Source organism: Lissotriton vulgaris, chromosome 5 (genome assembly GCF_964263255.1).
Source record: "Lissotriton vulgaris chromosome 5, aLisVul1.2, whole genome shotgun sequence".
NCBI lineage: Eukaryota > Metazoa > Chordata > Amphibia > Caudata > Salamandridae > Lissotriton > Lissotriton vulgaris.
In genome coordinates, this window is record NC_141693.1 from 321,808,096 (window position 1) to 321,880,184 (window position 72,089).

Consider the following 72,089-nt stretch of genomic DNA (forward strand, 5'->3'; position numbering starts at 1 on the left):
ATTGTGCTGGTTATTTGACAGAAGTTCAGGAAGGGATTCACTTTCCTCCTATTGGCCTACATCAGTGACCATGAGTGTGGTCATGTCAGCTGTGCCCTGCTGTGGCTTTAAGTGAAGTACATGAAGAACTCTACGATGACTCCTTGTGGTGCCTAAGTCTATCAAGTAGGTGACTTCCCCTTTCTTCTCCAAAATTGGATAGGGCCCAGGTTACTTGTCCTGGAGAGCCTGGGAGCCACATGCTCAAACACCCATACTAACTGGCCTGGTTGGTACTTAATCAGTGCTGGCATTTGGTTATACCAGTGCTTGATAAGCTCCTGGCTGGCCTCCAAATGTTTGTTTGCTGTCTTTATGTAGTCAGCCATGCATGAACACAGGGCCAATACACGTTTGGGCCTTTTGAGAGTTTTCTCCCATCCTTTTCTCACTAAACTTAGAGGACCCATTACAGGGTGGCCAAGCAGAAGTTCAAAAGGGTTGAAGACAACCGTCTTCTGTGGCACTTCTCTGTAGGCAAACAAGAGGCAAGGTAACAGGACATCCGATCTCCTTTTGAGTTTTTCAGAGAGGTCCATTATCATGTCTTTCATGGTTTTGTTGAATTGTTCAACTAAACCATTTGTCTGGGAGTGATAGGGGGTGGTGGCCTTGTATCTCACAACACATTCACCCCACATTGCTTTTAGGCATACAGACATGAAATGTGTCCTTCTATCAGAGACCACCACCCCTTTAGGAAACCTGACTCTTATAAAGATACAAAGAAGGGCCTTTGTCACTGCAGGGGCAGTGGCAGTTTTGAGGGAAATTGCCTCTGAGTACCTCGTGGCATGGTCCACTACCACTAGAATCAACCTGTTCCTAGAGACCAACAATTCCAATCCCTACCCTCTCAAAGGGAGTCCCAATCACTGGAAGTGGATTAAGAGAGATATTGGTTGTCTTCCTGTATTGCCACTGGTTTGACAGGGTACACATAAGTGAAAAACTCCTCCACTTGCTCATATATGTGAAGTAAATAAAAATGGGCAACCTGAACCAACCTGTTCCAGGTTTTGGCTTGTCCCAGACGCCCAGCAAGTGGAATGTCGCACGCTAAGGTCCTAATAAACTCTCTGTACACCTGAGGGGCCAATACTCTCCTGACTACCTCTGGATTGGGGTCCCTGGGCTCAGCGTACAAAAGGCCATATTCCCAGTGGACCATGTGGGTTCCACTGACATATCCTTCTTCTGGCCTTGCAGCTTACTGCCAAAGGCCTTCAGGAGTTGGGCATGCCTTTTGCCCTTGGCATAGGTCCTCTCTGGAGGGGCCCCAGTGCTTAGGAGCTCTGCTAGGTCAGGCCAGCATCATTCAACTGCAGTTCCCTCCTCAGGCACCAAGGCATCTCCCTCAGGAGAGATCTCTCCCTGGTCCTGTGACCTCTTTGAAGCTGCCATGGCAGACGTCATGCCCTTTCTCTTGCTTTGGGTGCCTTGGTCCATTATTCCAGGATCCAAATGCCCATGTCTAGCCTTATGTGCTGCTTGTGCTCTTGTGGTAACACACATCCACTCAGAGAGACAAATATTTTTCATGAGCCTTCCTTTCAACTTCTGTCCATGCAGTAGTCTCCAGATCATTTTCCAACAGACACCCCACTAGGATCACATGATGACATAACCACCTTCTTTGGGCCTGGAACCCATCCCCAATCTAAGCCTACTGAGGCCATTGGATGGAGTTTAGTCTTATTGTCAGCATTGGTAACCTGGTGACTAAAGCAAAAACAACAATTGATGGACAGAATGCAGGACAATATCATACATTCACCCCAGTACAGAGATCTGGGCCTAAAGCCATCGTTTTTTTGCACTCCACACCACCCCAGTTCAGACAAGGCCATATGCAAATCAGCCTTGACCCTGTGCCTCATGGGAACAGTCCAGCCCAAACTGCCAAGCTATGTTTTTCCTGGACCGGAATCAAGCATCCTAGACCGGTTTCTGGCTATCAGCCGTCTTCAGCCAGGATAGCTTGACTCCAGTGGTGTGGAGAGCATGGGACTCAAGTCTGAGCATACCCATCCCACTCGGGGGGACAAATGCAAAAACAACAATTAAAGGACAGAATGCAGAACATTGTCATACATTCACCCCATACAGAGATCTGGGCCTAAATCCATCGTTTTTTTTGCACTCCACACCCCCCCAGTTCAGACATAGCCATATGCAAATCAGCCTTGACCCTGTGCCTCATGGGAACAGTCCAGCCTGAACTACCAAGCCATGTCTTCAGCCAGGATAGCTTGACTCCAGTGGTGTGGAGAGCATGGGACTCACGTCTGAGCATACCCATCTCAACTGTGGTTTTGCATTCGTCACCCCAAGTGGGATGGGTATGCTCAGACCTGAGTCCCATGCTCTCCACACCACTGGAGTCAAGCTATCCTTGTTGAAGACATCTGATAGCCAGAAACTGGTCCTAGGATGCTTAATTCCGGTACAGGAAAGACATGGCAGTGATAAACTCAGCAGAAAATCATTTCGACGACTGGAGGTCTGGATAAAATGGTAGCTGCCTCATACTTACTGGAGTTCAGGACTACGTCAATTCACTAGAACATATATTTTCAGGCGATCCTTCAGCGGACTTGATGTCTAGCAATTCTTTGGTTCCAGTGTGCTGCTTTTACGTGCGTGCTGCAGGGTATTAGTAACATTAGTCCATGAGGTCTGGAGTTGCCTTTGGCTCACAAAGGGGTCCCTATACCTGGGGCAATCGGTCCATGGCCCAGGACAAGAGGCAGTCATGTAGTTCCAGGAAGGTTGCCACAGGTGTAGAGTATCATGCCTTTGGTTTGTGCAGCTCCTGTTGTCATAGACTCTTCTGTGTGCTTTGTTGCAAATCAGTTCAGAACTGAGGTTTGGGTACCGAAGTGCCTCTTAAATCCTAGATTTATGGGTTGTTGCAAGTGGTGAATCAGCTACTAGCCCTCACGTCTAATTTGCCCCTGAGGTGACCACACCCAGAACCCTCTATTCTGCCATTTTAAGTAATGGCAGGAGCCTTTTCTTAGCTGTACAGACCGGGTAGCCTACCCTAGAGGATTGTCTACTCTTCTGGGGGTGTACAAATCCTAAATACAGAATTTTCTCAGCAGCCAGGCAGCTAATGTGCCTAGGTGGGCAGGAGGAAGGCTGTTTCTTCATTTGGGAGGCAGCCTGGTTTCATATCACAGACGGTGAAAGCTTTGAAGGTCACCACCTTCATGAGACATTTCACTAGCCATCCTGTCAGGTGTGACCTCCTTCCCATGCATGCCATTGTTTCTGACTCCTGGGAGAATTCATACCTCCTGGCAGAGGGTCAGATTGCTGTCTTAGCAGCAGAGGCTGTGGGATGGTATCCAGAGCAAAGGAAAGGCAGGGACAACCTCTAAAGTAGCCACCTGCATGCATGCCACATAGTTCTCAACACGTGATTTGTGTCAGGGGTGATGAGACACGTTGTTTGATATCAAATATGATATATACTGGGAGTCCCATTTTGGAGGTGGTGACCTCGAGTTTGCCCTGCCGCCAGCCATGTTATCCTAGGGACTGCTGATCACATATAGTAGTCTTTGATAGAAAAGGCCATTATAGGGACATCTAATGTTGCACTTATATGTTCTCATCTTTAATATATTGCCGCCTACCTCCTGGGCTCAGGAGGCCTTCCATAGGGGTGAATAGCACATATTAAAAATAGTGCATTGACTTTGCTACACATGGTGAGGGCAAAGTCGAGTTCGAGCAGTTTGCACTGCTCCTACAGTCTACAGTGGCAGGAGAGCTCATCAGTTTACTTGCTTCAGGTCCTGGTCAGGCCTGGGGGTAGTTCGTGGAGTTTTGCTAAGCGGAACTCAACAAAGTGACAAAAACTCCACGGAGTTCTGCAGGTGGTGGAGTGCAGTGTGAACTGCCGCTCATGCTGATCTTCCTGCGGCTGGGTAGAAATTCTACCCGAGCCATAGCTTGCGCTCGCCAACTTACCGTTCGCGAGTACCAGTGGGGAAAAACTCTGCTGCACTACACAGAGCAGAGTTTTCTGCACTCTGCAAGCACCATGGAGCACGGAGGGCAGAAAACTCAGCATACTCTGTGAACGGAGTGGAGTTCACCACCCAGACCTAGTCCTGGTGGCCCCTTTAAGAACCGTGCCTTGGGTACCACAGGTGCCATGTACTAATAACTTATATCGGGGTTAATGTCCTTGCCAATTGGGGTTACCAATTCACATCTATCAGTTTTAGGGAAAGAGCACTGGCACTGGGGCCTGGGCAGCACGATTCAGTGCACTTTCAGAATTATAGCCATCAGCATTGGACCAAAACATTGGGGGGGGGGGTAATCATACAAAAATTGCACTTTCCAACAATAGTCACAAATCGTTTAATTTGCACATCTGAGAGCGCTAAATAGACGTAGTTGTAGACCAGTGCTTAAACCTGCTCTCCTTTACTGAGTTTGCACTCCTCTGGTAGTTCACTTTTTAAACTAAAATGGGTGGAAGCAGCCCCTAGGTTCACATAATCATTATAGGTGACTTGGCACTGTGATATTTTAGTAATGTGTCTAAACTAGAAATGATTACATCAAAGTTACAAAATATATTAAAAAAGATTTCTCTTAACAATCTTAATGTACCTATTTTTGATAAGCATTTTTAGGGCACTGTATTTTTTTTCTTTCTTTCTAGGGAGCATTCAGTAACTTCATAATCCACATCCCCACAGATATCCTTTACTCTACAACTTGTAACTTCTTCTACTTTTGCACATTAATCACAACCCATTTGTATTTATTCCAGCAGGGCCATGTTTGTATTTCACCCTTTCAGCCTCCTTCCTACCCTCCACAGTTCTGTAGGACACATTTTATTTTACGTTTCTACAACCAATGTTGCACCTCTTTTTTGCACTAATCAGAGATAGAAGCATGCGTTTTGCCTTTAGTATTTTTAAATGAGTGTTTGTCAAATGACCTTGACCAAAATACCTGGGTCTAGCTGGTTGGTGAAACTGTGCACCTACAGTCTGGGATTTAAGAATGAGTATGAGAAGTCACATTAATTAGAATTCCTTCAATAACCACCTTAAATGCTGATCCCAGAAGGAATGACATTCAAAAAGTGCACAGTTACAGCAACCTGAGTCATCCTGCTGTTGAGAGAGGCAGAATGAAAAAAGAAAATGGGGGAAGCCCTAATCACCCTACTTCTCAAAGGCTAGTCATATACTGGAAAAGAGAAAACTGAGAAGCAGGAAAAGATACAACTATTATTAATTCTTATAATTATATCAATTAATCATAAATACAACTCGAACATTGTGAGATCTTTCTTTTATTGGATCTCTCCAAGTATTCACATTTCATCCAAATTGGAATAGAGTTACTGTAAATTGTAGTCCCAGTTAAGGTTCAAGCTCCGGTAGAGACCAAAGTAGAAATCTTACAATTCCTATGGAATGTTAGACTATAGGCATTTTTTAACGAAGACTAATATTAGTGGCTTAAAATGCCAAACCACATTCTGTCCTGAGAGAGAGAGTTTTGCCTGCAGAAGTACGGATCTTTGAGGATAATGTACTCAGAGAAATAGAGGCCCTCAATACCAACAAAATATATTACAATCAGAACTGTTAGAGAGATGAGACTAGAGCCATCAAAAATCTGTCCAAAAACACCAACATTATAATTAAGCCCACAGATAAGGGTGGCGGCATAGTGATCATGAATAGTGAGGCTTGCGATCAGGAAGTTCTGAGACAACAACCCTACTCATTACCGCCACCTGCAAGAAGATCCTACTTGTATATTGTCCAAAAAGAGCAAGGAATTGACTGCAAAGGAAGTGAGGGAAGGATGGATCTGTAAAAAAGAATTCGAATTTTTGAACAAAGTCAAAAGTAAGATAGTCTCTAGGGCGTCTCTTTGTCTTAAAAACAACTTTTTTCAGTTTAAGGACGACTTGTACCTTCAGAAAATTGGCAACGTAGTGATGTCCTATTTGAAGACAAATGGCTATATAGTATTAATATTCCATATCGGTCTCACATAGTGCATTTGTATATTTACAATGGACAGGATGGAGACCTACATGACTTAGAGAAATTTCATGAGTGGCTTACTAATAGAACATCAGATATGAGGTTCACCATGACTATGGACAAAAATAGGATCAATTTCCTTCATCTTTGGATATATAACTAACACTTATGGGAGCATACAAGTGAGTTTATTTGTTAAGCCTATCAACCGTAAGACTCTTTTAAACTTCACTAGTGGACACCCCAGGGCCCTGAAGGAGAATCTGCCATATGGACAGTTCCTCCATATCCGGAGGAACTGTTCAAATAAAGATGACTATTTTACCAATGAAGATATCTTGGTTAATACACTTAAAACCGCAGCTACCCTAAAAAACTGGTAAACGCAGCAGCCAAAAGAGCATGGTTTACTCCTAGAGAAGCCCTTTTGACACCTCAAAAAAGCCTGATCACACCCCTTGACGTTTGTTGCGACATATAATCTTAAATCCAACAGAATAAGAAATATAATGCTTTAGAATTGGAAGATGTGAGCCCCACTTGCTATCCCCAAAACCCTGTTTTTGCTTAGGAAGAACAAACATCTTTCAAATCATTTAGTAAGATCCAAGCGTCCAGGAGAAGGCAAGAAAGATCTTAGGGAGAAGTTGAATCTGCCACCCACAATTGGACACTATAGGTGCCACAACTGTATTGCCTCCAATTATACATCAGACACCAAGATGGTTGTGCTAAATCAACTGAAGTTCTCTAATTGTAACACCAAGAATACAGTATACTGTATAACATGTCCATGTAATTTAGTTTATATTGGACAAACAATGCGATCTGTAAAAAAATAGAGTTATAAAGCATATTTCTCGCATTAGATGTAATGTAAGCGAAGGCCCCTTGGTCAACCACTACAGAGATCAGAACCATATGGCAGAAGAATTCCAGTGGTCTGTGTTATATGTAGTACCCATTATGCAAGGCCTTGAAATCATGACCTGGAAAAGAATAGAGACACTACTAATTGAACGCTTTGGAGCTGCTAGAACCAGTCTAAATGACCTAGATGAAATGTGGGCCTTAATCGATGTGATGCCCCGGAGGGCGGCTTCTGTGCATGTGTATGTCTTTTCCATATGCTTTGACCTGTGACCACATAATGCTGTGTTTGTATAATACCATGTGCTGTGATACATTATTATTTTTTACTGTAAACTCTTATCCAATTGACTGTACGAGTTGTATTAAGATAAGGACACATTGATCACGGGCATGGTGTGAACCCTAATGGTATGTATTGCTATTCAGATTTCTTTTTTTTATGCACCATCTGACTACTTTGTTCTTTATACAATCAATCCTTTCTAATACTCGCAGGATGGTGAGTCTACTTTTCTTTTCTTTACTTTTCACTTGTTTCTATTTTCTAGTTGCTTGATCTGACACCCTGTGCTATGCTACAATTTCTTGGATGTGGGTTTTATTCTCTTAATCTTTCTGGTTACACCGGCTCAATTCCTCTCTGAGCCAAGGCAGGATGACAACACGTTTGACGAGGTTAATCCCCCACACCCGGAATCCCTTTATGGGCTCCTCTGTTTCACCGCCATAGGCATTGCTTTGCCGTGGCGTGAGCTCTGAAAATGCGAAGGCAACTAGCTGCACTTCGCCCGCTTGGTCTAGGCCTGTTTGCTGGAAGCATTGCCATACAGTGTAGTAGCGGATTGTTATGGAGGCAGCGGAGCTTCCCGCTGGAGCCCACGTGTCCACGCTCTGCCCTTGATGATCCTCCCGGGAATCAGGTGCTCCGGTAAGCAACTGACCTCTCGCTCCAAGGCTTTTCCTAGTTTAGGGTATTTTTATTGCCCAATGAGCAACACAGTTATCCTTCAACCTCATGCAGTGGGATGAGAGCCGTGTGAGTGTTTGGACTCTGGCTGTGGTGGAATTAATGAGGCTATAATTCTGTTGTAGGTATCCAATGTGGTTTTGTGATACCTCCCGTCTCCCCCAGAGGTTGAGGATTTCTTTCCTTTTTTTTTCTTGGCATGACCCGAGTCTGAGACACTTTTGTAAGTTGACAGTCACAGCTACGTAAGAGCCCTGAGTTTGGATGATAAACATGATATTCTTCTGGGTGCACTTGATACCTGATGCATGACTATTAGCACTGCTCTTCGGCCAGCATGTATTTTTCCATATCTCCTTTGCTCTTTTATTTACTAGATTTTCATCTTACTGTCTGACTACCCTCTCCTGCGTTGTAATGATTGTGTAACACCTTCCTTCTATCAGTACTGGTTGGACTTCGTTCAGTAACCTTGATATTTATATATGGTTACTTGGAAGTTGGTCCCACACACAACAGACTATTTTAATCTTTAGTTTATATGTGCCCTAGTGTGGTTCATTTGGTAAATTCTGTAAATTCTGTACATATCTTTGAATATATTTTTTGTATAGGTGCTCCTTCTTTCATTATGTCCTGAAGAGCCCTATAAGCCAAAGGCCGCAATGCATTGTCACCTCATTCATAAAGTCTCTGGAAGGCCTGGAATACTGAATGTGTTAAATACACTGTGTGTTGTGTTAAGATATATGATTATTTGTTCTGTATATACACCTGGATGCCAGAGACTATTGTTTAGAGTGGTTATGCAGGAATTTGTTGCACAGCCTCCCACAAGTAGATGTGTGGAAGATAGGAGTCTTCTTATGGGGATACAATTTGGCATTGTATGACATTTTTTATGTTTTGCACTATTTTGTTTAATTCCTGTATGCACTAGAATTTGTTTGTTTTAAGTACTACAATTTACAGTAACTATATTCCAATTTGGATGAAATGTCAATACTTGGAGAGATCCAATAAAAGAAAGATCTCACAATGTTTGAGTTGTATCTATGATTAATTGATGTAATCATTAGAATTAATAAAAGTTTGATCTTTTCCTGCTTCTCAGTTTTTCTCTTTTCCAGTAGATGAGGGAGGCAGAAAACATATGCTTAAAGGGAAAGCAAAATTAATGAATGACATTTATAAAGCACACTGTTACCCCAAGTTCTGCAAGATACAGTTGTCAGGGAGATGGGAATGTTGAATGAGTGTGGTTGTGATATTATAAAGAATATAAATAAGTTTGCAAAATGAATAAAGGCATTTAAGAACCATTATGATTAGTCACACCACTAACTTTATTAGAAATTTTGAAATCTAAAATATACATTATATCATTTTTTAGCTTGCCATGGATGGCACTTGCTAATCTTATGCTTAAAGACTTTGCTGTAAAAATGGAAAAAGGCTATGCCACTCATTAGCTCAGCATGGATGGTACTGTGCTAATTCTATGCTTAAAAACTGTACTGGAGAAACAGACATTTGAGGTGAGCAGATTCAGAGTGTAGCTGGTGATGCTCCACATAAAGGAGCTGCTCTTCAACTAAACTTGGGAACTTCCCAGAGTTCCTTGCTTCCTTTTTTTGCATATGTTGTGCAGCAATCGAAGCCTGTAAGGGTAGTGTCTTGACTAATACTGGATGCTCCCCAGTGTCTGGACAATGCTACACCTCACTGATGAGCTCTAACTAGAGCAAAACATGTGTTAAGAGTTGCTTTTATTCATTTCAAGTTGGCTTGGAGGATGTTTTGTTTCACCAATCCAAAGCTGTAATACTGTGGCTGGAGTGGTAAAAAACTTTTGTCATTTTTCAGAATGGATGGCATTTGCTAATACTATGCTTAAAAACTCTGCTAGAGAAACATACATTTGAGGTTAGTAGATTCGGAGTGTCTGTGGTGTTGGAGGGTGCTCCATATAAAGGAGCTGTTCTCCACCAAAATGTAGGAACTACACTGTGGTCCTTGCTTCAAGTTTTGCATATATACATACACACAGACAAACATACACAAATATAGTACAAAGATACAGGATATTTAGTATCATAATATTATCAAGGTAAAAAAGGCAAAGAACAGTAAGGGCTCCATTATGATGTCGGGCGGATCGCAACCGCCATGGTGGCGGTGGCGATCCACCCCTCAGAAATGCCCGCCCGCCACCCATTTCCCCCCCGCCACATTACAATGGCGGGGGGGACCGCAGCGGGGTGAAACACCGCCTGCCACTTTTCCGCCCCGGTCGCCTTGCGGCCGGGGCGGAAAATGAGTAACATTCAGGCGGTGTCTGTCAGACACCGCCCGCAATATTACTATGGGCATAATTCAATGCCTTTCCGTGGCGGCAATGCCGCCACGGAAAGGCATGCGGTGTTCACTCTGGGGGGCCCATGTGGGCCCCCAGAGTGACAGCCATAGGGGGGTGGCACATGAGGGGTACCTGTGGTACCCCCCATCATTTGCATATACAAAGCGGCAGGCACCGCGCGGTGCCTGCCGCTTTGTATATGCAAATGCTAAAATGCATTTTTAGCATTGTGGCGGGCGGTGCAGAGTGCACCGCCCGCCACAATGCTAAAAACTGAAGGATGTGCCCGCCACTGTGGCGGACGCATCCTAATGCCAATTTCGGGACCCCGCCCTTTAGGCGGGTGGTCCCGATCTCCGTTAGGGTGGCGGGCGGACTTATTCCGCCCGCCATCCTAATGGACCCCTAAGTATTAAACAAGTGAAGTGGGTTGCAGAAGAGGGAGCAGGTTGTACAGACAGTTTGGTGAAGAAATTGGGTTACAGGCTGATTGGGGTTTGAGCCTTGGTCAAGCAGCAACTACAATCCTAGTTAGGGAAAGGCACAAGCAAACTCCAAATTAAGGTATGCTTAACTTCCTGGTAGCTTGGCACAGAGCAGTCAGGCTTAACTTGGAGGCAATGTGTAAAGTATTTGTGCAACACTTAAAACAGTAAAATAGTGAAAACACCAAACAAAAAGATCCCACACCAGGTTATAAAAATAGAGCAGCATTTTAAAAATAAAACAAGACCAAATTGACAAGAATTCAAATGGTAGAGCCAGAGTTATGGATTTTTAAAGAATAAAATAAAAAATAGAGCCTAAAAGCATAATGCACCAACCGGGTACATCAAGTCACGCTGGACAGGGTCAAAGGCAAAACTTCAGGCAGGCTGTGATGGAGCACAGGTTGGTTACAGTCCCAGATTAGTACTGCTGAAGTTTTACTTTCTCAAGTTATGTTTCAAGAGTCCTGCTAGTGTTCAAGAGGGTTGTGGGGAGCTAGAAGAGTGTCACTTGTGGTGGTCAGCGGGTGCGAAGAGGAGGCAAGGTATCGCGGACTGGCGGCCTGGAGCTTTGCATTGGTGGCCCCCCTGGCCAATTGATGCTTGTTGGGTGACGAAACTGGCTGGAGGTGGAATGTGCTGAATTTCAGAGCAAACAGTGCAGTTCTGGTGTGAATGGGCCTGTTTGCGAACACCCCAAAAGTATGATCTCAAGAACCCAAGAGCCACACCAAGGATCCAGGACCTGAGAGGCACCTCTTGGGGGTCAGGATCTCCCTGCAGCTGGTTCCAGGAGCTGGTTAGGGAGCCATTTATGTACCTGAGGCTCAAATCAGAGGCCAGCAGACTAGCCCTTTGAGACACTCTGGAGTCAAGGGTTCAAGATGAGGATGCAGGTCCAGTTCTTCATTCCCAGGCAAGTGGGCAGCAGGCAGCAGCTCACCACAGTATGGCAAAAGTTCCTTTAGAGAAGCAGTCCAGCAGAGTGGCACTCCTTGTAGTAGCATACCAGACCTTCTTCGTGGCAGTGGATCCATGGTTCCAGAAGCGTACTGAAGAGTTGGTGTCTGAGGTCCTTCTTTTATACATAGTTATGCCTTTGAAGTGAGGAGAAGCTTCTAGAGGCATGCCTTTGAAGTGCGCAGATTACCTGCATTTCCTGCTATTGTTCCAAACTAATTCCAGGGAATATGCAGCCCTTTGTGTGGAAGCAGGACACAGCCTAATCAAGTGTAAGTAGGGCTATGCTACGCTCCTCCTTCTCTTCCTGTCTACCCACTTATCCTTCCTATTATATGGGGCTGTCTAGGATGAATACACAAAGCCCAACTGTCAGCTCCACCCAGTCGTGTGACCCACAGTCAGGCTGAAGGCACTAAATGGCCAAGGCATGAAAATGCCAACTTTCAAAAAGTTCAATAACACAAATTGCCCAAACCACAATTACTCCACACATTTTTAAGAGGAAAGAAATCAATTTATTATGACCATCCTCGACATCTTACTCAATGTCAATTTTTTTATCCTATTCAAATTATCACAAACTTTGTGACAGAAAACAAACAATACATTAAATATTTACACACCTATATATACTTTGCACACACATAAAAAACACCAAATGTTTACACAATAAATAAAGTTTCTGCATCAAACATTACAAAAAAATTATGAATTCATCACAAACAACATTATAACAAACATTACAATCAAAAAATGAGAGAAACTAATTTTTGGGGGAATTATAAGAAAATAAATGGCTCATAAACAGTTCAATACTGGACCAGCTGGTCCTAGTATCATAAAGATGAATACTGTCTTTGCATCTTCCAGATACAAAGAATAAAACAGCCCTGATGAGAGACCAGTGACACTGTGCCTGGTCTTGAAACGCGTCAGCCCTTTCTAGGGTGGAATAAATTATCATCTTTAGCAGTGGTAAAGGGAACAGAGTCCTAATGCCAATTGAACAAATTCAGCAAACATAGGAGGAGTGAAGGCAAAAAGTTTATGGATGACCCGGCTGATAGACCCAAGTCAAAAAACTGACTTACTCTCTAATCATTACTAGATTTCTGGAACACGGTCTACCTTTGTGACTGTGTGGGTGACTTCATCTTCAGTAGCCATGTGGTGTGAAGTGGATTTGGAGATATGCCTCTCCATGCTGTTAGTGCAAACTACTGTCCAATAACTGCTGAAAGACATTATTTTCCATCAGGTGATTACAAATTCAATCTGGATCATTTAATCTTTTATTGTTCAAATTGACAATCAAACCCGAAGGTGTGAAAATGTAATTGAAAGATTTGATTAGTGTGAGTCTAGTCCTGGCCTTCTTCCTACTACCTGCTTCATAAATGGTCATGTTTAAAAGTCATTTCGTGTCAAAGGCCAGAGAAAAGGAGATGTTATAAGTATGTAAGTATGTACATGATAAGCACCAGAATAAGACGCAATGAAAACGTTTGAAAAGCTAATCAGAAAGGAGAATACAAATTCATAAAGCAAACTAATTGGTCAACCCGAGGGAGAAGAAAGACGATAAATAAATTATCTATAAGAGCAAACAATCATGCACTGGTAAAATTCCTCTCAGGAGGAAGAGAAGGAGAAACCAATATCAAAATAAAAGACCTCCTTATCACAAATCACACACAGACAGCTGTGTAGCTGCATCTCATTATTTGCAAAGTGAAGCTTGTATTAGAGATGAGATCTGAGGATAGTCATGCAAAGACAGTAACTACAAACAATGAAAAGGGTTTTGGGTGCTCGTGGAGAAATCAGATGGTTGTGGGCACCAATAAATGGGCTTTGTAAAAACGTGATTCCATGATGTACCTGAAGTATGATATGTGCATTTTGATAACATTTACCAGTTCGATCATATGGCAAATAAAGATATAAAATGAAATTGTTTCTGGGTTTGAAATGCTTTACAGAGATCACTTGCTCAGATCTGTGCCCTAACCACAGTCATGCATAATAAGAAAATACTGGGGGAAAGTAGGATAATTGATTTATAAGCATCAGACAATAAAGGAAAATGGGTCTTCTCTTTTAAGAGAGAAGGCATTAAATCTGATACTGAAAGTCATAGACAAATCTAGAAGAAAAGATAATAAATCTCCATAAGGAAACATGGTATCCAGAAACAATTCAGAGTTGATTGGACACTATCCAACTCATTTACAATTTTGCCGATTTATAGGTTTGTTGTTACATTACATTGCGTTACGTTACGTTATGTTATGAGAATTTGTATGGTGCACTTGTGAGCATATCCTGAGGCTTTGCAGGTGTGTGGTGCTACCCTCAAGCGGGCTAACACAAAGAGCCAGGTCTTCAGCTTTTTGCAGAATTCAAGAAGGCATAAGAAAGCTCTAATGTGGTGTGGTAGGTCATTCCAAGCTTTAAGGGCTAAGTATGAGAAGGCATGATCTCCTGATTTGCTTTTGCAAATGACCAGGATGTGTGCTACTAAGTCTCCGGCTGAGCTTACGTGTGTGGATGATTGGTGGAACTCTACACAGCTGTTCAAGTAGGATGGGCCTATGTTGTCTATTGCTTTGTATGTGTGAGTGAGAAGGTTCAATGGTACATGCGTATGTATTGGGAGCCAGTGTAAATCCCTCAGGAGTGATGTATGGCCACCATGGGATGTTGAGAGCAAGTCTGACTGCTGCGTTCTGGACCGGCTGATGTCCTTTTGTAAGTTGTTTGGTGATTCCTGTGCAGCAGGTGTTCCCACAGTTCAGTCTTCTCCTCACAAGGGCCAGGAGTGACAGTTTTCCTGGTGTTGTTAGGTAGCCATTTGAGCATCATTTTCAGCATAGTCAAGGTGTGGTAGCAAGCCATGGCAATAGGTTGGGCCAGAGTGGACATGACCTGCTTGCTGTCGGTAATGATCCTGAGGTTTCTTGATTGTATGTGGTGATGGGAGTGGGTTTGTGGCCTGTAGGCCACCAGACACAGACCCACGGTGATGCATCTTTAGCCCAAGATCACAATATTTAGTTTAAGCCACTGGACATCATCATGGAGGCCACCTTGGTTATGCATATGTTAAAGTTGTTCTTGGTGTTTTTTTGGAGGGGGACAATATCATTTGTGTGCCATCAGCGTAGGTGAGTATGTTGATGATGAATGTGTGGATGATGTCGGCCAGCAGCCTCATATAGAAGTTGAAGAGGATCGGGCTGAGGGAAAAGCACTGCTGGACCCCTCAAATGAGTTTTAGAGCTTGTGATAAGTATGGTGTCATTTTGTCTGTTTGTGTTCTTCTCATGAGAAAGGTGCAGATCCATTGGAATGCTAGCCTTGTGAAGTTGCCTGATCAGGATGGGGTATGAGACCGTGTAAGATTGCAGAGAGGTTGAGTGGGGAAGGCTCTTGTTTCTCCTCTGTTGAGATCATCGGCATGTTATCTGTTGCTGCAAAGAGGGCTGTCTCTGTACTGTGGTTAGGTCTGAAGCCTGATTGTCAAACAGTTGGTGGTTGGCAATGCATGTGTTGATGGCACTCTCTGATACCATGGCATGGTATAGTAGGAGGGAGATCGATAAGCAGTTTGTGAGTTTGGACAGGTCTGCTGAGGAATTCTTCAGGAAGGCTTGCATTGATGGCTGCCTGCTTCCAGGCTTCTGTGAAGCTAAATGTGTCAGTGGAGGGGTTAAGGATGGGGGAGGAGAGCTTTGCTGATTGGGTTTCACATTTGTCAAAGGCATGATGCGGACTAGAGTCTGACAGGCCCCAGGGTGGGTGCCTTAATTTCCTCTGTGGTGAGGGGGTTGTCAGTGAGTCACCTTTGTTTGATACCAAGAAAATAATTGCAAGGTTGATGGAGTCTAGTTGTGGGTAGGGTGTTGATTTAACTGGTTGTGATTTTGTAGCAGAAGAAGTCTGAGAGGTGTTGCACAGTTCTGAGCTTGTAGTGAAATTGCTGCTGGTTGCTGATGGTGCGGGTAAGTCATTGATGATGGTCAAAATGTCTTTGCGGCTATTCGAGCTGTTTCAGATGCACTCAGCTAGAACGTTCCTTTTGGTTTCCATGATTTATTGGTGGCAGCATCACTGGGTGCATTTCAATACTTCCTTTTCCGATTCTTTCTGGGTCACTCTACACCTCATTCTATCTGCTTGCAGTGCCATTTGGTCATTCTGAGATCCTCTGTGTACCAGCCGGCCCTCATTTGCATTCTTTTTTTAAATTATTTTATTTACAAGAAAACAAAAATGCACAGCACAGTGGGTACAGACCTTAATGAAATACTCATCTTTCACAGGTAAGATGCAAACATCAAAAGACTTGGCGGTATGGCATACAAAGTGAAGAAAACAAATCTGAGAGACATCTGATTCCAACAGCACACCATTCCAGCTAACTGGCTACTTTTCTGAGGGGCCAGGGTATCGGGCAGGCAGTGATCAAGTAATTAAAGTTGCTGATGTCACTGGGCAGGTGGCCCATATGCTCTGGTTGGTTTATGTGGAGGGTGGAAACTCAATCCACCTCTGAAATGTTGCTCCAGTGTTGGTTGTTAGGGTCCTTCACAGTGGTTCTTTTGTGGTGGGCAATGTCAAGGGCAAAGGTGACGATGGCATGGTGAATCTAGTTGATGGAGTTGGGTCTGTTGATCATGATGCTGGTGAATGAGTTGAAAATGGAATCCAGGATGTGTTTTGTGGCATGGGTTGGGGTCGAAACTTGATGGGTGAGTCCTAGGCTTACAAGACTTTCAAGGAGTGCAATTGAATTGGGGTCAATCAGGTTTTCTGGGTGAAAGTTGAAGTCTCCCAGGATGATGTAGGGGCTGAGGTTGTTGTCTAGTGGGTTAACAAAGTCAAGGAAATTGCTGGTGAAGTTGTCTTGGGGACATGATGGTTGGTAGGCCAGGGTTCCGAATAGAGTGAAGTAGGCTTTGATTTGCAGTTTGAAGGTCAGGTGTTACATGTAGTTGGTTCTAGGTTTTGTGCTTGTGGTGCAGCTGATAATGTCCTGATTTGATGAGATTCCTCCTCCGGGTGTGTGTTTGTGATGTTGCTTGATGATTTTATAACCGGCAGGAATGGCTGCGGCGAAGGCTGGTGTTAATGCTGCAGACAGAGATGATTCAATGAGGAAAAAGAGGTCCGGCGGTAACGTCCAGCAGGTCCCTGATTTCTGTGACCTTTTTGCTGAGCGAGAGGTGTTTAGTAGCATGCATCATATCGAAGACTGGAGTACAGATGAGAGTTGGCTTGTGTTTGGGGATGTGGGGTGCTGACTGCTGTCAGTGTGGTTGTGGTGGGTGTAGGAGCAGGGACTGTGGTAGTGCAGGTAAAGCGGCAAGGGTTACAAGGGAAGGATCCTTCTGTGTTGTTTGGTACAGTGTGGCAGGTGCACAGTGAGGGCAGACAGGTAACAGCAGGTCAGGGGAAGAACAGGCTTCTGCTGCTGGGCACCCTTAACGCACAGACAGGGGCAAATTAGCTTGCCTTTGTTTGCAGCATTAAGTGCAGTCCCCATCCCAGTATGTCGTGGGAAAGGGAAAGAGCACAGGGGGGTGGTGGGTGGGGCTGGGAAGGGTGTGGGAACGAGTGGAAAAAGACGTGCTAGAAGAAGCAGCTATGGAGCAGTGCTGAGAGAGGGGCGCACAAAGGGCGGAAGAGAACAGAAGTTAAAACAGGGTACAAAACAGGATAATGCAAAATTTGTAGAAGCAATGAAAAACAGGCAGAAAAAAAGAAAGAAAAAGGCAGGCACAAGGGCCCAATAGGAGGCAAAAAGTAAAGAAAAATGTGTGAAAGCAATGAAAAACACAGAAAAAAACAGGAGAAATGAATAAAAAACAAGGGCACAATACAATGCAAAAAGCAAAGCAAATGGGTGAAAGCAATGAAAAAAACAGGCAAAAAACAAGAGAAAGACAGAAAGAAGGCCACAATGCAAGGCAAAAATTTCAGAAAAACAGGTGAAAGCAATGAAAAACACAGGTACAAAATGAGAGAAAGACAAGGGATAAAAAAATAGGGACAACTAATGAACACAAATGAAAACAATAAACAAGCATTGGTAATGCAACGGTTTTGCTTATGTAATGAATAAAGAGCTGCATTCATCAATCATCGTCTGGGAGAGGGAAAGCGCTCCCTGACAGATAACACAGGAGTGGAGAGGATGTAGCACAGTGGCCAGAGCTGCTGACTTGAGAGCTGGGGATCCCAGCTGAGTCTCGCCAGTGCAGCGCAATATCCTGTGATAAATTGTTATATAAATATGCTGCAATAGTACAAGGCAAAACTTTATGAAAATATAGTTCCACCAAAGCAGATGTTAACAGTATTTTAGCAACAGGAAGCTGATAAGAGAACCAGACGAGAAACAAGCATTGGTAAATGCAGATGAATAAGCTACAGCCAATAGAAACGGAGGAAAGGTAAGTGGTACGCACAAGAACCAATGAGAAGCCGGGAAAGAGAGAAGGCGGGATGTAAGTCCCTTTTAAGGTTATAATAAAACCAACAGATTTCTCAAGCACAGCGCATGCGCAGGCGAAACCTAAAAACACAATGTAAAATGAGTAAAAACAAGGCTAAAGTTGTGAAAGGTGTGTCGGAATCAGAAGGATCCTTTAGGGACCGCCAGTAGGCGCGAAACATGTTTACCTTGTCTTACTAAAATACTTTTTTCACTATAGTACCCATCCCGTGAGCAGCGGGTAGTCACACATCCGCCCCCTATATTTGTTTTTGAAGGGGCGCTCCAGGATCCACACCCTTTCAATTGAGCATTCGGACCCTTGAATAAATACAGGTTCTGGGTACCATCTGGTTATTTTAATGTAATCACTCACCTATTTCCCTAGGCCCCCACACCCACATCCACATGCACAACTGCGGCGTCTCCTTAAAAGATCTCTGTTAAAGAGCCCTCTCGCGGGGCCCGTGAGGGACTGCAGCGCCACCCACACGAGGAGCAACGCCGTATGATGATTCATGACACTCGCAAGGGTGTCTGAGGGCACAATATACAGCAGGAAGAATTCCCTCACTACACTTCTCATTACCAACCTACCAAGAGTCTGATCACCGATCATTTTTCACCATCATTTCTCTTCTTCATGAACCACAATTTGGTTTATATCTCTTTGACTTTAGAGGAACTGTTACCCCCGAAGTGTAGACATGACTAGTGGCAACACATATTGAGCAAATCAGAATTTGAATCCACACTAAAAAAATATAACACTCAGCCATTTCAGAGTAAAGGAAAACTGCATCAGATTTCTTCAGCAACAATGCAGTACAGAGATGTACAACACATTTTCAAACTAAGAGTCATTCACAGTGGAAGTTTCCTTCAGAATGATACATTCAGTACACAACCTGAGGACCTGCTCAATTCCGGGAACTTGCTGAATGTTGCTATCCTGCCCTTCATGATCTCATCAACATATCTTTCAGCTCCGGCAGTGTTCCCAAGGCCTGGAAACAGGCCATGGTCATTCCGATCCTTAAGAAACCTACCCTCGATCCGACCAAACCAGAACACTACCGGCCCATTTCCCTTCTTCCTTGGCCAGCCAAGCTAGCGGAAGCTCATGCTAACCGCATTTTATCTGCTCACCTGCAAGAAGCGAATCTACTGGATATTTCCCAGAATGGATTCCGTGCAGGTCATAGCACCGAAACAGCTCTCTTGGCTGTGGTGGAACACATAAGGAAGATGCTGGATCAGGGTCTGACGGCGGCACTGATCCTTTTGGATCTTAGTGCCGCTTTCGACACGGTGTCCCATCAGATTTTAATACATCGTCTGATGGAGGCTGGAGTCGGAGAGACGGCACTTGAGTGGTTTCGCTCTTTTCTTAAGGATCGAGGTTTTAAAGTGTCCACCCCCCCTTTTGTTTCTGCGTCACGTTCTATTCTTCAGGGTGTTCCCCAAGGTTCGGCTCTTAGTCCCACTTTATTTAATTTGTATGTTCAGCCTTTGGCGGAGGTTGCCCATAGTTTTGGTCTTTCCTTAGTGTCATACGCCGATGACACGCAGCTGGCGGTGGCACTGAATGGAGACTCCAGCATGGACGCCTCCACCTTCCAGTCAGCGTTAAAAGCTGTGGCTGGCTGGATGGCGGACAACCGATTACAACTAAATGCCTCTAAGACCGAGGTCATTATTTTCGGTAAGGAAAGTGGTCTATGGGGAGATCAATGGTGGCCTACGGATCTTGGCCCTGTGCCTACCCCTGTGAGTGAAGTCAGAAACCTTGGGGTGTGGTTCGATGACAAGCTTTCATTTATTTCCCATACCAAACGCGTGGCTGGCGTATGTTTTGGTACTTTGCATGGTCTGAGACCCATTTTTAAATTTTTCGATGCCGAGACAAGACAGATCATGGTCCAGGCTCTGGTTCTTACCAGACTGGACTATGCCAACTCTCTGTTTTTGGGCTTAAACCAGGCCGAACTGTCCCGTCTCCAGAGGGTTCAGAACGCGGCGGCTAGGATGCTTGTCGGCCTCCCGAAATTTGTCTCAGCTCGCCAAACCATCCGCAATCTTCATTGGCTTCCGATTGAGCAAAGAGTTAAGTTTAAAGCCCTCTGCTTAACTTTTAAAATCCTCAACCTAGCCTCTCCCCCGATCCTTGCACAGACTATTCGGCACTATGCTCCTGCCAGAGCTCTTCGCTCTGCTAGTCTTAACCTTGCCATAGTGCCTCGTTTTAAAAGGGCTAGAGTGGGTGGTCGCTCGTTCTCAGTGCTGGCGGCTGCTCTTTGGAATTCTCTTCCAGCTCCACTCCGCTCAATTTCAGATCTGCTTCTTTTTAGGAAGACCTTGAAGACTTTTCTTTTTTCCACAGTTTAGTCTGTTTCTTGTCCAGCTTTCTTAATCGTGTTGTGTTATTCAGATCTCCAAGCGCCGGGACGCCTCTTGGCTGCGGCATCCGCGCGCTATATAAAAAATAGTTAACATAACATAACATAACAAAGTAAATTTCATTCACAAATCATGTTCTCTATGGACAATTACCAATTGTGTCACAGTGTCCTGTGCTCTGTGAAGTCTGTGGGGAGAGAAGGTACGCACAAGGGCATTAATTTGCAGAGGTGATGAGCAGGAGCAAGATGAACAAAACACCAAAACAGCAACGGCGTCTCTGCAAAAATATGGGACAACTAAACCACTTTAATAAAACACTTCAAAACCTCTAATGAACATCATTTTAAGTGCAAAATTAATAATTCATTGGTTAGGACAAGATCAGGGCTACTGGAATCATGCAGCAGGAGTGGGCCAAAATATGCAGCAGGGTTGAAGAAATTATGCAGCAAGAAAAGGCATATTATGCAGCGTGATACAGCACATTTTTGGGATCATTTTACTTCTTTGTTTTATCCTTTTTACACTTGTTAATGCTGTATGGGAATGAATGACACCTCATTAGTAGCAGTTTAACAAGCAAACATATCAATTAGCAACAGAAATGACCTTCCATTGTGCGGGAACATGTGTTGCTGCTATTTTTGTAACTTCTGAACTATTTGAGCTAGTAAAACATTTTTTGTTGAAACCTTAAGATTATGCAGCAGATGATGAATTAAATGGCAAATGCGGCAGATCCATAATAATGTGAAAAATGCCCCACAATCACATATTTCCAGTGGCCCTGGACAAGATCCATCAGAAAAGTCATTAGTATTCAAAAATAACTTGTCATCCAAATTTGAACATATAGAAAACGCTTCCTCACTGTCTTGAAGTGAGAGTGAGGAGAATGGGGCAAATTGTCAAAATAAAATTCAGAAGGGCTTTAATGATCCAGATAGCCAATTAGAGACATTGTGGTGCCAGCCCCTCCATTCTGTTTCCTGTGAAGTTGTATATTGAGCACAAGTTTATCATGCTACAAAAACAATGTCACCAGAATATCAACTTCAAAAATGTTGTAATGGTAGGTTTATTCAAGCATAGATGTACTATTCTAAAATTCCCATCGACAGACCTTGAACTCATATGTATTGTCAATATATTTATTTGTGGCTGTGATATTTTTGTACTGTCATATTTAAAACCCGATATTCAGGTAACATACCTCTTTGGCAACACATTTATTCCCTCAGTCATCTCAAGTGAAGGATAGCTAAATCTCTCGCCCTCCAATGTCGTTCAGGACACCAAGGAGCTGTGTTATAAGAAGCAAAGGCAGGTGCAATGCTTTGTGTTTCCCAGTAGTGGCTACTACGGAGCAGCAGTGGTGGGGCGGGGAGGGTTTGGTTAAAAAGAAAATTTGAAGGACACCAGAAGAACACAGACTCCCCTTAGCCAATCACGACAATGCTGAGTATTTGGGTGCTCAGAGAGGGGCTGTGCATTATAGCCTGTGGAGAATATGCTAAGCATGCATGACTGTTTGGCCGGCCCAAGGTAGATGGTCAAACCATCATGTGCACTTACAGAGTGCCACCACTCCTACCCCTGCAGGGCTCTGGCCAGGCCAACCCCACTCTGCACCACACCTACAGAGCCACTAGGGACAAATAAAATAATTATAACACACTGTTAATATAATTAGATTTTTCTTGTGAGGCGAAGTTCCTCCGCCTTAGCGGAGGAGCCGCCGCTGGCTGTTTCCTCCCTGTAAGGGTCTCTGTTATAGGTGTGGCCGACTGACACGTCCACGCTCACGCACTCCAAAAGAGCCGATGCTGCACCTGTATGCCGGCTCCTGTCATGTCATGTCAAGTGGGAGGAGAGCTGTAATCAAGGCTTTTCTTTTCCTCTTCTGTACACATCACTGTGATTAGCAGCAAAGAATGGGGAAATGAATAGTTCCTATGCCACCGAGTTCAAGATATTTGAGTAAAGCTATTCCTACCCGAGCATTATGTTCATTGTTAGAATTCAAAAGCCATTTATGTCATATACAAAAGGCAATGTGTAAGAGTAGATGACGTTCAGAGACAATATCAGTCTCCTGTAATGCAATTACGCGTAGATAGTAATGGATACCTGGTCGAGGGGCTGGGCTGAGGTTTTGCTTAATATTTAATGACCCATACACCTTTGTCTTTAGACATTTGATAAGTAGTTAGGCAACAATATCCAAGTGTTGAAGAGTTCTATAACACACTGTATTATAACCTTTGCGTACACCACCCACGACATGTCATACAGGATGCAGAAAACCAGAATTCTGAATATTAAAAATTGGTAAATATAATTCTGGCCTGATTTTAGGGCCCCTTTAGACCCTGTACCACTCAATGGAGAAGCCACATATGTCTTTTAATTATCATAAATAACGTCAATAAATGTGGACTCGTACTTTTATAAGTTTTGACCTGAGTGGCGTTAGAAAAAGAAGTTCTCACTGCTGGTGAACATGTGATCATGCCATGAGTTTTGCATCCGAACAAAAGGCGATGGAACAGAAAGAGGAAATACATTTAAAATACCACGGCGCCACCCCTTTAATTGTGGGAGTTCTCCTGTTTGCACCACCTGTAATTGTATATGTAGCACACAAATGGCGAAGTTGTGAATGAGAAACAAACCACAAATGCTCCTCATTTGAAGGAAGTTTTCTTCCTGTGCATCGAGGTTATCTTTGTCTTTTCCAGCCTAAAACAGGTTTTCATGGAAGGCAGAAAAAACGATGGTAGAAGAAAAGGGTTTCCATCACAAGGTTTCTGATGATGAAGAGAGCTGATCTCCACCACCAAAAATGAGGCAGTTCCATCACCTCCAAATGAGGTGTGGGCACTGTTGGTTTGGCGGGATAGGAGCTTTATCTGTTTGTCATTGGGGTCCTGCTCAACCAAAACCTAAAATATGCCCCTAGTTTAATTGGATTGATAAGACATTCAAGCTGAAGCTGCTCTAAGGTACTAAGGTTATCAGAATGTGTTGTCACGTCTGTCATACCTCACCCTATAAACACCACCCTCACAAGGTACTGGCACATAAATTATTAGTTTGACGACTTTACCATGAATGCAGTTTCTGAATTTTGCTAAATTCATCAATAAATACGAGCAAAGACATTTTGGGAAACTGTTCATTAAAAACCAATAGTTTCATTCCAATTTTTTTCTGAGCACTCAAGTTAAATGTTTGGGTTCAGAAAGTGACATCTGTGGGCACAAATTGTCCATCCTAACCAGAGTTTCCTTAATTGGGAGGGAACAAGGAGGTTCACAGAGGACAGGCTGATTGGTGGCCGTTAGGAAGGTCGTGAACACCAGCCCTCGTAGCTATTCCAAAACCTTCTCAAAACTTCACACCTAATTTGTGCAACTCCACATAGTTTCAAAGAGGCCAGAGTAACTGTGTAGGTTGTGAGAAAACACTGATATTTTCCTAGGTGCCAGGGAAGGATATTTCTTAAGGTGGACTTAAAAAGACAAAAAAGATAAGATGATTATGTGAAGCTGGTCAAATCACACCAGGGGTCAGCAAATCAGTGTTGTCTTCCAGGACACAGGGAGCCATTTCTGCCCACCCCCACTCCTACACAGGGCAAGAAGAGACATCAAGGTTTGTTGAGGATCGACCTGGAAGTTGGTATCTACTCCCCGAAGGTATCACTTCCGGGTTTGCTCTGGAAATGAGCTGGGCTCCCTGGGGTTATTAAGGATACTTGAGCATGAGGAAACCCTCATTGTACCCGTTCTTCCTGCAAGTGGAGTAGTTAGCCCACTTTTGCACTGGGTGGCTATGGTTTGCCTGCAAATAAACCAAACCAATGTTTAATGAACCTGAAACAAATTTATGGCAGTTGATAAAATGGTGTAGTCTTATCTAAAATCACATTCAGATAGCGTTAGTGTGGTGTGGCTGTGGTATAGAATTACCAATGTGTAAAAACACATATCTATTATTCAATAGATTTAGGTGTGCAAATCTAAGGGAAAGTATTCAAAGTGGACATTTTGTTTTTTCCATCTCAGAAAGAAGTTACTTTGCGAAAGTTGTACTTGTAGCCTTATGATGAATTCTCACACATCTTTTTTGCGTAGGCATTGAATTAGCATGCAACAACCCAGAGCATTAGTATGCAATAACCCGAGAGCATTAGTATGCTATGGCATAGATGCATCAAGGTAAAATCCGCTCACAAAGGTGCAGATTCTCAGAATCTGCCCCTTTGCGACCAGTATTTTTGCATTTAGGATGCATCATCCCATATGCAAAAATCGCAAATTAAGAAATCGCAAAATTGCGATTACTTGCATTTAAGGAATCTCAAATTGAGATTCCTTAAATACAATGCATTAAAGTTTAAAAAATAGCGATTTTGGCAATAGGGCTCGCAAAATACCATGAAGTTGAACTTCATGGTCATTTGCAAAAACTTTGAAAAATGCACTATAGTGCTTTTTTCAAAGTTTCATGTTGTGCACACACATGCCCTAAGGGCATGTGTGTGCGCAACATATGTGCACAGATCTGACATGCCCTAAGGGCATGTGTGTGCGCAACATATGTGCACAGATCAATTTCAGGGGTGCAACAGGGTGTCCTTTGGACACCCCTGCACCCTTGAAAATGCATTCTCAATTTGCGATTCACTAATTGCGATTCGCAAACTGAGAATGTCTTCCCATTTAGGCCCATAGGAATGAAGGGGGAGGTATTCCTTAATTGCGAGTCGCAATTAAGGAATTTTAAGAAATCGCGTTTTTGTTAGTGATTTCGTCATGCATTGCATTTTGCTATTCCTTAATAGCGAATCGTTATTTTTCGCTATTAACCTCTTTGCTGCGGCGGCAATTCCGCCGCAGCGCTAGGGGGGAGGAGGGGGCGCGCGGCACTCCCATGCTCGTGACGGAACCGCTCCGTCACGAGCCTCGGGCGCGCTGTTCTTGTGACGGAGCGGTTCCGTCACGGCCCCGCCCGCTCAATAGAACACGCAGCGCAGGCGCGCCGAGCGGGCCGTGACGGAACTGCTCCGTCACCAGCACAGCGCTACCGAGGCTGGTGACGGAGCGGTTCCGTCACCAGCGTGGAAGGGGTTAAGGAATAGCAAAATGGGTTCTTGATGCATCTGGGGGTATATCTCCAGAGCATAAGTATGCAATTAGCCCAGAGTAGTGATATGCAATATATCGGGAGGATTTTTCATGAGCCAGACAGGGTGATCAGTTCACCTAGCTAAAGGAATAGGAAGAAATTTGACTTCAGTACTTCGTGAGAAATCGCCAGAACTTCTTTGATGCTACAAAATGTTTCAACTAAATAAAAACTTTTACCGGGCATAGAGAGAGAATGGACCACATCCAGACATAAAAATAGTTCCCTTAAGTGCCAGCGCCTACTATGGGTATGCGTGCTGTTAGGGACCAATTTTATTTTGCTTTTAGCCAGTGTTTTCTATTTTGATTGATGAGGGCCTGACATCTCCCCCAACAATAAGGTTTTGCAAAACCACACAAAACAATACAAGCATTGACAAAGCTAAAAGCTTCCTCTCCGAGCACTAAACCTATTGGCTTTGAAAATGTTTATATCCCATAGATGGGGAAGTATGATATCTCTCAGACCTAACATTGCATGCACATTTTTAGACTTTTCTTGATTGTTTCAAAGAGTACTTAGGAATTGTCAGTCTAGTTTCAAATACAAAGATACAATAAAATAAGTATTCGAACTGCATTGTGGATCCCTTTTCGAACCCACCTTTGCTGACCATTGATAAGATAAGCAGCGGTTGTTGGTATTATTTATTTCAGCACGCTCCAGGATGTGAGCCTGTCTCCCAATCAAGTCCCCGCAGGTCTCTAGAAGCAGAAAGGACATTGAAATTCAGGCTGCTCCTCTAGGTAATTGTTTAAATGAAGTTGTGCGTCCTCCGGGGTTACACACCTTACTAGTTGTTCATCACCATCAGGGTTTATTACTTTTCACACATGATACTATTAAACCCCAGCTCCCCAGAGGGGCAGCCGGAGCTCAGCAGCTGAAATGTGGGAAGCTTGGACTTCATTCCCTGCTGAGGTTCGCAATTTAATCGCATGTTAATGCGGACTTCAAGGAGAGGCTGGAGCAGCAGTGCTAAGTCAACTGAGAAAGTGTCTATTAAAGACGAAGCGGAGTTCAATGGCTGATTTTATTTCATTAGTCCACTTTGTTTTTGCCATCCAAAAAATTGCAATTATTTCAACAGATTTTTATCTCAAGAATGACTTTACTGGTAAATACGTAAGGCCTGATTACAAGTAAAAGTGCTATGTATCACGTCTTGTAAATAACGATGCCCCGGGGTTCGTTATCTATTGGGTGCGATAAATAGAACGCATCACAATTTATAGGTAAATAACATGCTGATTTTGGTGTTTGACACAACAAAATCGCACTGTATGGTAAATAATGTACACATCCCCCCTGTTAAGTTTTGGCAGGTTTGACTTGCTGAAATTTAATCAGGTTGAGGTATTTCACACAGCCGATAATTATCAGACGGGTTAAATACCTTTTAACTCATAATTCCAACCCGTGTGTTAAACAGGGGTTTATGTACAGGTTGGAACATAATGAGCAACTTATAATCAGGCCCTCAGTAGGCCCGCCATCATAGTCTTGTATAATTTCACAAATTGCACTTTTTAATGGATAATTTCTGAAATGGCATCACATGGTGTAATTTACAGCAACATTTTAGTGGCGAACCACAGGTACGCCGCAACAACCAGAAAGGAAGTGACTGCTGTTCACTCCACTATATCAAAACATCGACAAGTCAATAAGTAATAATACTGCATTGGTTCATCATGCTATTTTTTTTGGCAAAGTCTTTGTAAATTTCAATAAAAACTTCTGCATCCTTCCAAACTACTTCCAGCACTGAGAACAAATAGCATACTATCCTATAGAACTAATGGAATTTGGTTCCCTACAATAGAATTAAGAAGGGGCTGAAATGAAAATCCGCCACATAGAGAATTCAGATGAAGCAACCTTTGACCCACAGGGTCTAGGTACAACCCAATGTAAATGTTTCTTCCAAGTCATATAGGTAGAAAATACTGCCCCAAAGAAAGGACCACCTCTAATCTATCCTTATTTAGCCACCAGCATAAATGACCCTTTTTTACCACAGATCATCACTTTTGTTTTTTACACATTTATTGTAAGTTTATTAAGTGCACAATAAGCCTGCAGGGTAGAATTGTTTTGTGTTGAAGCCCCACAGGTGTTAAGTCTTAAAAAACAGATCCTCTGCAAAAAGGAAGGATCTTTAATGCATGGAACTAAACAAATGAGTTGGTTGCTTTAATAGAGGAGGGCAGCAAGAAAATGAAAAAACAACAAAGGCAGTCCTTTTTTAGCCCATTATTAATTGGGCTTTCAATTGACAATTTTCTAAACAAGGACCATTCTACCCTTGCTGTTCATGCTGCAGCCTATTCCAAGACAAAAGGCCTAGCTTAATACATCTGTCTACCGAACTGAAATGAAGGTAAAAACAATATACCCTTAAAGAAAAGTGGCTTTTCATTAGCCTCCTTTCATGATGCAGGGATTTGCCCATTAACCCCTTCGCTGTGGGGGTTAATACCCCGCTGTGCTGGGGGGAGGGGGGGTACACAGCGCCCCCATGCTCATGACGAGCTGAGCTCGTCATGAGGCACGGCAGTCCTGTGCTCATGACGAGCTCAGCTCGTCACGGCCACACCCGTTCCCGTGGAACGCTCAGCACAGCAGGGGAGTTATCCCCGCATGCGAGCGTTCCACGGCTCATGACGAGCTGAGCTCGTCATGAGCACCGGAGCGCCGTGGCTCATGATGAGCTCAGCTCGTCATGAGCCTCGAAGAGGTTAACTGACAAAAAGAATTCCTTAACTACAGCATCACCCAACAAAGAAACCACTATCTCCTCATCAGCTAAATAAGGATCTACTGGTCGAAAGTAAACAGAAGGCCCATAAACCTTAGCAAAATGTGCAGTCCAATCTCTCGCCAAAATATTGCCGTCAAATATTGATTTAAAAACCTGCATCCCAAACCTTACATGATGCCAATATTGGCGCAAATCTCTACTTTTCTAACGTTTCTGCTGTCTACTCCCAGTTCTTCCAATAGTACGCCTTCTTATCCTTAATTAGGGCATCGTACTTTCTTAGGATCCCTCCTCAATGAGTTGGTCAAGCAACAATTTCTCCCCTTTGTTCTTACCACGCTTTTTATCAAACCAAGAACTATTCAGTATCACACCATCCTGTGGGATAGGTGAATCCACTAGTCTCATCATCAGGCAATCTGATAACTGGAACATAAGCTCCTATAACAGGTCAACTAATCTACAATAATAAATGAAGGAATCGAGGCCAAAGCACCATGCAACTCATTACGTTTTAATAAAGCAGGCTGTGGATATTGTGCACACATTTCTTGAGTAAGTTCCACAGGAAGAGCGAGACACATTGATTCAAGTGCTAAACCAGTAGAGACCTAAACCTAAGGATGAGTGAGCACTTAGATAAAAAAAATGAGCCTAAAGCCCTTAACTTCAGTGAACAGTCATGCAGAAAAAAGCAGGGATGGATGAAATTCACAAAATTTGCTTTTGCGTAATTGCACAAAATCTTGGAAAAACTGTGTGAAATTACGTTTAATTACGCAAAATGCGAATCCATATTATAGTGCTCATTTTTTTGTGCAAAATGCATCCTAGCATCATGTTTTGATTTGAGGGCACATTTTACACTATAAAAAGAGTAAAAAAAGAAAACCAGGTGAACGGCTGCTTGCTTCCTGCTATTCCCTTGCAATCCCTGGAAATTTCACTGAGCAGTAATTTTTTTACTGCGAATGGCATGGAATTGCCTGAAGAGGCATCATTTCAGGAGTTTGTGTTAGAAGTGTAATGCAAAATTCCAGAAATTATCAAACTTATTCTGGCGTCATTCAAATTTCATCTAGACCTAGAAAAAAATGTATAGTCTGAGAGCGTTTCTTCAATGGTTAAAGGTTTTAGAGGCCGGTTAGTCCTTGGAGAAATGTCCATTGGCATTTTGTTACATGCAGGTCAGTGAAAAGAGCATTAAATGTCAACGCCAAAGTGTGAAATTTAGAGGAACTGTGAGACATTTTCAACAAATTTAACTTATCAGCCAAGAGGTCATCAAATTCATGCAAACTTAAATGATAATGTAATAGCCCCCAATAACAAATGCACCAGTAGAATGCATACATTGAATGCCTAGTAGATCATCACTTTAAACACCCAGATATTGTATTGACATACAACTTCACCAATATTGGTTTATTCAAGGCATTTACAGAGTTCTTAAGCCAAAAATAAGACCAAGGACAATTGCTAATCAATTTTTCTATTTTTTTCACTAGCCTTCCACTCAATTGGAATTAGAACAATTAGGTTATCAGAAAATTGACTGCAAGCATTGAATTGCATTTGGCTACTAAACGAGCAAACACCCAAGATGTAGTTAGACATGTATCTTATAACATAATAACATCAAATCTTTAAAATAATTTGTAAATTCATCACTGCTCATCAAGTGTGCCAAGCTGTGCATCTTCCAGGCTAATAATGAATGAAAGGTATAATTTAGATTACTTGTAGGATTTTCTATATCCCTCTTAGGTATTCGAATTTTCAATTAACTCTTGAGCCACCAGATCTAACATCCTATGACTCAGCTGAGAGAGATAATTAAAATCTCACACTTTTTATCTAGGACTCCGGGCTCATTATTCACATATTACCACCGGCCTTTCTTTAAGCACTCCAGACCTTTTTCAAAGATGTCCCCTCTAGCCTTGAAGGATTTTTACTATCTCCAACGTTCACTGGACAGCAACCATAGTTGGACCTACCTTATAGAAGCTTTCTTTGGCCCTATTGTTTTTTAACAAACCCAACCAGTTTCATATCATTAGTCATGATTGCAGTTATCAGGGGTTCTTTATCTCTGTTATGATGAAATTTTGGCAGCAGGTCTCAGGATTTATTTATCTCTATTATAATGAACGGCTTATGGTAAAAGTACAAATCATCCTAGCAAGAGTGTTACCTCTTGACAATCACCATATCATGTACTTACAGGTAGGAAAAATGAGCAATCCCTAAATATCAAAATACCTTTCCATATTTTGTTTCTGTTGACTGAATTCTTGGAAGACTTCAGCGTGGGAGGTGTTTGATGGGTTGTTGTTTTGTGGTGTTGGTGCTCTCAAACATCTGCTGTGATTGTCATCTAAATGTGATTCTATGTTGAACTTTTCTGTAATCCTGGAGTGTTTGACACAAGCCAGTGACAATGATTTCCTGGATCATTGGGCAATCTGAGTTTTCTACAAGGTGCCCATGAACCATTCTGTAATTCCTGGCCACATGGGAGGAGTCCTTCTGTGGGAGAGTTTTGGTTGAACAAAAACACAATTGGAGCGTATTGTCTGACCTGATATGTATGCTAGTGTCAAATGCAGTGCTAGCAAGAGACAGAAATTACTGGAGGGCCATAAAGAATAAAAAATGTGATTCATCTCCAAATGCCTTGAAGAAGGTTTGACGCATGTTAATTTGAGAGCTACTACTACTGCCAAAGCTTTGGCAGATGTAGTGGCTGCCTACGTTTTCTGTACACCTGGATACCAATAAATGAAAGCACACTTATGTTATGAGCTTCTTGATGTCCTTTTTGTACATCACCCAAGGCAGCTTTGGAGAAATGATAATTCTAGTTCCTCACAATATTATTCTATTAACATCAACGCCTGTTGAATGCATTAAAGTGGTGCAGTTCTTCATTGGTGGCTCGTGTATGCTTCTTTTGAACTTAGTCAATGTGCCTTCATGTGTGTTGGGTTGTTAAATGATGCCTTGGCAACAGTTGTTATAGCAATTGGAAGCGGGTATACATAGTGAATGATTTAGATGATATATGCTTCAGTTATCGAAGAGGGCAGAACTGTACTTTGCAGTTGAAAATGGGAGTTGCAATCGAAAGGTGTATTTGTTTAAACTTAAAACCTTTACATATAAACCCACCTCTTTAGTTCATAGTTGCATTTTGTCTATCAGGTTGCCAAAGATGAATAGTAATGCTTGGTGGTCAGTCTCTCTTGTAGAGGAACTGACGAAAATCCTCATATGTCCCTACAACTATGCAGAAGCATTTAAATATGAAGAAACTCATGCTTAGTTTAGATGAGTTTAAGTTAGCTTGCCAAGACCTCAAACAGATTGCACTAACATCGAATCACATTTGCAGAAAGAAAGAGTACTTTTATTTTGTGTGAACAAGCATGTTCCACATGCATTTGTTTCTCTGTGTGCGTTTCAATTTCAGAAAACCAGTAAAATAGAAGACTTGTTGACTGTATTAATACATTGAATAATGTGTCTTCCTCGTGAGGAAGCCATTCTTAGGATGTTCCAATCTTTGTAACTTCCAAGGTCCTGTGCTTGAGTCTTTTTTAGGGACCATTCATTAACTGAAGTGTCTATTTTGCTTGTCTTAGTTGCAGAAACAAAATATTGTTCGCCTTCATTTCCTATGCACACCTCTTTATTAATATGCAGCAACGTCGTTTTTTTCTAGATTTATCTTATTTGGTGTATCTTGTATATCTGAATAATGATTTGTTTATGTGACTGTATCTTTGTTAACACAGATCTATTATACCATGTCAGACTATACGGAGTGGGTGGTTTCTGTGCATAAAACTCTATGAAAGGTTATGTTTTAATATATGTGTCAAAGCTTTTAGAACTTGTTTAGAGAGAAGATTCTATGTTAGTTGGTCTATTGATTCATACTTAGACTTTTCTTACTTTTCTAACTTTGCAAACCTTATATCAGTCTGTCATTTGGTTAAGACTTAGTCCTAGCAAAATGCCTTTAAGGAAAATCTTATGTCAGTTCTTTTACTTAACTATACTTTGGTGAAGGCTGATACTTGCTTTAGAGGATGACCTTATGTTAATTTTCTTGAATATTTTTATTATGACATATTGCTTGACTTTTTGCCATCAGTAATTACCTTAATTTTGAATACACCCTTATAGTTTTGACCTAAATTCTTGCCTGGGAAAGTTTTCACCTTTTGGAATTGGACTTAGTCTTTTGAAGAGTCGGACAGCCCGATCCTACCTCTTGTGACTTCATAATTGTTTTAATTAGAGTGTCCACCATGGTTAAGCTCTCTTTCCATGCTTGAATGAATGCCTTTTGTGTGTTAGCCAGGTTATTACTTGCAAGAGCCATTATCTTTCATGGTGATACTTAACTGGAATCTTGATGAGCCAAGAGGGACCCTTATTCTATAGGGCGGGCATCTTCTCTGACTCTGAATTGTAGGTTTGAATAAATGTAGACAATTTGTTCGGAATCTGAGATGTGATTCTTAAGGAAATACAAAGACATTTATAGAGTCCTTTATTAACAAGGTGTTGTCCTGGTGTTATCAGGTTCTGAAGGGAATGCTAAGTGATGCAAAACCATGAAAAGATCAGATGCAATACCATGCCATGGAAGGGAAAGGTGGAAGTGCCATGAGGTTAATGAAATCTGTAGTCAGATTGAGTACTTATACTTTGTCAGTGTACGGCTGCCTGTGCTTTTTTGAGAAGTTGTGTCGGCTACAACTTTGTGGCCATGAATTGGACGCAAGCATTACTGCACTTTAGAACTTGGAGTTGGTGGGGCATTTTTAGAAGTTAGTGAGAGAGCTGTGACTCCTCCACAATCACCAGTGATTGGCACTTCTGCGTACCTTCTATTTCTGCTTTGCACCCTGATGCAAAGCATCAGTATTGTATCAGCACAAGAAGCATGTGAAGCACACCGCTAACATGCTGAAAGGCGTACAGGTGGAAGGTGGGGTACTGAAACCTGATCACGGCTCGGTAAGCTTACAAGTGCACCACTCACTTCTCATCTTTCTTCAACCTCTTCAAGGAATCATTTACCCACTTCTTCAAGGACATTCATCTGCACAGGTTGACAATTTGAAGAGTATTGTAGAGATTCAAAATTCTGGCAGATGTGACAGGGCACTGGTGTACAATACTGAAGCATTATTGGAGCTGAAGCAGGAGACACATAGTAATTTCGACTCTCCTAGTAAGCCATGTCTTTGGATTTCCACCTGTAATTATAAAACATTGACCTACTAAAGTTCCACCATTGTCTACACACAAAGAATTGAATGCCCTCTCACTTGACCAACAACTGAAACAAAACTATCTGATGTTAAATAAAGAATATAAAAAACATCTTTAACTGTTCCACAATTTTCTTTTTAAACCTGACTGGCTCAACCATTACAGTCTTCCGGCAACAGTAAATGTCTTGGCTATAAAATTCTCTGATTACACCAGGTCGCCCTCGATCACGTCGATTCTGTATCTACAATAGCTGCCGATAGTTAGCACAGGCTGCTCTTTTGAGGTCACAAAGTCTGTGGTTCGCTAAAACACAGGGTGTGCAAGTAAAAAAAACGTTGTGTTTTGAAACAGCATTGATTTAAAACTTTATTCGGCTCAGAAACAAAATGCCATAAAAGTACATAAAGAAAAGCATCATCATAAAAATTCATAAATACACAGCAATATATTAAAATTAAAATAAAACCCTGTTTGAAACCCCCACCTAAAATATATCACAATACTATACTTACAATACTATACTTTTGCTGATTTGTAAAAAATGTAAATTGACACTTGTATAGCGCACTACTCACCCGCAAGGGTCTCAAGTCTCAAGGCACTTGTACGAATACCGCTGTGGAACCCACCCTGGCCTTTCCCTGTGAGGCATCCACTCCTGGGCACCCCGAAGGTGGAGGCCAGGCATCCTTAGCGTTGTGGGGGCCGTTGTGGAGATTAAGCAAGCTATTGCCCAGAGTTGCAGAGTGTGACTCTATGATTAGAATTGGCACCAAGGCGAGAATTATCAGGTCCGTGGAATTTTGAGTCCAAGACCTGCCAAGGCGGGGAATTGAACCCTGGTCCCGGGCTAGACCTCTGCATCAGGGTCTGCCACTCTAACCATTGAGCCACACTGTATGGCTGCCCAAATATAAAGTGTAATCATAATACAGACCAAAGGGTTCATTTGTTCAAATAAGAATTTTAAAACCACTCTGTAATTCCCAATATTACTTTCAAGGAAAAGTGGTTTTAGATAATATTTTCTTAAGCCCTCATAGAAACCACAAAATAGCATTACGTGTTGTGTACTTTGAGCTGAAATACCATCACAAAGACAAGGTGTAGTGGTTTTGGGGTTGAAAAAGAGAAACTCTGAGACTAGTAGATAGTGATGATGCTATTTAGTTCTCAATGAGCCAATAGTTGTACATTTGCCACTGTTTCAAGCAACATTGCTACGCAGGGGAGGCCCAAGCTCAACCAGTAATTGGTCACGGCCTATGGACCAGCGCTATCCTTCTTTAGCAATGCAGTTCACAATTGAAGTATCAGCTCTTGAGTGATGATTTTCAGTTTGAGGGGAATATTGATAAACTCTCCTATGGGGGTTGTGTGTAGAGCTTACAGTTTGATGATAATGGTTCTACACATTCCCTATGGATGACGTGTTTCAGTGACCTTATGAAAGTCGCTTAGATTATGGTGATGTCCTCATGGCAGCGGTCAATGATTCTCTCCTGTCCAGACTACAGGTAGTCCAGAACACTGCGGCTAGGCTTGTCCTGAAGTTGCCACCTCACATACCTTCTGCACCCACGCTTAAATCACTGATGTCGAACTCTCACAGCCAGACCGGGTGGTCGATCCTTTTCTTCCCTGGGTCCTTTTCATTGCAACAGGCTTCCACCTCACATTAACATTTCCCCATATTTTGTCTGCTTCAAGAAGTTTCTTAAAACCTGGCTCTTTTTAACCAAATTTCTGCTTTAACTTTTCATCTTATAATAACCCGGTATTTGTAAAGCGAAAACTAATCACCCCAAAGGGTCAGAAGGTGCTGCGGGCCATCTGGAAGATTAGGTAAGCTATTGCCCAGAGTCGCATGGTGCCAGGCTAACCTGCTGTTGAATCGTGAGCCCCATGTTCCAGAGTCAGCCACCCTGGCCGCTGCGCAACACCTCTTGGGACAGTGCTGTAGCACCAAGATACCCCTGGGGGGCTTCATTACACTATATTAAGTATGGATAACTTAACACAATATAACAGATCATCTTTGCTGAAGTCTCTTGATCTGAAGAGAGGTGTTGAAAAGATAAGAGAACGGAAAGCATGCTGGGAGTGCACAGGCTGAAGTGTAACAGGGGATTCTTAATGCAAACTGTATCAACATTTTCTTTGGAGATGTTCTTGAGCTAATTGCTGAGCCACTGAGAAGGAAGGAGTCAGTGACAGCAGCCAATTCGTAATATACTCTGAAAAGTTCTTGAGTTAAGCCTGACAGTATTCTGTCTGTGCTATCAGGAAAGGCGTTCAATAGTCTTTATCTTAGGTCTGCAAAGCTTTGTGGTTAATGTTAAGGTTGTATTTTATCTAGCAGTTTTCAAAGGCTCTTCCTCAATTTTTTCAGGTGCAACCTCGCTGGGACAAAAATGTGCACTTGGAAATTTATTTATTTATTTAGGACATGACATACGCTTGTTGGCTAACTGCCTTAGCAAAATCCTGAGGTGGATGTCTCAGGACTAGTGTGCTGAATTACTCTAAGACATGTTTATGGTGGAGCACAGATTTACATTCTGCACTGGTGCATACCTGGCACTCTTCAAAATCTCCATTCATCATTATCATATCCGGACTTTGGTCAAATAATAATTGATCTGCATGAAATAAACTAAAACGGCAAACATTGTTCAAGTACTCAGTAATCAGAACCTTGTACTTCTTTGCATTCGATTCTGCAACTTGCTTTCAATTGGCTTTCTTCAGCTCAACTTTGAAGCCCTGCAAGTTATAGAGAACTGTGCACTGAAACCTGTAGCCATTATACGACATCAAGATCACTTCTCTTTCACATTTCCGGAAATATAAAAGCTACCAATTGATTACTGTGCTCATATTAAACATCCATACAGTCTTCACATTGAGGGCACTTAACAGCACATGCTCATCTGGCGTGAAAGTGATTCATTGCATAAAAAAAGACTCTAGTAACTAAAACAGCAACAACTGGACTGGTTAGCCATAAAAAAAAAAGAAAATTCACTCTGATACAAAATCAGTCAGACTCACTGACCCTTCCTGTGCAGCTCACTGCCACTACATTTAAACAGTACTAAGGCACTTCAAACTGGTGTTTAATCCCATAGGGCCCGATTCGCAAATGTAAAGTTATACCAAAAGTTTAAATTTAGACCAAAAGTCCAACTTTACTACTTTCAGTATTCACAAAGGGAGTTACGTGTAATATCTTTACGACTGTGAAGATTCCGCAATTGTGGCTGAGGTTCGGCGCTCGGGGTGGAGACTTCATTATCGAGGCAGAACATAACAAAGTGAAAGAAGAGGGAATTCATTAATGTATGCCCCAACACATATACCTAGATACACACATCATGAGATCCATGACTTCTGGTGTTACAACCAACATAGCAAAAAATAACTCACTTTAAATAGAAAAGAGCTACATGTAGACATTAGGCCGTCACATATGTGTCTGTGTAGGGAGTGCATTGGAGGGGTAAGTGTGATGGCAAAATACGCATGACTAATACAGTATAGAAATATCATGTAAGAAACAATACCAGAAACATATACGTGTGACCCTTCAAGTGAATTATACTCCATCCCGACTGCAGTTGCACATTTAACTATTAGAAATGTGTCAAGTATTGTCTTCCACAAACAGCCCACATGTGAATGGAATATGCAAGTCAAAACCTCTCAGCAAACATCAGGTTTTTAAGTGTCAACCAAGCACATCACACATACCTGTGTCAGTGCTTAATATCCCCATCCAGCTCCAGCTGAAAGTTGTTAGCCCAACAGCCAATTCAATCATAGCTGCATACATAAAATCAGAGCTGCCACATACAAACCCTTTCAGACCTTATAACCTGCTGCTGAATGTGTTTGTTTGTTTGCTCCTTGTGATACAACAAAATAATTTGAGGAGGAGAGCAGAGAGGATCTTCAGACAAAAGATCAACCTCTTTGAGATGTCCAGCCAGGCCAAGATGTTAGCTCCAGATTCCATTTCTCCCTGATGTCATCTCGGACATGGTTTCTGAGTGGGAGCAGGATCTTGACTCTGAGACATGCCACTCTTGTGCCATCCCAGCTTATGTCAAGATCCTCACAGCTCTCCATTTCTTTACTACTGGGGCTTTCCAGATTGTGTTTAGTGACATCATGGGCATTTCTCAGGCAAACCAGCTTGATGCTTGTGTCAGGTTCTGAGCTGCATCAATAGGAGAGTGCTTCTGTACATACATATGCCATATACACTGGCAGAAAGGCAGAGGGTTTCTAGGGACTTCTACCTCTATTCCCACTTCAAATGTGTGGTAGGTGCAACTGACTGCACGCAGGTGGCACTTTAGTCATCTCGCCACACTGGGAAGCAACCTTTATAACGCAGTCATTACATCGCACTACCTTTACATAGCAGTCACTACATCGCAACATCCTTTACATCGGATGTCATTACAACGCAGACATTACATTGCATGTCACTACAACGCATGTCATTACAATGCATGTCACTACAACGCAAGCATTACATCGCAAGTCATTACTACGTATACCATTACAACGCATAGTAACCTTACACTATCCAACACTTACCCTACTGTTGCACTCACTGGAGTTAGAATAGTAATTTTTACCCCTACTCTATCCAACATTTACCCTACTGTTGCACTCACTGGAGTTAGAATAGCGATTTTCACCCCCACACCATCGAACACTTACCCTACTGTGGCACTCACTGCAGTTAGAATAGTAATTATTACCCTTATATTATCCAACACTTACCTTAAATGCAATGTAATGGTATGCATTGTAATGGTATGCGTTGTAAAGGTATAATGCGATGTAATGGAATGCGTTGTAAAGGTAGTTTCTGAAAATGCAATGTAATGGTATGCTACGTAAAAGAATACGTTGTAAAGGATGTTGCGATGTAAAAACTGTGTTTTAAAGGCATGCATTGTAAATGTATGCGTTAACATCATACATTCTGCCACACTACATACATCTTTTGCAACAGGCACCACTGGTACTCTATGAACGTGCAGGGTGTGTGCGGTGTCAGTGGCTGCTTTACAGATGTGCCTGCAGTGTTCCCAGGCACTACACATCACATGACAGCTGCATATTCTGCAGGTCATCTCCTGCCTGGTGACTGGCAGCCAGAGATTTTGGCGACATGCATCTTCTGGGTAAGTACTCAAGCACCAAACGAGTCTGGTATGTAGAAATTGTGTTTTAATATACACAATTAAAATAAATGAAATATTCTAATGACACATACATGACCCCCAACAGTCACTGCATGTACCATTTCTACATTATGAACTCTAGACATGCAAGAGGAACATGTACAAATATTTCTTCATTTTCCTCCTCCTGTGAGGCTGCAGATGCACTCTCCACTCATCTCCTCACACCATACAGACGTGCAATCACTGTAACTCAGCATTGGTACAACAGGGCACAAGTAAGTAAACAAGCCATCATAGAGTGAATGTTTGGTCTCCTAAAGTTGTGATTCAGATGTCTTGACCATTCAGGGGGGCACTGATGTGCTTCCCTGAAGTTGTGCGCAAGATCATAGGAGCCTGTTGTGTATTGATGGACATTGCACTACCCTAGAAAAGAACAAATGGAGGAGTATTGCCCGATGAGGGTAATGAAGGCTTTATCCAAAATAAGGAAACATTGTTCCTTTGTTAGTAAACCCCTCACTCACCACCTAGTGGTGACTTGCTTCATCATCGGGGCCCACCCAAGTGGCCTAGCGTCACTTGGGTGTGCTTCAACACCTGAGTTACAGTGGAGCAGGTAGTGAAGTGTGGGATGCGAACAAAAAAAGTGTGAGTGTTAAAATTGTCCTGGTTAATGCTTTTATACAAATTTTAATAAAAAAGTAACTGGACAATATTAAAATGTGGGTGAGATAGTAGTAGGGAAGTTACGGCCTACATATCTCAGTTTATGTGTTGGTCCAACAAATTTGTATAAAAGCATTAACCAGGACAATTTTAACACTCACACTTTTTTTGTTCGCATCCCACACTTCACTACCTGCTCCACTGTAACTCAGGTGTTGAAGCACACCCAAGTGACGCTAGGCCACTTGGGTGGGCCCCGATGATGAAGCAAGTCACCACTAGGTGGTGAGTGAGGGGTTTACTAACAAAGGAACAATGTTTCCTTATTTTGGATAAAGCCTTCATTACCCTCATCGGGCAATACTCCTCCATTTGTTCTTTTCTATACTTTGACCAGGGAATCAGGAGTATTCCCCGTCCAGCTACCACGGACGCAACTCCTTTCTCTCTCTTTGTTTCCAACATTGCACTACCCTAACAGGAATGACAATACAAGGGTTTTCAATATCCTTCTCAATTCCCTAGAGTGTGATTACTCGCACTACTCTAATTGTCACGGTGTATCAATCACTATATTAAAGCCCACCCAGGCTAGGTTCCACCTCCCACTAATAAATATATGAAAAAAGAGTGAAGGAAGAGAGAGAGAGCACCTCACGGTAGTAACACCAAGGGGCGGGGCTAAGAATACCCTTAAACCACGCGGCAGTGTGAGCTAATGGTCAGAGCTTCTAACACACCGGTGGAACACGGCAGGTCTAAGGAGGCTTTTAGCTTGGAGTTTGACAGGTACATGCAGTGTACGTTTAAGGCGGATGTGGAGACGTGACATAGCTGTGACTGGTATGTGGGGGCGTTGCCATACGGGGAGTCGGTGTATATAGATTCTAGGCTCCGGAGTCTGCACCGATTGAATGTTGCATTGATTTATGGATATTGTGAGCGGGACAGCGGTTGGAAATATTTGCATATCACGTGCTGATGGTGAGAAGTTTCAATGTTATATGAGAAGAATAAGGAATTAACGTGTTATGCCTTCTTGATATTTTTGCAGGGGGCTAGACATTGGACAGTCACCCCGAGGACACGTGATCCCATGGAACACTGTCCAGTTTGAAGACGGTTGCAGGTAAGCTGTGGCTCCGCAACCGTTAGGTAAAGATTATGTACATTTTATGTAGCACACTGTGGGCTTAAACAACTTTGGAATTCATTGTGTCTTCGGCGAAGACACGATGGATATTACAACCGGCCTCACATTGTGTTTTTTGGTACCATCACAGGTTTGAGGTGCATTTTGAGTGAAGCTGAGAATTGGAACCCCTATTAGCCCTGAAGAAGTTGCGAGATGGTTTAGCAACGAAACATGTTGGCAATAGTGAATTGATTATGGTTTGACGGAAACCATTTTTAATTGTGGGAAGTTTGCAGCATCTAATAAAATTTTTAGGCCAGCAAGCTTTACCGGTTTTTATGGTTTAAAGTATTTTATTCATGCAGTGACACACCAAAACAGGCATACAGCAGTATGGGATTAGCAAATGAAAAAGAGCAGGAATCGGCATGACACAACATATTAATGTAAACTCCCCCCCCTCCCGCCCCAACGTTCCGGCACCCCACCCAACTCCCCCCCCCCCACCCACCCCACCCCCTGTCCAGTGCGCTACCAACAGCCAACCTACACCCAAAAGCTCTAAATGGTTGGGGAAGAGGGTTTCACCCTACTCAGTGGTTCGCCACCGGCGGGCATGTGAGCCGCAGGAGGCGTAGGTATCTCGGGCAAGTGAGCTCCCTGAATTCTGTGAGCAACAGAGAGTGAAATGGTTGCCACAGTTCATTAAATTGCGCTACATCCCCAGCCGCCACTAGGGACAGTTTCTCCATACCCAATACGTGCCACAGTCTGTGGAGCCAGCCCGTGACCGTGGGTGCCGTGTCAGTGCGCCAATATATCAAGATGTTCTGTACAGCAGAGCCAAGGGCGATGGCGATCTGCCTACCTCTTCTAGACCTGAGGGGATACATTAGATCATTCGGGAGTCCCAGCAGGGTATACGCTGGGAAGCGCTGGAGCTCTATGTTAAAATGCGAGTCAATTTCGTCAAGTACTTCCTTCCAGTAACCAGTTAAAAGGGGACAATCCCAGAGAATGTGCGTGAGGGTACCCCGGTGTCCGCACCCTCGCCAGCATGTATCAGTCTTGCTATGGTCGAACTCATGGACCCGCTCAGGCGTATAGTACCAGTAAGTGGACACTTTGGTGAAGGTATCAGTGAGGCCCATGTGGTATGCAGAATGGCGTGCCCTATAGGATATGTGGTCCCATTCCCTGGGGCTCAGTGTCCTCCCAAGTTCCCGCTCCCACCTAGCCCTCCCGGGATTATGTAAGTGCGTTGAGGGGAATTGTAAGAACTTATACAGGTCTGAGATTCATTTCGAATCCGATTTACGGGACAATAGCCACCTCTCACACGGCGACAGCATCCTATCCGCTACATCCCTCACCTGAGGCTGAAGAGCCCAGTGTCGGGCCTGCATATATCGGTGTCGCTCCGTTTCGGGGAAGGAGAATTCCTGTCGGAATTGTGTAAACGGAATGACCCCCTCGGGGCCATACAGGTGACACAATGCCCTGCACCCTGCCGCCAATGAGTGAAGGCTTCCCTCTCCATTCCGGGAGTGAAGGCAGGATTGTCCACCAGTGGCGAGAGCGGCGAAGAAAAGGTAGTGAGGTCATACCGGAGGCAGGTCGCGTCCCAAACCCGCAACGGCACCCTTGTGATAAAAGAGGCGTAGAGATTCTTAGGCCGATGGGCCCGGAGCAAGAATGGTATCTCCTGCAGAGGCCGCCCCGCCACCGCCTGGTCCTGGAAGAGCCAGTGCTTATCTGACTCCCAACTGCACCATTCAACCAAATACCTCAGCTGCGCCGCCTGAAAGTATTTCCGGAAGTCCGGAATACCCAGACCTCCCGCCTCAGGAGACAAGAGGGAGAGAGTCCTGCGCAATCTGGGCTTTTTCCCCTGCCAGATGAAGTGGGCCACATCCGACTGCAACTGCTGAATCCAACCCTTCGGTGGTTGAAGTGGCAGGGCCCTAAACAGGTAGAGCACCTGCGGCAAAATCGTCATCTTGACGGCAGCAATCCTACCCAACCAGGAGAGGATGCCGCGGTTCCATCGGCCCAGTTCCTGCTTAATCTTAACTCCCAGGGCTAGGTAGTTAGCCGAGACCATAGCTGGCAGCGTGGGGGCTATCCGGATCCCCAAATATGGTATCGCTTCCGAGGACCAAAGCAACGGGAACCTGTTTTGCAGGTACGTTTTGGTGTCAGGTGCCAGGGAAATATCCAAGGCCACTGATTTCCCCATATTTACCTTGAAGCCCGAGACCGCGCCAAACACCGCCAGTTCCTCCATACAGGTCGGCAGAGTTACCCGGGGAGTGGCTAACGTAAAGATGACATCATCAGCGTAAAGACTGATTGTATGAGTAAATCCACCTATCTTAATTCCTTCCACAGCCGGTCGCGTCCGCACCCTTTGAGCGAGCGGTTCCATATATAGTGCGAAGAGTAAGGGTGAGAGTGGGCAGCCCTGCCTAGTACCTCTCCCAATGACGAATGTCGCAGAGGTATGGCCATTCACTCGGACCACCGCTGAAGGGTCTCTATAGCAGTTGAGTATCATAGTGCGAAACTTTTCCCCAATACCCGCTTTCACCAGCACCTGCTCCAAGAAGGGCCAATGCACGCGGTCAAATGCCTTCTCTGCGTCGACCGCGAGCATCATCATTTCACCCGGGATCCGGGAAGCCTTTTCCAGCAAATGGACTACCGGCTTAGTGTTATCTACCATCTGCCGACCCGGTACAAACCCCGCCTGATCTGGATCGATAAGACCGGGCAGGTAAAGCGCAAGACGATTGGCCAAAATCCCAGTATAGAGTTTCAAATCGACATTCAAGAGGGATATCGGTCTATAGGACCCACAATATTTAGGATCTTTCCCTGGTTTAGGGATGACCGTGATAGAGGCCCTCAGGTGGTCCGGTGGGACGGCCCCGGGCTCCGCGAAGGAGTTGAAAAGACGGGTGAGGACCGGGGCTAACGATCCGCAAAAAGTCTTATAAAAGAGGGCAGAGTAGCCGTCCGGGCTCGGTGCTTTGCCGTGTTTGAGTCTGGCAATGGCCGACACCACTTCCTCTATGCTAATGTCCCTATTCAGATGGTCCGCCTGCGAAGGCTCCAAAGAGGGCAGGGTAACTGAGTCCAAATAGGAGGACATAGCTGGCACATCTGATGGGTCACCGGCGTATAGGTCGCCATAAAACCCTCGGAAAACGGCTGAGATACGAGCGTCATCCGTCACTGCCGTGCCCGCGGGGTCAAAGAGTTCTTTCACCAACTGACTCTGCCTAGTGGCTAGGAGTCTATTAGCCAAAAGTTTGCCACAGCGATCCCCCCCGGTATAAAAGGCATGACGCAGGCGAGGGCCGCGTACTCCGCTCGGTCCATATCCAAGGCGGCAAGAAGTTTTCTTGCTTCTTTAAGCTGTCGCCAAATACTTGGCGCCCCAGTCCTACGGTGTATCAACTCCAACTCCCGGACTCTGTCAGTGAGCTCATCCCTCTTTATCTTGCGTTCCTTGTTTTCGGCCGCGGAAATCGATATGAACTCTCCCCTGAGGACTGCCTTCAAAGCCGCCCATTGTGTGGCCCTAGTGGTATCCATGTTATCATTGTGAGCTAAGTAGTCACGGAGCACCAGCTCAATACGGTCCGTCATCGTCTTCCTATGCAGCAAAGTATCTCGAAGGCGCCAAGTCTTTGCTGGGCATGCGGAGGGCGGCATGCAGAAAGAAGCCTCAACCGGTGCGTGATCCGACAAGGAGATAACCCCCATGTCCACGGTCGTCGCCAGAGCCTGCACTGGGGAGGTGACCAGGAGATGATCAAGCCTCGCGTATGTTTTTTGCGCATGAGAATAGTACGAGTAGCCCCTATCTACTGGATGCGCGTGACGCCAAAGGTCCAGGAGGTCCACCTCCGCAAGCCTAGCTTTACAGCCTGCCAAAAATTCCCCGACCTGCGGGGAACGCTGTGCCGATCTATCTACAGCCGAATCAAAGACCATATTAAAATCGCCTCCGAGGATAATATGCCTATCCGGCGAGGCGGTGACCTCTTCTATCGCAGACTGCAAGAACCGCTCCTGTTTATCGTTCGGGCTATAAATGGAACCTACCGTGAATGCAATACCCCCCACCCTGAACCTGTGCACCAGCAACCTCCCTTTTAGTTCCGCAAATTTGTGAATGTGTTCTCCCTTGAAGTGTCGAGCTACCAGAATCGGCACCCCAGCAGTCTTGGTATTACCAGAGGAAAAAAATGGCATCGGGAATTTACAGGAGCGTAACCTATGTGTGTCTTGTGGTAACAAGTGTGTTTCCTGAAGGAGGCATATGTCCGCCTGCGTGTTTTCTAACAAGGACAGTACCGCTCGCCGCTTAACTGGATTGTTCAGGCCCCGAACATTCAGGGTCACCACCTTAAAAGTGGGAGGAGGCATACTGGGAAATACAGGTAAAAGCGGTAGCGCCCTGCGTGGCGGTTATAGTGGGCGAGCAGACCCCCCACACCCGGAACCACAAAACGATCTGCCAGATGCCACAAGCAAAGCCAGTCCCCCATGTGCCGCGCAGCCCAGCACCCGCCAGGAGCCCCAATGAAACCTCGTCCCCCCCCAAGCCCCACCATCCCCCCACTCCCCTGCCACTCTCACCTCCCTTCCCCCACTAGGCGAGACAAGGTGGAGAAAAACGAACAAAGCAATAAATCCTAGCATAGCGCACTGGACAACCCCTACTCCCACTCCCAACTCCCACAGCCCCTCCCGGTCCCCCAACACCCCAACACAACCCCCCTAAACCCCGGACCTCTGTTCCCGTCCCCCAAGAAATGGAGTCAGAGGAACCATTGTCCAATCCCAGCCCAAACAGGCAAGTCAATGGAAAGTCTCAAGAGAGTGGACGTCCAGCCACCACACAACCCCCGCTCCCCCCCCACCCCCCCAGGCCCCCAAACCTGCAGATCAAAAGGAAGCGATGACGATCTCCCCCCGGAGAACTTCTAGGCCGTTAAAGCGACCTCTTCAGCCGCCGTCTCTCTGGCGACTTCTCTCACAGCATTGTCCATTTCCGCCCGGATAGTAGGCGAGTCAGGTCGCACCGAAGGGGACGAGCTCCCGCGGCCCGGGATCGATTGCCAGCCATCCCTGGTAATCCGCCGGCGACGTGGCGTGGGGGCATCCTCATCGGTCGCCGTGATGCCCAATGCAACACAGGTATCCTGGAGGGAGCGTAGCTGATGCAGTGTTCCGTTCCAGCGGAAGATAATGCGGAAAGGGTGACCCCAAGAGTATTGAGTACCATGCTCCCGCAAGAAGTCAGTCACAATTTTAAAGGACTTCCGTTTCTGTAGGGTGACCACAGAGAGATCCTGATAAAGGGCCACCCTATGACCTCTAAATTCCAAAGAAGGCTTGGTACGGGCCACTCGCAGGATTCTCTCCTTCAGGGGAAAGTCCGGCAGGTAGGCTAGAAGGTCGGGGGGGAGCCGGGGCCCTGCGCCGCGGGCCCACCCTGTGCGCCCTGTCGATCCTGAGAGGAAAATCTGTCGGTTCATCTAGGATATACCTGAACAGGTCCTGCAGGTAGCCCGCCGCGTCCTCCCCCTCTTCTCCGAGAGGAACACCCCGGACCCTGATGTTGTTCCTCCGGGAACGGTTCTCAAGGTCCTCCACGTGAGATTGGAGATCGATTTGCTGGTCCCGGAGTCTGATCACTTCTTGCTGGAGCTGCGTGAGTTCCTCATCGCGGGCGTGGCCCGCCTCTTCCACAGATGAGACCCTCTCTCCCAGGCCATCGACTTCTCTCCGGACCTCTCTCACCTCCCCCGCCACCTCCTGCTTGAGCGTCTGGAAATCTTCTCGTAAGGAGCTGAAAAGCGACTCAAGAAATGATCTAGTGACCGGTGGCTCCCCTCCGCTCGCCCCCTGTGAGGTGCTCGATTGGCCTGGAGAATTCGGACCGCGGTCCTGCCGTGCGGTGCTCCTATTCAGCAGTTCCGGAAGGGTACGGTCCCCCTTCTTGTTCCCTCTCTGGCTGGCCATGTCGGGCGGTGGGCGAGGTCTCAGTCACTACCAGTGCTAGCCACGCGAGTTCCGTCTCTGAGCCGCCCGCCGGTCGGTCAGCCCCAGTGGTCCGGACCCGTTGTGCGGTCACTCTGCCAGTTGTTAGCCAAGGCCTACAAATCCAAACAACCGCAGAAGACCAGTCACGTGTGCCAGTCCAGGCCTTCGCACAATAGGGGTGAGGCCAAACCCCCGTGGCGGGGCCCCTTTGATCACAATGCGTCTAGCTGTTCCCAACCACTGCCAGGACCCGTTAGGATCAACAGCCAGACCCAGCAAGGTTCAGGGGGAGTCAGAGCCCGCCACGCAGGCCTCGAAAGACCAGGCGCGCAACCCCAGTCATGTGGTTCCACCCGGTATTTCCCTTGTGCTCCCAGTACTCGTCAAGGGGGGATTAGAAGGGAGGCCAACCTCCCCCCCGCCGTCGGGCTCCACTGAATAAGCAATCGCACTGGGCTCACCACCTGTGACCGGTGTGCCCCGCTGAGTTCTCTGCTCACAGACCGCTCGCCACGCATCCAACGTTGCCCCTCACTGTTTCACAGCACCAGGTCAGGGGGGCTGGGTCTTGCGTTTCCGCTATGGTGGCACCCAGCCAACGCGTTCAGGGGTCACCTGCTGCACCGGTCGTCTGGGAGCACGCCATCCCCCGACCCTCTCCAGCTCCCGGTTTCACGGGGCCACGATGTCTGTCCACAGCTCCTGCACTCCAGGCCCCCAGCCACCCAGTCTAGGCACGGGTGCCGGTTTCAGGGCCGCACCTCCGGACAAGAGCAGGCCGGCACAAACACCCGAGACAGGCAAACTCCGGGCTCACCCCACTCAGTTCTCGCCCCGGGGTCCTCGAATCAGCAGGGCCAGCCTCAGCAGTGGCGCCCTCGTGTAGTGCCAGGTTCGGGCCAGACCGCCCCGCAGGGGTCCTGGTGCCAGCATTAGGGTCCGAGGAGGCAGGGCGGCTCTGCTCTCTATAACAGTCCGGGCAAGCCCCCGGGGGTCCGCCGCGCCACCACCGTCCCACCTGAGGCCGCGGCTCGGTCCTCTGCCGCGGCGAGGTCCCGGCTCCCCCGCCGCTCTCTGCGTGCTCCAGAGTCTCGCCTCCGGCCGCCGAACTGCGCTGCTGCAGTGGTGGGCCGATCAGAGCCCCGTCTCTTCTTCCGCGGCGTCCGCGGCCTCCACCTCGCGCCCCGGGCTGAAGAAGCGGCAGTGGGCGGGCCGCGCAGCACTTCCGGCCGGGGTCACAGCTCACGCGGCTCCCGGTCCAGCCTCCAGAGATCGCCAAAAATGCCTCCCGGCCCTTCGGAAGTCCACCAAACGGGGTCCACAGGTTCCCCACCTCCTCCGCTGCCTATGGCTAGCAGCGGTGGGGGGAGATCGGCAAAGTACAAGCAGCTTGAGGGCCCGGGCCGGAGGAGGTCGCCGAAGTCGCGTCCACCTACTCCGCCATCTTGGCCACGCCCCCCTTTACCGGTTTTTAAAGGTGTGAATTATTATCACTGATTCTCACAGGGGTTCAATGGGCACTTATGAAAAATAGTAGGCACTGTTGGTTTACTTACATTTAAGTTTGACTATCACTCTTCACCACATTTACGATACGGGTCTTCTAAAATGAGAACACACACTTTTCTTTTCTCTTTTTTCTCCACACAGAGCGAGAGTTACCTATGATGTTAAGCGGGTAAGCTGGCAAGCACCAGTCAGCAACCCCCTTTGGTGTTACTACCATGAGATGCTCTCTCTCTTCCTTCACACTTTTTCCATATATTTATTAGTGGGAGGTGGAACCTACCCTGGATGGGTTTTAATATAGTGATTGATACACTGTGACAATTAGAGTAGTGCAAGTAATCACACTCTAGGGAATTGAGAAGGATATTGTAAACCCTTGTATTGTCATTCCTGTTAGGATTGGGTGTAATATAGGTGAGGCCCTTGTTGTTTATATTATTGTGAGTGGGGTCGGCCTCACTTTTCTCTCCCCCTGTGACTTCTATTGTGTTAGTGCAACATTGCACTCCGCCATGGCTTACAGATACGTCTGAACCCTCACTTAGGTCTGAATCCAGGAAACCAGTTCATTGTACAAAACAGAAGACAGGGTATGCAGGTGCGTGACCATCTAGTTGGCAATTTTGTCTCTTGCAAAAAGAACAATTTATGGACAGAATGTTGAACAATGTCAGAACTTCACCCCAGTACAGAGATCTGGGCCTAAATCCATAGATTTTCGCTCCCTATGCCATTTCACTTTAAAACCAGCCATATGCAAATAAGCCTTGACCCTGCTCCTCATGGGAACAATCCAGCCCAAAATGCCAGACCAGGCCCTCTCTGGACTGGAAACAAGCACCCCTGGGACAAGATTCAGGGTTTCACCCCTCATAAGCCAGACTAGCTTGACTCCAGTGGCATGGAGAGCACGGGACCCACATCTGGACATACCCGTCTCACTTGGAGTGCCAAATGCAAAAGAAACAATTGATGGACAGAATTTTGAACAATGTCAAACATTCACCCCGTACAGAGTTCTGGGCCTAAATCCATTATTTTTTTTGTTTTTTTGCTTTTGTCACTCTAAGTGAGAAGGGTATGCCCAGACATGGGTCCTGTGCTCACTGGGCCACTGGATTCAAGCTAGCCTGGTTGATACGGGGTGATGCCCCAAAACCAGTCCCAGGATGCTTTTTTCTGGTCCAGTAAGGACCTGGCTTACCAGTTGAACTGCTTAATATTTACACCATGGCTCAAGTTTATCTGTGTAATGACCTGGATTGTCCATGCTCAGACACAGACTTCTTCATGCGTCCAACTAAACATTTAAAAACTGTATTCTGTGTGTAATGCTGAATGCATCACACACACAGGTCAAATTTCCACTAGGTATGGTTGGATGGTGTGGCGTTTCACCCCTCAGAATTCCCGGAGTTACCTAAAAACTCTGGGCCTCATTTACACATTTTTTACGTGACGCATGGCCGAGCAGCAGGCCTTCCTGCTGCGCTTCCGTGCATCAAAAGAAAAGGGTAGGAATGCACAGTTTGTACAAGATAAGGTGCATTCCTGTCTTTCTCGCCTGCACCAGTGCACAAACAGCAGCCGTGCGCCAAAACAGTTAACCTTCCAGCGAAAAAATTAATGAGTGATTGGATTTTCCTCTTTCTATGTGTGCTGCAGAATGCAGCACACATAGAAAGAGGAAAAGCAAGGAGAAATAAAAGTATTTATCCTTGTTGGCCTCCCCTGGGGAGACGTAGGATTCTGAAGCATTCCCAGGTTTACAAAATGTTGTAAATCTGGGAGTGCGTCAAATAATAATAATAATAATAATAATAAGGGAGTTTTATTAAGCGCCTGGTTTCGCTCAGATGGCGTGTCCCCGCGCTAAGACAGAAGAACTCATGCAAGCTGGGCCGCAGTTCCATGGATGTTTCATGAGAACACCCATATCAGCACCCATGGAACGCCCCTTTCACGCAGAGTTATGCATGAAAGGGAAACATATTTACAAGGCCAAGGGTGACTTTATATGGGCTTGTAAATATGGGGAAGCTCATTGCGCTCTCAGTGCGTCAATAAAAGTGATTCACCAGTGGCGCAATAGGGTTGTAAAATAGCCCCTATGTGAGATTCAGTGGAGTCCTGTGAGGGAATTTTGGCTTGTTCTGTGGTGTAAAATCAGCATCAGTAGTGTGCCATGGAGTGCTGCTGCTTTGCTATCACTTGAATCGATTTTCTACTTGAACAGCAGCTTTTTCACCATGAGTGGCTCGTCATGCTACGTCAGTTTATCCTGGCTGATGAGGGGTGATACCCTGAAACCGGCCCTAGGATGCTTGTTTCCGGTCCAGGGAGGACCTGGCCTGACAGTTGAGGCAGGACTGTTCCTATGGGGAGCAGGGTTAAGACTGATTCACATATGGCTGGATCAAAACTGTAATACCATTGTGAGCAAAACAATGATGGATTTAGGCCCAGATCTCTGTGCTGCAGGTGAGTGTTTGACATTGTTCATCATGGTAACGCCCTTTACAATGCGGGCTAAGCGATGCGATGCATGCCATTTCCCCGCAAGCAGAAGCACACTTGCCTTAACCATGCATATGCCTTAAATACGCATGTGTGGTCTAGATGTGCTTAAGGGCTGGCACAGGAAGAGGAAGGATCAGGAGAGCAATCCCTGGGACACGGTCTGATAAGTTGGGGCTGGGTTTTGTGGCATGGGGGTAGTTTTTAGGGATAGGGGGTCGGGATTGTTTTTAGGGCAGTGAGCTGGGTTTTACGTCTGACGGCAGGGGGGTCAGGGTACTTTTCAGGGTCGTAGTTCAGTATGTAGGGCTGAGGGTGGGGGCCTGGGATATTTTTTTTTTAGGGCGTGGGGTCAGTTTTTATGGATCGGGGTGGGGTGGGGGAAGGGACAGTTTTCACGGCTGGGGCAGTTTTAGGGCTCAAGGCAGGGGGCTTGGTCGGGAAATTTTTAGAATGTGGGTGGCAAATTTTAGGATTTTGGGTGGGTGAAAGGGACAGTCTTGAGGGCTGAGGCAGTTTTAGGCCTCAAGGGTGGATCTGGGGTCAGGGTAGTTTCTAATACGTGGGGCCAGATTTTAGCGCTTAGGAGGGGGGGGCTGGGTTGTGATTTTTTGTTTTTTACATGTTTTTATTGACATTTTCTCTTTTTTTATACACAGTATTTGCTTATAAAATTAGATCACGTTTGTTGCATACCTATTATACATTTCTACATCAGCTTTTTACGTGTGAAGTTATACAGTTAGAGCATCTTGTGCCTAATGTGGGGATTGTGTCTGTGTGCGCTACTGTTCATGTTGCAGTATGATTTGTTGTGACTTGCGATGCGCGTCCTTCCTGTATGTTCCGGTCTGAGAACCACCGGCATGCTTTCATAACTGTTAACTTTTGGGTCTAACTTGGGTTAACTGTGGGGGATATGGGTTGTGTTCAGGTGGGAGTATTCGAATTGCGGATTATTATGATGTTAGCTATATGTGTCTAGGTCTTTGGATAGGTTGTAGCAGCTTCTACTGGTCTTTTTCCTGTATATTCAGTGTCTGTGTGGGCCACAATGCGGTGTTCCTGATATGGGGCTGACTGGTCTCACTGTGTGTTTCTTCGGATGTATACTGGGTTGTTTGGGCTATCTGGGTCTGGGATGCCGTAGGTGGTTTGTCACGTGTTGTCTGTTTGAATTGGTGTAGGAGGTGAGGCCATTCCATGGATATATGATGTTTACGTGTCCCTCTCACTTCTTCACTTCTAATAGCTTACTCTTCTGCTCCACCCCTTTATTCACTGCCCCCACAAAGGCTGCAAGAGGTGGCCCTCCAGTACATGGTTATTCCCCTTTTTGCCATCAGTAATGCCAGGGACATGAAGGGTATCTGTACCTTGTGTGTCTTCCGCTGCGTAAAACTCCCAATGCGCAAGCCTCCCATGTGCTCATGCATGGTAGGCCCATGGTTTCCCGCAGTGCCTTGTGTAGAAAGCTCCAGTATGATTGCAATGTGGGGCAGCTCCAAAAAATGTTTTGACAATTCGCCTCAGGGGCTCGGCATCGGGGACACAGAAACTGTGTGTCTGGGTAATATCGTTGGAGACATTCTGTCATAAATATGCACTATGTAGGATGTATGTTTTTAAAGCAAGAAATTCTGGATACCTTTTTGGGGTATTCTATTGCTTGTTCCCACTCTTTGTCATGTAATTGCCATCCTATATCCTCTTCCCATGTCTGTCACAGTGGGTCCAGTGATTTGACTGTAAGTTCACAGACAGCTTTGTAGAGCCAGGTGACCAAGTGTGCAGGATTGAGTGTATTACTCGATGTGTCGTGGGTTCCCCTTCAGTTAAATTCCAAAAATGGCGGTAGCTGGCAATAATTTGCTATGTAATAGGAATTTCCATGGGGAAGGTCATAATGAATTGGTTATACAGACGTAATTGTCTGTCCTGGAATAAGGATTCCATCTCGGTCAGCGAGTGATCTGTCCACACCTGTAAGATCCGGTCTGTATAATATTTCTCACTCCTAGGCAGTACTATCACTGGACGCAGTAGAGAGAAGAAGGGCTTCCCTATGGACATGCGATGTATCATCTGCATACATGTGTGGACTGTCTTTACCTGTAGTGGTAAGTTCATGTGGTTTTAGTGCCGGTTGATAATAGGCAACGGATTGCTGGCAACGGTATGCAACGGTTACCACGCATATTTTACAACCGGTTACCACGCATATTTTACAACGCGGTACCGTTACAACGATACTTTTACCACGCAGGTCGTTACAACAAAATGCGCTGGGGGGCGCTCCAGGATAGTAAATACTTTAATTTACTATCCAACTCCTTTCCCTAGAGTCCACGGGGACTGGAGTTGGAACAGTAAATTAAATAATTTACTATCCAGCGCCCCTCCACGCAAGTCGTTGTAACGACTTGCGTGGTAAAAGTAGCGTTGTAACGGTACGCGTTGTACAAGTACGTGTGGTACCGTCATACATCCGCTGGCAACTGTATTGGTTTCTCCTAAGTAGCACTCTGCCATCCAGTGCGAGAGCCACTGCAACTGTGCAGCTAAAAATGATGTCTTGAAGAATGGGGCCCCCAATCCGCTGTGATTGGGGGTTAATTGTAATTTGGACAACTCCACCCTATGTTGGACTGTGCCCCAAGTTAGAGAGATAAGTAATGGGTCTAACTCTCGACAGATGGACCGAGGAGGGATGACCAGGATGTTAACAAAGTGATTTAATAATCTGGGTACTATAATAATTTTAGCCAGAGCCACCCGTCCAATTGGGGCCAAGGGGAGCATTTTCTAAAAGCCCACTGCCGCCCTTATTCCTGCCAGCACCTTATGGTGGTTTCCCTCATATATGTCGCTAGGAGAGTGATATAGACAGATTCCCAAAAATCCATTCTCTCTCCAGGTGATGCTCTAGTCCCCAATTATAATGGTCTGGGGGGGCGAGGCCCGGGCTCAATGGGTAAATCGTGGATTTGTCGCAGTTTACTTTAAGTCCCGATGCCTCTGCGAATTCCGTTAGTGTTGTCCAGATTGGATTCAGGTCTGTAGTGATGTCGCAGACGTATAGTAATAGATCATCTGCATACAATGATACGCTGTGGACTGTGCCCACTATTGGGATACCCTAGTTTTCACGCTCCTGACGTAGACGAAATGCTAGGGGCTCCAGTGCGAGAGCAAACAGTATTGGGGAGAGGGGACACCCCTGCTGTGTGCCCCTCTCTACTCGAAATGGGTCTGAAATGTATCTTCCCAGTCGTACTCTCGAGATGAGATTAGTGTATACTAGTCAAGTGTACGCTAGTAGGGTGGGGCCCAGATCCACTCTTTGGAGCGCTGAAAAAATGTATGGCCATGTGAGAATATCAAAGGCTTTCTCCAGGTCCAGAACCAGGCATGGAACAGCCTACATTTGTTCTGAGATGTATTTCTTCCTGGAACAAATCTGCATTGGATCAGTAATGGAAGAATTTGAAGTATATCAGTCTGCTAGTATTTCCCCAGATTTTACAGTCCGCTGTCAGTAAAGTAATGAGTAAACAGTAAAAAACAGTAAATTGATACTTGTATAGCGCACTACTCACCCGCAAGGGTCTCAAGGCGCTTGCACGAATACCGCTGTGGAACCCATCCTGGCTTTCCCTGTGAGGCGTCCACTCCTGGGCACCACCAAGGTGGAGGCCAGGCGTCCTTAGCATTGTGGGGGCCGTTGTGGAGATTAAGCAAGCTATTGCCCAGAGTTGCAGAGTAGGACTCCATGATTGGAATAGGCACCGAGGCGAGAATGATCAGGTCCGTGGAATTTTTTGAGCCCAAGACCCTCCGCCGTCTAATGAGTCTGTATGAGGCCAGGAGTTTTAAGTCCCGATTCGGTTCCAGGAATGTCACTAGAGTGGATTCTCTAAGTGATCCTGTGAGTTCGCCTCGCTCTAACGCGTCATTGTACATCTTCTCCAGGCGGGGTACCAGTAGGGTTGAGAAGGTACTATAATATTCTAGCAGAAAGCCGTCCATTCCAGGGGCCTTGTTCTGTGCCAACGCCTGGATTGCTTGGGTTATGTCTGCAGACACGTTCGTTGTGACCAGGGAGGTCTTGTCTGCTGCTGAGATGCCTGGTATATTTAAAGGCCCTAGGAAATGTTATATTGTCCTCTGGATGCTCTGTGTCACTTTTTTTTATACCCCTGAGTAGTAGCTGTGAAACAGTTGTAGTATTTCTGTCTGTGAACTGATTAGGTTCCTGGTCGGGCCTAATATTTCTTTGGAATATATGATTATACCACGATTTCAGTTACCACGCATGGCTTTACCACGCGAATTTTACCTCGCAAGTGGCTTTACCACGCTGGTATTTACAACGTAGCATTTTACTACGCGTTGCAACGTCTTACCTTCACGTCTTTCTCCACGAGCCCTTACTTCCATCCTCCTTTGAAACAAGCGTCAAAACACGTATACCAAAATAAAAAAAGGACTGCTTTTTTGACGTACACGGCACGTCTTTGGGGGAGGCTCTGTCCGCTTTCTTTTAATTTTATGTTCTTTTTTTGTTAAAGTAACCTGCTTGTTATTTTTTTGGGGGGGGGACCCCCCCCAGCCCCCCTCCGAGCCCCCCCCTCCCTCTGCCCCCCCATGCCCACGCAGATCGACTTGAAGGAATACCACGTCTCCCCCCTAGCCCATGGTAAAGACGTCGTGGAAGGTACCCTGCGTGGAAGGCACCCTGCGTGGTAAGTGTCACGTGGTAAACGTGAGTAGTGGTAATGCCTTCGTGGTTAATGATGTTTCCCATTTCTTTGCTGAGATTTATTTCTGTGTCTTGCCAGGCCAACCAGGCTAGGAGGGTCCTGGCTCTGTCGCCCTCCCTGTGTGCCCTTGTCGCATATGTCTTAAAATGATATCTATGCAGATCCAATAATGTCGCCGTTTATGCCGTTTTGGCCGTTTGGGTCGGGGTTGCCCTGTTCGTGTCTGCATCTTTGGTTGTGGTCGCCAATGTGTTTTCTGCCCTTATTAGTGCCTGGTCTAGTGTTTTCCTGACTCCCACTATTTGCTGTATGCACTCTCTCCTGGCAAGTACGCGAACTACGCCCAGGGTTCATTTTTTGTCTCTGGGGAGGACTGTCTCGTGTTAGCCAGTGTTTGCGAGGCCCCGATATTGTGCTGACATTTCATCCTTGGGCTAGTTGGTGGGGAATCTATGGTCTATTGGTTGGCTTCTTTACTTCTGGACTGAGGATCACTTGCCAGATTTCCTTGGTTGTCCCCTCTTTTTTCTTCTTCTTCTTTACTTTCGTTTTATCAGCCGACTGATCTGTTTTCTATTACAAGGTATTATCCCCGTACTGGAGGATCTATGTAATGTTTCCTCTCATAGTGGTTAGGCCCTGATTATGCTGTCTCTCGCAATGTCTGCCTGTAAGTCTTTTGGGAGGTCAAAATTGTGGTATGCCACAATCTCCTGTGTCCCAAGGGCTTTATCTGTAGTTACTTGGGCGTGTGTCGCTTATTTGCTGCTTTCTGTTCTCCCCACGGCTGGGTGTTGGTGCTTTCTCCTCTCCCCTCTCACTTATGTCTCTCCGCTGCATGGCTTCCTGTATTTGCTGCTGGTCCCTCATCTTTGGCGCCTCGAGGCTTGGCGCCGTGCACTCTGGCTCTTGAGTGATGCGGGGGAGGGGATAGGGGTGCACTGGGCTCCCCGGTGGTCTTTCGGAAATCAGCTGCCGTCTGTTTATTACAGGAGGGCTTCTCCCTTTTATATGCACTGTTAGGGTATGAGCTCCTGCTGGTACTGCTCCTTACAGGTTGCACCCCCTATGCAGTCATTCTCTGTCTGACCTGTATTTGTGTATACACACCCGCTGTTGGTGCGGGCTGAGCTCTCACCTTTAAATTATAACTTGTTTTACAGATGGTAATACAAATCTACATCTTACTCACACACATTTATCATTATATATGTACATACATGTGATCAAGGCTTCGTTAAGCCGAAACGCGTCATGGCAGATTGGTGTTGGGCTAAAGAATAAATAATTTGCACCAACTTCTGGGTCTCGCTTCGTCTATCTGGCTGATTTGCTGAGTTTTGGACGTCGACATACTGTATATATATATATATATATATATATATATATATATATATATATATATATATATATATATATATATATATATATTGATGAATTTGATGAACTTGATTAATTTTATACTAATACACTGTTGATATGTCATCCGGAGTATTTTTGTACTTTTATCCCGGCTGGGAGACATAGATGTAGCATGCAATATATAAGTCCTTGGTTTTGAATCTGACATCAATCTGTACTTGCTGCTATTTGATTATGAATTTATTTTTAACATTTGATGGGTATGGCTGGATATAGGTAGACTAGACAGGTCCTAGGGGCATATTATCAAGGGGGTTTATCTCCGCTTTTTTGGCTTTAAAAGCCAAGAAAGCGGAGATAAAATTATCTCCCTATTACCAAGCTGTCGCTAACACCAGTTAGTGACAGCTAATAGGAGATAGCGACCATCTTGGGCCTTGCTTTGCATGTCAGTGATATTTATCACTAATGACATGCAAAGTGGGCGTGCCAAGATGTTAGCGACTGGAAACAGTCGCTAACTTCGCTATCTCCTATTACCAACTTTTGGAGATATTCGCGCTAAGCGCGAATATCTCCAAAAGCTAACACCTGCCCTGAGCAGTTCTTAGCCATGTTATCCAATGGGAGGTGGATAACATGGCTAAGGGCATTTGCTCGATAATGCATGAATATCGCTGACTTTTCAGCGATATTCATGCATTTCGGCCGTTTTTTATCGCATTTGCGATAAACCTTGTTAATAGCAAGGTTTATCTGCGATAAAAATCGCCGATGTGCGGCGATAATTTTTGTCTCTAAACAAGTTAGAGACAAAAATTATCGCTAGTTGTTGGTAATATGCCCCTAGTTCCTTGGCAGTCTCATATATCCAACCTGCTATGCACTTAACTCACGGTGATAATTATTTCTAACGTAGTGACATTTGATAGAAGGTATCTGTAGACAGAGGGTTTTTGATAATCTAACTACTATGTTTTATTTTATCATCATCTTATCTATATAGGACTGAATATTTGACTTTATTATGAATTTTAACCATGTTTTAAAGTATATGTGGTTATTGTTATGTATAAATATAGATGTACATTATACAGTATTCCAGAGAGAGGGACCTTCAGAAGGATAAGTTCCCCTTATGCTGGTAGCAGCAAATCTTTGCACTATTATGCGGTATTTTGCACATTGCGAGTTTTGCACTATTGCTAGTTATTGCACATTCGAATTTCCACCAATGCTGGTTTTGCACACATGAAAACAACATGCACTTGCACTTTACTGTATAACAGCCTACTCAGAATACTGTAACACAAACTTGGGTATTTTACCGTTATTAGACAATACAAGTCCCATCATACTAAAAGTGATGATATATAGATTGTGTTTGATTACCTCTGTTTAACATCTAATTGATGGTTTGTTTGGGCAACAATTTGGTATTTTACCGTAATTCTACTACCCAAATCAGTGTCTTTATTTTTCGAAAACGCTTTACAAAGACTTGCCAGTATGTTTTCTATGTCCACTATGTTGTAACACTACCCTCTCATGTGACGATCATCATCCAATCACTGGCAGTATATAATGGTGTTTCTCTTAGTTGAACATTGTCATGTGAACAAGGCTCTTGCAAACCGAAACGTCATGAGACTTCTACTGCTCCTGAAATAAAACTCAGAGCACTACAACTGGTCCATGTCCCTTGGCTTTCTTCCTGGCTGGAGTTGGTCCAGAGCGCGAGAAAAGTAACGGTGTGCTCGATATATATATATATATATATATATATATATATATATATATATATATATATATATATATATATATATATATATATATATATATATATATATATATATATATATATATTATCACAGGGTCTCCCCGGTCCCGGGGAGGAATGGAGTCGCTGAAGGACGGCTCTGACACGCTTCTTTCAATAAAAGTGGTTTATTTTATCAATCCATGTGGGGGGATTTAACAACAAAAAGCAACCAACGCGTTTCGACAGCGTCCGCTGTCTTGATCACGGTCAGTTTGGGAAGTGAAGCTCACAGTTTTATAAAACAAACAAAACATTATGGTTACACCCCTTTGGTCACTGGTACCGCCCATAGTTCTGGGTTTTGTGGGATATGTAGTTCTAATTCAATTCTTGTTACTTTTTTCCCAGTGAGTATTTTAGGGATGCATATCATTTTTACATTTAACTTGCTGTTCAAATTAATCTTATCCACATTTAAATTAACAGTTGCGATACGTTTTAGTATTGTGATTATCATGAGAAACCCGTGGATGTTAAGTCCCGCCCTCCAGTGGGCTTGGGCTGTGCCTCTGCTAACTAGTGATTGGTGAATATTTTCCGCCCACCATTGCAAAACATTTATCATGTTACCCAACCTATAACCTGAATTTTATGCATTAGTAATTAGGTATGACATTTCATATGGTTCAATTCATTTGTATAGTTGGGTATGTGAGCACAGTCCTTTAGTCTTTATGTTCGGGATCTCATTGGCATAATACTGCCCTCTGGTGGGCTGATTAGTCCATTAGAACAGCAGTTTGTTTCATATGTGAGCTTAATTCAAGTGAAAAATTGAGTGAGGTGGTGAAAAAATAAAAGTAATTGGGTTAAAATTGTTCATGGTTAGCGGGAAGGTAATGGAGAGTTGGTTTGATTAAAGATGTATGTATAGTTCTTCCGACTGATTGAGCCCGAAGGGGGTCATGGTCCTGAAGCTCAGGATGTGTTTCGATTCTTTTCGTCGGAGTTCCTTCTCATTGTGTCCACCCCTTATTGAGAGACTCAAGGTTTCAATGCCCCAGAAACGTAGTTTCTTCCAATCTCCTTCGTGGTTCAGTTCCATATGTTTTGCAACAGCGTTGCTTCTATCCTTATGTACAGTGGCTCTTACGTGCTCTAATATACGTTTTTTTAACTCGCAGATTGTGCTGCCTATATATTTGAGCTTGCATGGGCATTCAATCATGTACACTGTGTTTTTGCTGTTACACGTGATGCATTCTTTGATTTTCCAGGTTTTGTTATTAGGCATTGGTATTTAAGTAGTTGGCTTGGCTATTTCGCAGATCTTACAAATGTAACATTTTACAAAACCTTTGCTTTGCAGCCATGATTTCTTGTTGGAGGTTTGGAAGTGACTGTGAACCAGTTGGTCCTGCAGATTTTTAGCTCTCCTGTATGTTAGGATGGGGTGGTTACCCATTTTTTCTCCTATTACTGGGTCCAATTGTAAGAGCTTCCAGTTTCTTCTTAGTATTTGATTCAGTTGTTTGGTCTCTTGACTGTAATCCGTTATGAATCTGATTGGCTCTTCTTGTGTTGGTCCTGAGATCTCTTTCGGTTTTAGGCAATCTTCCCTTGCTTTTGAATTGGCCTTTTCCCAACATAGTTGAGTTGCTCGTTGATTATATTGTCTCTTGCCAAAGCGCTGCTTGGCGATGTTACTTTGTTTTTGCCATTCTTGCTCCTCACTGCAAATTCTCCTTAAGCGTAGGAATTCCCCATAGGGGATGCTTGTTATGAGCGACTGCTGGTGGAAGCTGGTAGCTTCTAATGTTGAGTTTGTCGCAGTACTTTTGCGATGAAGAGTGGTTTCCATTAGATTGTTTCGTATGTACACTTCCGTGTCTAGGAAAACTGCTGTATCTTGACTGATGTTGTAGGTGAATTTGATGCCAGGTGTGCTGTTGTTTAATATTTGAAAATATTGCAAAAATGTGTCTTTTCCTCCGTCCCACACAATGAACAGGTCATCTATAAATCTTTTCCAGACTTTAATATGTTGTGTGAACGTTTGCAGATTTATGTCCCATGCCACTGTTTCCTCCCACCAACCCATGGCGGTGCAGGCATAATTGGGGCTAAAGGAAAAGCCCATGGCCGCTCCATTCTTTTGTTTGTACATGGTTTCCCCAAACACGAATACATTGTTTTTGAGCAGATATTTAATCATGTCGAGCAGCATGATATTGTGATGTTGGTAATGGATGTTCCGTTCCTGGAAGGCACATTGGCATGCCTCAAGGCCCATGTTGTTATCTATGTTTGTGTATAATGCAATTACATCCATGGTGATCAGGATGTAATGTGGTTGCCATTGTATTTGTTTCAAATTACAAAGAAAATCTGTGGTGTCTTTTATGTAAGACTTTAGAAGCTTCACATGTGGGCTCAGATAGAAGTCTATAAAGTTAGATAAGGGCTCCAATAAGGAACCGTTAGCCGACACAATTGGTCTCCCTGGTGGTTTCGTGGCATTTTTGTGGATCTTGGGCAGAAAGTATATAGTAGCCATCTTCGGGAAATCCACTGTCAAATACTTTTTTTCATCAAAGTCTAGGAGTTCTTCTTTTTCCCATTGTGATATTTTTCCGTCCAGTTCTCTCTTGATTTGATCCATTGGATTTTTGTCTATTTTTTCATAATAGTGTAAATTGTTCAGTTGTTCCATCGCCTCAGCAATATAAAGTTTTCGGTCCCATAGCACTATGTTCCCGCCTTTGTCGGCCGCTTTGATCTCAAAGGTGTCATTGTTCCGTTATGAGTTTAAGGCTTCTCTTTCACTTTTAGATAGATTGTCTTTGGTTTGGTTTTTTATTTTGATGTTATATAAGTCGTGAATTACTGCCTCTTGAAACATGTCAATTTTGTTACTCGTGCTAGTTGCGGGTAAAACTGCGGGTAAAACTTGGATTTCGCTTTCAAACCACTAGTTCCGGCTCCTGGTATGGCTGTCTCCAGGCTGATTTCTTGGCCTTCTTGTGCATTTAGATTTAGCACAGTTAAATATGCTTCCGATTCTTTTGCAAGGAGTATCGATGTTGGTTTGGGCTGATTTTTTGTAATTTTTGGTTTATTTTTTCTCTCCGCAAAGAATTTTGCAAGCTTGATTTTTCGTATATATAAGTACAGGTCAATTCTTGTTTGGGCCAAGTTAATGCGTGCTTTGGGACAGAAATTAATTCCTTTCTTTAGAAGAGAGATTTCCGCATCAGTAATTTCTTTTCCAGATAGGTTGACTATTTGGAGTTCTTCATCTATTTCCCTCTCTTTTGTTTCATGAGTCTGGTTTCTGTTCCCACTTTTTCGCTTGTAACCGTTTCTCCGTCGGCCCCTCCTTGTGTGGATCTGTTGAATCTTGGTTGCCATCCTCTTCCTCTGCCCCTCGCTCGGCCGCGTGTATTTCTCTGCGCCCCGTGGTTCTGTTCCCATCTTTGTTGTGATAGAACAAGGCGCATGTCTCCTAAAAAAATCCTCTGTCCGGGGTCCAGATTTGTGTCATCTTCGCTTAGATCTGCTGATGTCAAGGATGCCATACTTGAGGAGGAACTGGCGATATTAATTTTGGATGGCCTGAAGGAATCATATTTTCGTGCAAACGTAAATATGAGGCCTTGCGCATAATCATTGGCGTCCCTTTCGAATTTGGTTTGTTTCCTTTGCCTGACCTCTTCTTCATGTTTTTCAATTTGCTTGTTTAATTCTTCTCTGAACTTAGTCATTTCTGTATTAAGTTTGATTGAATCCAGCTCTTTCTCTACTGTTCGCAGTTGTTCTTTTATTTTTTCTAGTGCTATCTCGATATGTTTGACTAGAATTTTTATCAATCCCAGGGATGAATTTAGTGTGTGTTCACCCCACTCTTGAAGTAGTTCATTGGTGACATCCTGTTGGCTTGGCATTATCAGTATTCGTAGCCCACGAGGCACTCTTTCTACTTCCAGATACTGTTGCAATGAAATCAGTTCCCAAGATTTGTTTATTTCCTTTTTGTTTAACTTCTCCCATAATCGGAGCTTATCTTTTATGTCATTCTTTTCCTGGTCCTTATTGCTCTCCGCTGGTCTTGCCTTATCTTGTTTGTTAAACATGGTACCAATGAGTTCTTTTCTCTTAGCTTCCCGCTTATCCATTGTGAGTTTTCGTATTTTTGTGTTTGTGTTCCCCCACCTTTGAGTATCGGTATCAGTTCGTTTGTTTTAATAGCGAATCCGTCTTGTTTAATCTCGTCCTTTACTGCTTGTGCTATTAGTGCCTTTACCTATGTTTATGCCCACAATTGGGTAAGTGAACGGATTATCAGAATCCCAGAGCACACGAGTTGCAGTTTTTTGGAAGATTTCAACCCAAGTAGCCGGCTAGCGCAATGCTGTGTTTGTCTCTGCACTCAAACAGCGTTCCAAACGGCGTACTCCAGCATTCAAACACTCTTACCTTGGAGTCTCCCTCCGTGGTAGGTGAATGGCCGCCTTCTTCCGCTGGTCGTCAGCTGTGAGTCCCACTGTCTTCCGAAGGTATGCCGGCGAGCGCCTCGAAGAGTGATTTGTATTCCACCGCTTGGCTCACTTTCCCTTCGCTAGGCGCTCCTTGATTCTCGGTCGCGTTTCTCCTGCGGTTGAGCCAACCGCTGTAAATTATCACAGGGTCTCCCCGGTCCCGGGGAGGAATGGAGTCGCTTAAGGACGGCTCTGACACGCTTCTTTCAATAAAAGTGGTTTATTTCATTAATCCATGTGGGGGGATTTAACAACAAAAAGCAACCAACGCGTTTCGACAGCGTCCGCTGTCTTGATCACGGTCAGTTTGGGAAGTGAAGCTCACAGTTTTATAAAACAAACAAAACATTATGGTTACACCCCTTTGGTCACTGGTACCGCCCATAGTTCTGGGTTTTGTGGGATATGTAGTTCTAATTCAATTCTTGTTACTTTTTTCCCAGTGAGTATTTTAGGGATGCATATCATTTTTACATTTAACTTGCTGTTCAAATTAATCTTATCCACATTTAAATTAACAGTTGCGATACGTTTTAGTATTGTGATTATCATGAGAATACCGATACTCAAAGGTGGGGGAACACAAACACAAAAATACGAAAACTCACAATGGATAAGCGGGAAGCTAAGAGAAAAGAACTCATTGGTACCATGTTTAACAAACAAGATAAGGCAAGACCAGCGGAGAGCAATAAGGACCAGGAAAAGAATGACATAAAAGATAAGCTCCGATTATGGGAGAAGTTAAACAAAAAGGAAATAAACAAATCTTGGGAACTGATTTCATTGCAACAGTATCTGGAAGTAGAAAGAGTGCCTCGTGGGCTACGAATACTGATAATGCCAAGCCAACAGGATGTCACCAATGAACTACTTCAAGAGTGGGGTGAACACACACTAAATTCATCCCTGGGACTGATAAAAATTCTAGTCAAACATATCGAGATAGCACTAGAAAAAATAAAAGAACAACTGCGAACAGTAGAGAAAGAGCTGGATTCAATCAAACTTAATACAGAAATGACTAAGTTCAGAGAAGAATTAAACAAGCAAATTGAAAAACATGAAGAAGAGGTCAGGCAAAGGAAACAAACCAAATTCGAAAGGGACGCCAATGATAATGCGCAAGGCCGCATATTTACGTTTGCACGAAAATATGATTCCTTCAGGCCATCCAAAATTAATATCGCCAGTTCCTCCTCAAGTATGGCATCCTTGACATCAGCAGATCTAAGCGAAGATGACACAAATCTGGACCCCGGACAGAGGATTTTTTTAGGAGACATGCGCCTTGTTCTATCACAACAAAGATGGGAACAGAACCACGGGGCGCAGAGAAATACACGCGGCCGAGCGAGGGGCAGAGGAAGAGGATGGCAACCAAGATTCAACAGATCCACACAAGGAGGGGCCGACGGAGAAACGGTTACAAGCGAAAAAGTGGGAACAGAAACCAGACTCATGAAACAAAAGAGAGGGAAATAGATGAAGAACTCCAAATAGTCAACCTATCTGGAAAAGAAATTACTGATGCGGAAATCTCTCTTCTAAAGAAAGGAATTAATTTCTGTCCCAAAGCACGCATTAACTTGTCCCAAACAAGAATTGACCTGTACTTATATATACGAAAAATCAAGCTTGCAAAATTCTTTGCGGAGAGAAAAAATAAACCAAAAATTACAAAAAATCAGCCCAAACCAACATCGATACTCCTTGCAAAAGAATCGGAAGCATATTTAACTGTGCTAAATCTAAATGCACAAGAAGGCCAAGAAATCAGCCTGGAGACAGCCATACCACAACTGGGAGCCGGAACTAGTGGTTTGAAAGCGAAATCCAAGTTTTACCCGCAACTAGCACCAGGAAACAAAATTGACATGTTTCAAGAGGCAGTAATTCACGACTTATATAACATCAAAATAAAAAACCAAACCAAAGACAATCTATCTAAAATTGAAAGAGAAGCCTTAAACTCATTACGGAACAATGACACCTTTGAGATCAAAGCGGCCGACAAAGGCGGGAACATAGTGCTATGGGACCGAAAACTTTATATTGCTGAGGCGATGGAACAACTGAACAATTTACACTATTATGAAAAAATAGACAAAAATCCAATGGATCAAATCAAGAGAGAACTGGACGGAAAAATATCACAATGGGAAAAAGAAGAACTCCTAGACTTTGATGAAAAAAAGTATTTGACAGTGGATTTCCTGAAGATGGCTACTATATACTTTCTGCCCAAGATCCACAAAACCACCAGGGAGACCAATTGTGTCGGCTAACGGTTCCTTATTGGAGCCCTTATCTAACTTTATAGACTTCTATCTGAGCCCACATGTGAAGCTTCTAAAGTCTTACATAAAAGACACCACGGATTTTCTTTGTAATTTGAAACAAATACAATGGCAACCACATTACATCCTGATCACCATGGATGTAATTGCATTATACACAAACATAGATAACAACATGGGCCTTGAGGCATGCCAATGTGCCTTCCAGGAACGGAACATCCATTACCAACATCACAATATCATGCTGCTCGACTTGATTAAATATCTGCTCAAAAACAATGTATTCGTGTTTGGGGAAACCATGTACAAACAAAAGAATGGAGCGGCCATGGGCTTTTCCTTTAGCCCCAATTATGCCTGCACCGCCATGGGTTGGTGGGAGGAAACAGTGGCATGGGACATAAATCTGCAAACGTTCACACAACATATTAAAGTCTGGAAAAGATTTATAGATGACCTGTTCATTGTGTGAGACGGAGGAAAAGACAAATTTTTGCAATATTTTCAAATATTAAACAACAGCACACCTGGCATCAAATTCACCTACAACATCAGTCAAGATACAGCAGTTTTCCTAGACACAGAAGTGTACATACGAAACAATCTAATGGAAACCACTCTTCATCGCAAAAGTACTGCGACAAACTCAACATTAGAAGCTACCAGCTTCCACCAGCAGTCGCTCATAACAAGCATCCCCTATGGGGAATTCCTACGCTTAAGGAAAATTTGCAGTGAGGAGCAAGAATGGCAAAAACAAAGTAACATCGCCAAGCAGCGCTTTGGCAAGAGACAATATAATTAACGAGCAACTCAACTATGTTGGGAAAAGGCCAATTCAAAAGCAAGGGAAGATTGCCTAAAACCGAAAGAGATCTCAGGACCAACACAAGAAGAGCCAATCAGATTCATAACGGATTACAGTCAAGAGACCAAACAACTGAATCAAATACTAAGAAGAAACTGGAAGCTCTTACAATTGGACCCAGTAATAGGAGAAAAAATGGGTAACCACCCCATCCTAACATACAGGAGAGCTAAAAATCTGCAGGACCAACTGGTTCACAGTCACTTCCAAACCTCCAACAAGAAATCATGGCTGCAAACCAAAGGTTTTGTAAAATGTTACAATTGTAAGATCTGAGAAATAGCCAAGCCAACTACTGAAATACCAATGCCTAATAACAAAACCTGGAAAATCAAAGAATGCATCACGTGTAACAGCAAAAACACAGTGTACATGATTGAATGCCCATGCAAGCTCAAATATATAGGCACCACAATCTGCGAGTTAAAAAAACGTATATTAGAGCACGTAAGAGCCACTGTACATAAGGATAGAAGCAACGCTGTTGCAAAACATATGGAACTGAACCACGAAGGAGATTGGAAGAAACTACGTTTCTGGGGCATTGAAACCTTGAGGTTCTCAATAAGGGGTGGACACAATGAGAAGGAACTCCGACGAAAAGAATCGAAACACATCCTGAGCTTCAGGACCATGACCCCCTTCGGGCTCAATCAGTCGGAAGAACTATACATACATCTTTAATCAAACCAACTCTCCATTACCTTCCCGCTAACCATGAACAATTTTAACCCAATTACTTTTATTTTTTCACCACCTCACTCAATTTTTCACTTGAATTAAGCTCACATATGAAACAAACTGCTGTTCTAATGGACTAATCAGCCCACCAGAGGGCAGTATTATGCCAATGAGATCCCGAACATAAAGACTAAAGGACTGTGCTCACATACCCAACTATACAAATGAATTGAACCATATGAAATGTCATACCTAATTACTAATGCATAAAATTCAGGTTATAGGTTGGGTAACATGATAAATGTTTTGCAATGGTGGGCGGAAAATATTCACCAATCACTAGTTAGCAGAGGCACAGCCCAAGCCCACTGGAGGGCGGGACTTAACATCCACGGGTTTCTCATGATAATCACAATACTAAAACGTATCGCAACTGTTAATTTAAATGTGGATAAGATTAATTTGAACAGCAAGTTAAATGTAAAAATGATATGCATCCCTAAAATACTCACTGGGAAAAAAGTAACAAGAATTGAATTAGAACTACATATCCCACAAAACCCAGAACTATGGGCGGTACCAGTGACCAAAGGGGTGTAACCATAATGTTTTGTTTGTTTTATAAAACTGTGAGCTTCACTTCCCAAACTGACCGTGATCAAGACAGCGGACGCTGTCGAAACGCGTTGGTTGCTTTTTGTTGTTAAATCCCCCCACATGGATTGATGAAATAAACCACTTTTATTGAAAGAAGCGTGTCAGAGCCGTCCTTCAGCGACTCCATTCCTCCCCGGGACCGGGGAGACCCTGTGATAATTTACAGCGGTTGGCTCAACCGCAGGAGAAACGCGACCGAGAATCAAGGAGCGCCTAGCGAAGGGAAAGTGAGCCAAGCGGTGGAATATATATATATATATATATATATATATATATATATATATATATATATATATATATATATATATATATATATATATATATGTATGTATGTATGTATGTATGTATGTATGTATGTATGTATGTATGTATGTATGTATGTATGTATATATATATATATATATATATATATATATATATATATATATATATATATATATAGCCTACCACCACAGTAACCATTTGACCATCATCAACTATATATAATGAACTCAGCATTGAAATATTGAATTATGAAAACATTACATTTTACAGTGATCATGGAGGATCTCTCTTGCGACTTCACAAATGTGGTTATTAGGATCTCTGTGAGTAAGTGCTTTTTCTGTGTTGTTTGCCCATGTGTGGGTGGGTGTGGTGCATTTGCCTGTGCAGGTGTGTTAGTTTGCAAAGTTGATGTGGATCATACCTGTACAGTTATTGGTTGTGCTTTTACAGGGTCAGAGGGTGCCTGTACAGTTTTTGGTTGTTCCTGTATAGTGGCAAAAGGCAACTGTAGAGGGAGGAGACATGCCTGTCCAGGTAGGGAACATGCCTTTGTAGGGGAACATGCCTGTGCCAGGTGGGCATGAGCAGTAGGGCATGTGCACGGGGGTTGCCTGTGTATGTAGGGATGCCAGAGCAAGTTGTGGTACAGGTAGCTGGGTGAGATGGAGTGCAGGTAGGTGTGTTGAATCCCCTCCATGTGTTGAGCATGAAGGAAGACTTTGGAACAATTTCCACAAGCCCTTTATCATCTTTATGGCCAAGGCATGGTGTCTTGCAATCTCTTCCCTATAGATTGATATTAGGTAGTGTGCCTCCTTGACATGCCTTGGCAAGATTTCTCAATCCTGTCCAAGACATGGGTCTGCCTGTCAATCATCCAAGGGATATCCTGTAATAAGGCTGAAATGTCAGACAGAGTAGCACCTATGGCACAAATGGCCTGCCTCACATCAACTTGTTGTTGGGAAAAGTATTCCTCCCAATGGACTTCATAACCATCTTCCAGCCCCCTCCACAGGGAACACCCTCTATTATGACTGTCAGGTCTACCTGTATATGGAGGGGTGGCATGTGGGAGGCTGTGGTAAGGAGATTCATGCCTAGGGGATACCTGCTCCTCTCCAGGGGTGTTAAGTCCTTCAGATGCTTGAGAGAAGGCCTGGGTTGCATGAGAGGAGTGTGTATGAGAAGCAACATATCTACCTTAGACGTAAGGGCTGAAAGGAGGTGATGATTGTGTTGGGGTAGGGGAACGCTGTCGCTGGTTGGCCGACTGCTGAGACTGGGCAATCCTCAGAGGGACAGTGGGAGGTACAATGCTGCCTGGACCTGATGTAGGAGTCAGTCATTGTGCCAGTGGGCCTACAGTGCAATCCTCAGCATCCAGCTCCTCTTCTGCAGCCAGCACCTGCGCCTCTTCTTCTTCCTAAAGCATATCTTCTTGAGCAAAGCTGGATGCTAACATTCCTGCTTGGAGGAGGATTGTTAAACAAACAATAATGGTTCTGTCGGATGAGAATACCTAACAGCAAGGTATTCAACTCTGTGATTAGAATGCTATGTCTCAAGAACCAGAACAACAACAGCATCCAGTGTGTCTAGTCGGCTGACAGACACAAGAATAAGTTTCCCTTCAAGGAATCTATAGAAGGGTGTCCACCTTATCCAAGTCCTGATGAAGACCCGCCCCTGATGCACGTAGTCTTCGCATCACCTCTAGAGTCAAAACGTCGACGCACCATGTTTGAGATCTAACTGTACAAAGTCTGTTAGGAACAAAAGAAATTATTTTGCCTAAATGACTATTATGTTCACAGTTGACAAACTTGAGTAATTGAACTATCTTGTATTTATGTATGTATGTTTTTATCCTGCACTAGTTCTTCACAAAAACCACTTTGTTTTGTAATGTATATATGTCCACTTGTTTGTTAGGACAGCTTAACCAATGTCTGAAAATATGTCAAAAGATTGAAAGAGAGTATTACTAAAGAATTACTTTCTCCTCTACCTGGGTCAGTGTATTATTGTGTAAGGCTACTGTATGTGTATCCTGACAGGGACATATCATTCTAATCACAGAGTTGAATACTGTGTTGTTAGGTATTCTCATCTGACAGAACCATTATTGTTTGTTTAACTACCCGCCCTGGTTCTGAGGGTTACAGGGTTACCCCATTATATTGAATGGAGGAGGATTGGGTTCTCTCCTTGGATTTCCCGTTTCACTCCACTGGTGGGTGGTTCAGGTTCATCAAGCGACTCATTGTCGATAGCACCTGAAAGACAGAGGTTGCAACATGATAAGTAAATCATGAGCTACAACACAAGGGTTGGGACGAATATTCTTTGCTTATATCTGATGTTCCAAATGTGACCTGGTTTGTGTAAATCTACATGTGATAGTTCACACTGTAGCATTGAGGTGTTTAATGCAAATGTGCAATGTAAAATCAAAATTACCAGCTACACCCACAACTCTGTGTGGTATTGCGATCCCACGTCTGCTAGTGAACCTGGCTGCTTGATTGTGTAGCAGAAGACATGGTTCTCGATCCAGCAGCTCCAGAAGGAAGCTTAATTAATTAATTAATGTTCAGCGTGAATTATAACTGAACATGCAAACTTTACACAGACATTACTGATTATGTTGAGGACATATCACACACCAACATCAGATACATCAAATAAGGTCCAATATAAGAACATTTCCTTTCACATTGATTTTGTTATTGTGAAATATTTGGGATTTAATATTAAACAATCACAACACTATAAGGCACACTTACCTGACAGACGGATGGTAGTGTGTCTGACTGCTGCAACCAGAATGTGTCACAAATCCCTGAATGAGGTCCATTGGATAACTGAGAAACTTCTGACAGCAGCTGTAATATACCATACATATCCATATAAAGGATGATGTGAATAATTGTAAATGTATATTTTATAGGTATACCCGTTCAGCATAGTTGGGGCTAATCATCTTTAGCAGAGACAGTACAAGCAATTTGCTTTGGGTGCCCAGTCTGGCCCTGATAACCATTCAGAATTTACCGCACCTTTCAATGTTGCGAGGCATTGTACTGCAAGAAGCAGATGATTTTATGTGGCTTCAACCAGTCTGTACCAGGAAGTGTATCACTGACATATTGGCATGGGCTGCTTAAAGTTTAATTACTGCGGCAAACAATCATACCAAAATATAGAGATCCACTAAGACTGCTATGTAGTAACCTCCACAAAGTGAAGAAAACACACTTGTTTTCTTATATAACCCTCTCCACCAGGCTTGCCCCATGGTGAATGCTTCATCATCGGGTCCAACCCATTCCGCTGAGGAACGAGATGTGCTGAGACCTAAGAATTACATGGGAGCAATTATATATGTATGGTTTTGAATGATGATAATAAGAGTGGGGGTATATTTAATTTGGAAAGAAAACCTTAGAAATACGTGGCTAGTGATAAACTATTATTTAATCTGCCTTGTTGTCAATATGATTTAAAATTGGGGAAGGAAGGGTGGATGACAATGTAACGACCTTCCTAAGGGTCGACATGTTTCAAGCCATCGCCTTGGCTTTTCATTAGGACCAGGGAACTAACTCTTTGATACCACTCCCGTACAGCTGTTGACACTAATTGCATTCAAATACCCTGCATGCTAGATATAAGAAGGTGATTATACCTACTAGGCATTCACTGTTTTGTAATCTGCAATATATAATCATTCATGAGAGGGTTAGTCTGCCAAAGGTTTGGCAGGAAACATACTTCAACCGACACATATATTTTACATTTATCTAAATACGTGCTGTTTATATACATTCCGAAAATCACCTATTAGAGTCATAACTGGTGAACTAATACATGCTTAAAATGGTGGTGAGCACTTCTAATAAAATTA